Below are 72,089 nucleotides of genomic sequence, written 5' to 3' on the forward strand. Positions count from 1 at the left end.
GTTCAATTAGTCTGATTTCTCACTTTGGTATGTAAGATGGATGATAACATTGCCCAACAGATGTGGAGGGTAACGTAACTTACTGGGAAATGCTTGCCTCTGATGAGAGAGTTTCTGATAGTGAAGGAGACTTCTCCAAGGCTATCTAATTAAGGAGATACCTGGTACTTAAAATTAAGCCTTCTTTCAGTTTATTGCTGTACAGTTTGTGTATGATGGTACTCTGTTTTATGTCAAAATAACCCATGTCTCTTCTGATTCCCCAGGTTTACTGGACCAAATATTATCTCTGTTAGTTACTGTCTTGTTTCAGTCATCCAACCGTGCTAGAGCAACAACAGTAATAGTCTGATTGTGTATGTGTGTGTGTGTCTCCTTTTTATGGGGGAGAAAAGATGTTTGTCAAGGACTGGAAGAAGCAAAAATAGATTATGTATACCAAAAACACTGAAAAGCCTAAATAAGCAACCCAAATGGAAGAAAGAAGCCAGAAAGATAGACTCAGAAGTTCCTATTATACAAAACAGTATTTAGGGCTAATGTGAGCTGACAGGAAGTGTATAAAATGAAAAAAAAATATTGTTCATATCCGAGATAATATTATTGATCTCATACCCTGTGAATAAAGGTATGATTGAATGATCAGGGGTTTTAACAATAATCCATTTCATTCATTTCAGATAGAACTAATCTGAGCATATATTAGAATGATTTTCCAGGGCTGGATGCCACTTTAGAGTCAAGACAGGCCTTTTAGAAAACTAATAAATAAAATAAAAAGAAGTCACTCAGAGAATTCGTGCCAGGTGGATTTGTATTCCTCACAAGACACACTAGGAAAAAAAATGAATTGCAGGGAGGTTAAACCACACTGCGACACAAACCAAATAATGGGACAAGTGGCAGAATTGGAATCATTATACAGTCACACTTGGCCTTAATCACTTGAAAAAAATCCATATGGCTTACACATGAGTTACTCAGTTATATTAAGAGCGCTCATGATTATGGAAGAGTGGGGGGAGCGCTGTGCTATCCTCTCTCTCCTTCTCTTCTTTGTTAAGGTTTGCCACTGGCAGGAGTTTCCCATCTTAGGAAGAGCCGGCCCGAAGGCCAGCTGTTTGTCTTGTGCCTGTAACTTTTAATGTTGGTTTTGTTTATTCTTGTTCTAACTGGTGTTGAAGAGATTTTTCAAGTGCTGGAGGCCATATTAAACTGAAGGAACATAAAAAGCATCCATTATTCTGTCACCAAACTAAAAGTAGCCAGAAGTGCAGCAAGTGACCTAGGCCCAGAAGCCCATTCCCCTTCTTCAATGCCATTACTTCTAAAATGTTAGGTGATGAATCAAAACACATTCTTAGTATTGTAAAAATTAAATAAGCCCTTGTGAGTACAAAGAATAACCTTTTTTATTCATTCCAGAGGATGTTTACCTTAGTGTGGAAACACTCTTAATGCCCAAACTATTGGGAGCTTTCCCCGGGATCTTCTAATGACACATCTGGAGTCTGTTAGGGACCATGTTACCATGCAAACATCCCTCTGACTCTGCCTGGCAGTGCACTCTGACACTAATGTGGATTATTAAAATATTAGAGAATTTAGTTGATCAATTTCTTTTTGTTCTGCGCAATAATCATCTCATTGCACTAATGACTGTGCTGGTACTTTGTAGATAGAAACAACGTTGTGCATATTTCTGCAGTGCATTAATAAGCGTGACTATATTTTTTAGTTTAGAAAGCATGCAACATATGCTCAGTTCCCACTGTTCTGACATAAGTTAGGTCACACTTGTAAGGTTAGCTGAGTGTTGCCAGCCAGTTTCATGGCCCAGTAGGTTTGACAGACAAGGAAAAGAGTTCAGTGTAAGTTATCTCCCTGCAGAGCAAATGTGAAAAGCAGTAGATTCATGAGATGTTTGCGTATGTGTGGGTATGTACTTCTTTTCAAGGTGTATTATGTGATTTATAAACTGGTTATAAAAATTTCAAATAAGACGGCCTTCTTTTGGTATTTATTATATGAACAGGATCTTAATCTTGATAAGACATTTTTCTCTTAAACTTTCACTTAACACAATAACTGATACACAAAATGATTATCAAATTTAAATTATTGCTACAAGCTCTATTATTTTCCTAGAGCTGCCATAACGTGTTCTCATAAACTGTGTGGCTTAAAAACAACAGAAATTTTTCTCACTCACACTTCTGGAGGCAAAGCATTGAGAGTGAAGGTGACCAAGGTGCCATGCTCCCTCCAGGTTCCAGGGAAGAGCCCTTCCTTGCCTTTTTAGATTCTGAGGGTCGCAGGCAACCCTTGGTTAGCATGAGGCTAATCTCCACCTTTATCTTCACAGGAACTTTCCCTCTGTGTATTTTGCATGTGTGTGTCAAAATCCTCTCTTCTTATAAGAACACTAGTCATAGGATATCTACCCTAATTCAGTCTGACCTAATCTTAACTCGATTCCATAGACAAGAACCTGCATCCAAATAAGATCTGATTGACAGGGCCGGGCAGACACGAACTCTGTTGGGGGGTTGGGGGTATTTTACCCAGTACACATGCGATTGTATAATCATTTTGTGATTAATAATTTCAAAGATGTGACCATGCACTAATGAAATACTTGTTAACCAAAAAGCTTCAAAATCCGAATATTCATTGTTCGTCCAAGTATACATTATGAGGAATCTATAGTTCCCATTTCACAAAATGTTTTGGTTGTTTCTTCATAATCACCTTGAGATTGTCTCAAGAAGTTTTGAATTTTGGGGTCACATGTAGTTTTAATACAAAATGTTGTTACCCAGCTTATTGACCTATATAATCCAACTGTCATAGTTCTGAATGTTGTTTTAATAAATACACAAATGCACATATAAATAAATAAATATACTTTAAGAGCAGTAACAGTAGTTTGTTTAAGTTTGCTATATTTTGTTTAAGCTAAATACATTGTAACCACACAAAACAAGTTCTGATAGAAACAAAAAAAAGAAAGTAATGGGTGGATTCTTAATAGTATTTGATATACCTATAAACGTATTTCTCCACTATTCAAAAGAGTCTAAGATAAAATGTTTAAAATGGAACCACATTTCTTCCCCCTTTCTCCCAAGCTTGACTGATCTTAAAACCTTACAGCCCTTCAGTGAACAGAACAACATAACTGCAGACCTCTCCATTACAAGATGAATAAGGTTTGAGGTTCTGGTGTAAATACAACACAAAATACTAGAAATTCAGTTATGGAGCTAGAAATCTAGGAGTCATCTAAAATCCTTGCCTCTCCATCTCTCTCCACACCCAATTTTTCAGCAGCAAGTGCTGTTGGCTTTCCAAACTATTGCTTGCATTGGAGGTTTGATCTCAGTCTATTTTGTCATCCCCTTAAATAAGCCACCTCATGTTTTTGCCTGGATCATTACAACAAATGCTGGCAGCCCTTCCTGCTTTCACCTCTAATACACCTCTTCAATCAGTAGCTGAAATTATCTTTATACATGGAATCACAATGTCCCTTTTTAAAAACCTTTCAATAATTTTCTATCAGGCTTGTCATAAAAATCCCAACTCCCCACTCCACATCTACTCTACAGAAAGCATTATTCTATTACCCTATCAGCCTTTTGTTTGATCTTTCCACAATTCATACTAAAAAATTGCAATTATCTTTCTGTCTTCTGCTCTAAAATCTTGCCTCTCTTAGACATAAACTATGTCACCTGAGAATTTTTCCTTGCACTTGAGAATTTTACCCTTACACCGGAAAAATTTTCAAGATGTCTAGCACACAGTAGACATCCAATAAATATTTGTTAAACGGTTGAATAAATCTACTAAGCCACCATCAAAGTAAACAAGGGATCATTTATCTCAAAGGAGAAATAAGAGTGGCTAGAACTGCTTTCCTTTTTCCTGGAAAAATAAAGCTGGAAGCTGATGGCAATATCATTTATTTTTTTCCAAAATCTATTCAGCGTTTTCTCACAACTGCTTCTTTAAAAACTAACAGAGACCACAGCCTTTCCTCTCTTCTTTAAACATCAGGAGAACATCATTGATGTTTAATATTTGAGCACAGGCCAAGATTTCTGTTTGGAAGTCTCAGGGGGGAAGAATTTTGATAATTGAATGATTTCCGGCAGGGAAGCACATTCTCAAATCCACATGCACTCATGTCTGTCCCAGTCTCCACTGCCAAAATGCTTATTTATTCTGTGTCTGGGGCTTTCCAGTTTAAATAAGTCCTTCTGTCTCATTACTGTGTCCACTTGTATTTGGTGTACAAATTATTTTCTCCTTGATTCCATGCCATCATATATTACTTGAGAAGTACGTCTCGCAGTTAGCACAAGTTCCGAGGTGCCTGTGAGCACTGTTGCAGAGAATGTTGAATATTTTTTGTTGTTGAGGACTGAAGCTTAAAATCAGATTCTCGCTATTTGTGATCACAGCTGAAAAGCTTCTGTTGTCAGCAAATTTCCAAATAGCCATGAAAGTTCGGGAGATTCTGTTATTGCTTTTCCTTCTCTCACTGCCTTTAAAAAATGTTTATTTTGTGTTTTTTAAACAGTTTTTAGTAAATGTACCTCCCCAGATACCTTCATAAATGGAATGGCTGCCAAGTCCTAAATTTCACTGCTCTAAATAAACTGACTTTTCCTTTCTTCTGTTGTTTAAACCTTTCAAGTCATCTGAAAAGGATGAAGTTAATAAGCTGCTATTGATGATTCTGGTATGGGGTTTGGCTGTCAGGACAGCATAAAGTTTGTCTTTTTTTAAGTTTTTTAAAAAGTTGAATATTTGTGGTATGTGCACCTTGGAACAATTTAACTGCTTGTTTAGATAGAGAAAAAGATGTCATAATTATGTTACAGTATTTTAACATTTCTAACTGTGCTTATATTTCCCCCATTGCATCTATCCCTTTTTCTAAAAACTAAAGGAGCCTATTGTTTTCCTTTAACATTGTGTGCACTCCTCTGAAATGTAAGGTCCACAGAGAATTGGAAGAAAGGAGAATGAGATAATTAGAGGACTGCCTAACAACAAGGAAAATTGCAATAACTGGCATGTATGTCATGCTTACTTCACGACTATTCTAAGTACTTTATATGAATTAACTGGTTTAATTTGTGCTAGCACTCTCTTGGATTGAGAGATACATGGGATGTGGTTCTTATCCCTGTACTACACATGAAGAAATGAGGCCTAAAGGACATAAGCACCAGCTAAAGTCACACGGGTAATAAGGAGAAAGGCCTGGGTTTGAACATAGGCAGGGTACTCCAGAATTGTGCAACAAGGGCCCTAGGGAGGAAAGGACTTGCATATTAAGTGTTACATCATTAAGAAAATGGAAAAGTGATTAGTAGAAATAATTTAGAGCAGGTTTTCTACTCAAATAATGCATCAGGGGTGATAAGACTCTCTCCAACATTCATCACCATAAAAACCTTACTTGCAACTGCAAAACTTATGTACTCATATGTTATTATTTGGACACAAATGTAAAACTGTTTGAGTTCCGTTGCCAGTTAAACAACTAATGAAGCGTAGGATGTCACTTTGTCTCAGTTTTCTCCTGTTTTCACTGAGGAAAATATTCGCAGTTACCTAATACAGTTACTGTGAAAACTACATGACTTGGTATAGATAGAATCATGGAAGTCAGCATGGCACATGTTATGTTTCAGTTATATTATTAGTCATAAGGGTTTTCCTTACGAAATCAAAACTGTAGGACATCCAATATAAAACACTACATCTACACATTCAAATTAGTATCAACAACATTAATCATCAGTTTTAAAAAATACAGTATACATACTTTGAATGTCTGATGTCAGAGACAGTTTAATTAAAGGTGCTGTCTCTAACCCATCATTTGGCTACCCTTAACTGAGGACCTATTGGGTGGAGACAGAGCCACACCCTGCACGCAAGGGAAAAAACAAGTATTGTGTGATCCCTCATGGAATTAAAAATTGGGTGAGTGGGTCTCTGTTCCTAAGGGAATGTATTGCTCAGTGATAAAATGTAAACTTCCATTATTGTTTCAACCAGTTTAGGATAAACCTTTCACTTTTAGTTTTCTGACTCTGTGTAGGTTACTTGTCATTAGGCATGATAAAGAATTTCCCCCAAGGCCTCCCGTGAAAGGAACTGGAAGTTTTCCTAATTACTTTTAGACTTTTTCTTTGTTTCATTTTACTTTCCACATTGTACATTTGCTACCCTGCCGACCTTTTTTTTTTTGGTTGTTCTGTACTCATGACCTAATTTTTTTTTGCTTCATTTTTCTGTGAAATGTCTTTCTCAGGGTTCACACTCCCCCAAGTCCCCTAGCCTTCTATCTGGAGAGGCCTCAAAGCCAGCCAGCTGGTTGCCTAATCAAATCGGATTCCAGGTTGGCTACAAGGTTCCCGAACTCAGGTGGATGAACATATACATCAACACAAGGAAGTTCACAAATGTCTGACTGTGCAGTTTCTTGCCACATTCTCATAACCCTAGTGTAATTTTCAAGGATCAATTACAAATCCTATATGAAGTATAAATTCAAAAGAATATGTAGATGTCTCCCAGTAGTTTTCCATGTGAAAATATTTTGTTTGAAATTCAGTACTGAAGAGTATCTGGAGTTAATAAAAAGAAAAATTTCATTCTGTCCAGATGAATGAATTTAAAATGAATTTTTCTTATGGAAGAATAACAGAATATATGATCTTTTGGAAGTAATCTTAAAGGGATCCTGTGGTTTAAAAATATGTATGTTATGACTTGATGTATATTCTTATATTTTAAACATTTAAGCAGTGAATTAAAATTCAGACATTTTGCTAGTATATGGTAGTTAATTTGAAATTCACTTCATGGGCAAATTGCTTGCTATCCTTTCATCCACTACGACTTCTTTTAAACCAGACTGTTTCAGCTGTTAACATTCTGCCTTCAAAATGCCCTTAACTCTTAAGAGAAAAATAGGGTGGGGGAGAAACAATTTATAATAAAAGAAACTGAAAACAACCCATTATATTCAATAATTTTACACTATATATATAGAGAGAGAGGTATTTGTATATATGTTTTCTTCAGGTACAGAAATACAGTAAGAGAAACATTTTAAAGACCAGGCTTGAGGTGCTTACTTTCAGATATAGGATCAGAGTGTATGTACTAATTTTTTTTCATTGTTTGATCTCCACTTGCCTACCTCCTAGCTGTTTTGACCACAGCTGTAGAGCTTGTGGTTGTAGCTATATGATCCCACCACAGAAAATGTATCAAAAACATATTTGGCAAGGTGGTCAAATGTGATGACAGAAGGAGACTAGACTTTGGATGATGAGCACACAATAGAATATACAGATAATGTATTATAAAGTTGTACACCTGAAATGTACATAACCTTATTAATCAAGGTTACCAAAAAATAAAATAAAAATAAAAAACATAGTTGGCAAGTCTTTTCTACAAAAACAAAACATGATAAATTTAAGGGTAAATGAAGAATTTTTCAGGAAACCTTCTGTGTGCTGGAAGTGTTTTCAAAAGACAATATTTACAAGACCATCCTGATGATATTTATCTTTAAATATACGGCTTAGAGATGAATTATGTATACAAAGGCATCCTTTCTTTTTAAAGACCGTCAGAGTGAAATTGTCTTTCTTACATATGTTTTGCTTGTTCTTTCATTTCATACAATGTATTGAGTGACTACATGAGTAATTTCTGGTGGTCGATGCACTGAAGAGCTCACCAACAGTCAGAGGGAGAGTGCGGAATGGCTAACCCACGTGTGTTCCTATTACACCCGTGTAAGACGGAAACAAACCTAAGTGGAAGATTCCATAATGGAAAGAGCATGGACAATGGAGTCTCATAAACTTATACATTTAAAATCTTTGCTCAGGTACTTCTCATCCATAAAAGGTCAATAATAGTACCACCTAACTCACAGGGTTATTATTAGAGCCAAAAGAAATGCTGTTGAGTGCCTGGGATGTTACAAATACTCAGTGTATAAGTTAGAATTATCATGAGAATATTGGACTAAGTGAACATTTGTTTCCTTTTGATAGGAAAGATATTTTATTTGTCAACCAGCTTTAGAGAATCAGTAAAAATGGAAGAGTAGATCAAAGGAAAAATGATATTTAGAAAGTGTGATAAGCAATACAGTTTGTGATTTTGTTGAGGTTCAAACATTCTTGACACTCCACTTATTGAGTCATCTTGAAAGTCTGTGGCATAGTCTTTTTAATGTTTACTAGTGAGAGATAATGGCTCTTAGAAATTGATTTTGATTTCATTTTGTTTTAAAACAATGAGGTCATTGAGGAAAAGCCTGTTGGAAGATTAAGTTTAGAAGAAACCAATTTAAGTTAAACATAAAGTGTCCTTATGAATTAATGAGAATGTTTATCTCATTTGGCAGATAGATTGATTATTTTGTATAATTCTGATATATTTGGGTTGAAGTAAAAATTAAGATTACATATTTTTAAATAAAAAAGAAGTTATGTCTGTACAAGTGGTAGCAATAAAAATATTTTTGGAGGGACATTCTTCGCCAAGAATGTTTACAGTAAAAAGCTTGGCTTTATACTCCTTTTCCCAGTAGCTAAAGATAAATAAACGAATAAATAAGATCATTAAAAAAACCCCAAAACTCAGCATGAATAAACTGAGTAGTCAAACAGGTTTAAATGTTCAACATATTCTTTCTTAACTGAGCTCAATCATAAGTCAATGCTATTGGTTTATATACTGCTAAAACAGAGAATGACAAGAAATGAGGCTGGAAACCACTCAGGAGCTTGATCTCAGAAGGCTCTTGTGTTGTCTTAGTGATTTTACAGTTTTTCTTTAAGGGAAGTGATATGAGCCAATTTCTGTATGACTGAAACATTCTATAGGACTAAACTACATTATGGAAACTAGATATGGAGGAAAGGCCTTGGAGCTGGAGATGGGGAGACAATTGCGATAGCTCATGGGCCAGACAACAGAATCTACAGCAAAGCAGTGATATTGGGCAGGGACAGAGGAAATAGCTTTGAAAGATGGTAAGGAGTTAAAATCAGTGGGACTTAGAAACCAATCATATCTAATCAGGACTTGAAAAAAGGAGGAGTCAAGAGTGTTCCCTAGGTTTGTGCCTGGCCATCAATATAGCATTGTAGGAACTCACTCTACTGAGTATTTAAACTGTGTCAGGCAGTTGGCTGCCTTCACATTCATTACCTTATCTAACACTCAGACAAAAACTACTACAAGGCCCTCTCTATAAAGTAGAAAAGTGGAATTTAAAGACAGTAAGTAATATCCTAGGTCACAAAGCCAGAGTGTCAAAGAATATTGAACCTGGACCAAAAGAGTCGTCCGCTTTGCTGTAGGTAAGATTGGGGAGCCAGGCTAGAGAAGAGGGCTTTAGAAACATTAATTTGGCAGTTGTGTGAAGGGTATTACATTTCTACACATTTTGAATATATGGAATTTTGATTTAAAAATCCAGAACTTTGAAGGCAGGGTGAACTAGAGTTCATGTTTTTGGTACCCTTTGTATGGTACATCTACACTCTCACATTTTAGCTAATTATTAAGTGTGTTACACATAACTTGCTTAGTTAAGACATTTTTTGCTATATTCCATTTTAAAATTAGATACTAATCAAAGATGATTGAAAATGTACTAAATTTATTTTTACAAGGCTTTGTACTTTGTACTGTTTCTTCAATTGATGTTAATGCTTACAGACGTAGACCAAATTTTATTTGCTGAAGCAACAGGAAAGGCTGAGCAAGGTTAAAAGCAAGAAGAATCAGAGATTGTATTGTGCCAAAGACTAATGGCATGATTCATGTAGGTCATGCTTGGCAGAAATCCACACTACATTCTTGGTATGAACTCTTGATAATGTTCTCTGTTTTACAACATGTGGCAGTGTCTTTACAATATCAGCTCCTGAGTGGGCTGCTTTTGTCATAATCAAGTAAATTTGATCATGGTGCTGCTATTACTGGAATTTTTTGGATCCAAGCACATGGGTTGATAATTTTTTTTTACTTTTATTGCTTGTATACTTAATGCAACAACAAACTGCTCAAGAAGAGTTGATTTTTCTGCTTTACTTGGCAGAGTATTTGAGAAAAGTGAAGTCTATGATTCAGATAGAATGATTACTGGAGAAATTTACTCCAAAATTTTCAGCAATTTCTGTGGTTGAAACCATTCTTACCATGCATAATCTCTTTTTCCCTGGGTTTTTTGATTCTCAGTGTCTTTTGTTTTCTCCAGAATGTCTCTGAATTTTTAGTACAGTTTCAAGAACATTACTACCAAACATAACATTGAGTTTTATAATGTCCACATATTTCATTTTTCCTATATGTTTATTCCTATAGAGAGCAATTATAGTATAATTAATCTATGATGCTTTATAACCTTTTTTATTTTCTACTATTATTTGTGTGTGCTCAAACTCATGGTATTTTTTATAAACAAGTTTAAGCCATGGAATGTTATTCCTACTGTAGTAAATGTTTAATATCTATCCAATATTCTTTCCTCATCTGCTTTCATTTAACTTGCAATGTCAGCCAGCAAATTGAATCTGAGCTGCTCACTATCTTTATCTAATTTCGAATGTTTTTAAAAGGTGCATTGTTCTATTCTCTCCTTGTTACTATTTTTTAGATTGAGGCTATGCATACAGCTGAGCCTTAGGCTTCCTTTTTTTTTTAGTCTCCACAAATACCATGAATCTCATGATTCATTGTTCAGAGGGCACAACACACATTCAATTTATGACTCTAAAGAGGAATTTCACTAAATAATATCTTACAGACCAACAGTAAATTGTGTATTCATTCAAATCTTTTTGTCCTGATGGATTTTTAACTTGCTGGCAGTCAAAAAGTGTTCTTGGAATATCTTAATTTGCACATGTGGATTGAAGCCACTGAGAGTTAGGGGTCTATCCAGAGGGAAGCTATAAACTGAAAAGGATCCCTGTGCATTTGGAAGGTAGTGTCAGGAAGCCACTGGTGCCTGACAAGCATTGTGTCACAAAAATGTTGGGACTGAAGCTGGATTGCCATGACTTGCAAAGGGAGGTAAGGGTGTGGAGAGGGTAAGTAGAGAGGTCAAGCAGAGAAAATCTGCGTGTTTTATTTTATATTACCTTTTTAAGGATGGAAATGTCTAAAATATGTTCATATGCTGCCAGAAAGCATTGAGCATGGAAGGAGAGGTGAAACGTATCAAACAGACTAGATAATCAAATGACCAAAGGAGCTAAGGAAGCCGAGGAGCAGAGGTCCAGAGCACAGCCTTGGGGGAAGAAGGGTGAGAATGATAATTTTTCTCTTAAATGGTACAAAAGCATAAAAGTGGAGGTTGGAGGATGTCAGATCATGCCTGATAGGCTTGAAGTCAGAAATTGATAAGGTGCCATCTCTTTTCTCAGTGAATCGGAGGCTCTATCCTCAGCTGTAAGGTAAACCAGAAAAAGTCACAGCTGTGGTATATTAGAGCTTAGAGGAGAATCAACGATATTGAAAATAGACATTTTGAATACAATGGTAATGATGTGACCTGGTTATTATAATCAATAAACCAAAGACATTGTTATGTACTTTTTTTAATTAAATGAGTTAAATTTTATGAAGCTGGCAGTCTTTCCCCACACCCTGACTCATATATCTGTTTCTAAAAAGGATATTTTGGAGAGAAAAGCTAAGACTCTATCAAAAGATCAGGCTTGAATGCAAAAGGGTTTGGACTAAGTTAGTGGCACAAGAATAGATCAAAAGGACTGATTAGTCTAAATGCTGGATATTAGGAAGACTTAATACCCTAAGGGGCTAGCCAAGGAATGTAGGAAAGGTGAATGTATATATTAGTATTGCCACATGTGTTACAATATTGTTCCAAACTAAGTAGTGTTCTTCCTTAAATGAAGGAAATTACTTGGCAATTATTAAATTATTAAAATAGTATTTGTCACTTTAAATTATTTTATTGTTAATTCTAATTTGTTATAGGAACCTATTACATTTTATCTTAGATTTAATACAATGCCTCATTCAGTCAAACAGACCTGTTTGTGGCATTTGTAGTTCATAAATGAATACCCACAATAGTTTATCAGGGGATATATCATACTATAATGACTACATTCATTTATTTCGAACCTTTCTTTCATATAGTGTACTGTATTTTAATTTCATTTAGCCTTTATAATAATTTTAAGAGGTAACCTTAATGGGTTTTTGTATTTTTAGCACACTAATATAAAAATTAGTTTTAAAAATTAAATACTAGTTTCTGGAAAGAAGATTCTGAGTTGGAGATTTCTATTCAAGAGAAAAACTTGGCAGTGCCCTCAAGATCGAAAATTAGAAACTGGGGACATTGGCAAGAAAAGGACACAGGATTAGACACAGGAGAAGCTGCACTGTAACGTATTTAAAACAGAAGCCCCAAAGGATTCTACAGGGAACTAGGAGTATGGAGAGAGCCTTTGAGTCATTTCCCAAGTCTGGGTAATGGAACCTGAACTGACCATTCATTTGATGCCGGCCAACCCCAAAGATAAGGAAGAACCTTGGATATGGTGTCTCTTTTCACTCAAGGTCACATCTTGCCTTGTAACTCAGCTGACAGCTCTTCCTGCCAACACTTACCAGTGGCTGGGTGTGTATTCTGAAGCACCCTCTACAATTACAAAAGAATTATTATGAAAATAGTCTGCCTTGTTCCTCTACATCCCCAATACCATTATGCAAATGTGACTACTGCTCTTTTCTCTTTTAATCTTTGAAGATGATTAGCATCTCAATTCTAAAAAATGTGTTGAAGTGACTAATTTTATCAATTTGAAATATTACTCAAAAATACAAATATTTTTTCTCACACACATTCTAATTCCTAATTTAACTTTTCCTTTATTCTCAGTATAATTGCAGAACTATTTGTATTTCTATGAGGTAGGTCTGACCTAAATTCTATTCAGGTCTCAAAGATGGATAAGAATGAGGATTTACATTTTTCAAATTTGCTTTATGTGGGTTGATTTTTAAAGTAACAAAGAGAGCAAACGATAAGAATGTGATAAGGGAACAAGTAGGTCGATTCGATTTCCTGTAAACTTGCTTGTTTCTAGAAGTGCTGCACCTGAACTAGGTTCAATGGGCATAGTGTTCCTGAAAGAATGGAGGTTTTCACTAGGGAGTCAGAGCCAAGAACTGGGCTTCTCTGCACATTGAAATTGTCGGTTACTTCTGGACCTTTATTTAGGTCCACCTGTCAACTACTGGGCAACCTGTATTTTTACTTTCACTGTAGTTATTGTCTATGCTTATCTATAGGCTGTATTTAAAAGTTAAAAACTATTAAGTAGTGTTTATATTATTATTATTTATAAATACTGTTTAGAGAAAACTCCATTGTTTTGTGATTACATTTCATTACCTACAGTTCATGTTATGACATTTTTACATTTTACTAACAAGTAGAAATCATCTCCCTTGGGGTATTTCTATGCTTTATTATTTCAGCCATGCCTTAAATGTATATTTTAAATTTCAGATTTCTGCTTTTCCTTCTATTTTCTTTTATTTCATCTTTCTTTCTCTCTTTCTTCCTCTCCATTCTGCTTTAATTATTCCTTTTTAAGAAGAAATCCAGTTATTTGGAAAATAATTCTAAAGATATTACTACTTTTTCATCCTATTGCTCCCTCTTCTTTTTTCCTTTTCCATTTATGATATATTTTGCTGCAACTTACTGTGTCATAGAGATGTACCATCCAAGGCGATTCCTCTTCTTGCTAATGTAACCTACTACCCCCTATGTCATGTAAGCCATCTTTAGAATTATTACTACAAATGTATTCCTCCCGTGTTTGACTCAGGGCTTCCTGTGGCTTATTTTATTTCCTTACTTTTTTGTCTTCTACCCTGAAGTAACTTATGAAAAGTGAATGACTGCAAAGTAAACTTTCCGAGTTCACTTTAAAATAACAATTTGCATCACATTTGTTTGGCACATGGGCTATATCTCAAATTCTAGGCTCAAAATTATTTCCCTCACAAATATGAAGACATTCCTTCATTGTTTTCTGGCATTAAATTTGCTAATGCAAAGTTTAATTATCTTTTATTTGTAAATGTGCTTTCCCCCCTCTGTGGATGTTTCTAGGATCTTTGTGGTTCTCTAAAATAGGTTTAAAGTTTGGTCTTTTTTTATTTAATACTGTGAGGCACCTGATTGGCCATTTTAATCTACTAGAAAACTAGTGTTACCTCTAGAAAATTTGTTGATTTTCTCTCTAAATATTCTTATTTCTATGTAAGAAAAATCTTATTAGTCAAATATTAGACCTGTTGGATTGGATTACAGTACTTCTTATTACTTGTATTTCAATTTTATAATTTCGTACTGTGTACTAGCCAATTGCCTTAACATGTTTTGTGTGTATATATGTATGTGTTTTAACAACTAGGGAAATTTTGTAGTTGTTAAAACACACACATATAATTTTTTGACTTTTTAATCAGTGAGAGGAAGGGCATATCACATAACTAATGGCTGAGGGTCTTTTATTCTCTGGTTTCCTTTCTTCCTTTGAAGTGTAAAAAAGACATAATCTCTGCCCCACTGAAGTTTAGTATTTACTTGGGACAATATATCATTTATCTGTTGCTGTGTAAGAACTTAAAACTTAGTGACTTGAAACAACAGCCTTTTCTTTGGCTCCTGATTTTGCAGGTTGGAACCTTGGAATGGATGGTGTGAATGATCTGGGAGGGGTTCAGCTGACCTCTGCTGAGGTCACTTAATTGTCTTCAGTTTGTTTTCAGGTCAGCAGAAGTGAGCTAGTTTCTAATGGCCTTTGCTGGTAGGCTGTGGATGGCTGGAGAGGCCTTATCCTTAGCTGGCTCACTTGGACCTATTCACATGATTGAAACAGGTTCCAAGGCAAGACCCAAAGTGTAAGCAACTTTTCAGCCTCCACACACTTTACATTTGCTATTATGACATTGGCCTAAGCAAGTGGCACAGCCAAGTCCAGAGTCAACATGTGAAGGGACTATGCAAGGGTGTGAATGAAGGGAGCCATGAGAAAACTGGAGCTCTCACTGCAGTAATCTACCAGAGACAAAATGTAAGAGCTGAAATGGAAAACAAGACAGTTTTGAATTCTTCAAAAATTTTAAAAATAAAAACCATGTTATAATACTGTATATTCTATAAGACTTCAGTGAAAGAAAAATAGAACTTGAAAACTCTATAAAAGCTTCATAGAGGGACTGGGCTTTACCAGGTTATTGAAGATTGTGGATAAATTTGGACAAGCCAAAAGTGACATGCAGACTCATGGACAGACTAAAGGTGTGGGGGATCAAAGTGGAGGGGAAATGGACATGGTATTTTACTCAGTTTGAAGATTTTCTCTGTGAAAGACTAGAAGAGATGGGGAACACTCAACTTTTTTTTTAAGATTTTATTTGTTTATCTTTAGAGGGGAATGGAAGGAGAGAGGGAGAGAAACATCAATGTACGGTTGCCTTTCGTGCATCCCCTGCTGGGAACTGGCCTGCAGGGAACCAGCCTACAACCCCTGCATGTGCCCTGACTGGGAATCGAACCTTGGTTGTCTGGTTCGCAGGCCCGCGCTCAATCCACTGAGCTACACCAGCCAGGGCTGGGAACACTCAACTTAAGGTTAGTTGTCAGAGGCCAAGAATACTCTATTGTTGATGACATTTTAATAGCAGGTTAGATGAAAGAAAGGGTTCCTGTTGGCAAAAATATACTTTTTAAAAATTAAGAAGCTCTCAGTTGTTTTGCAGAGAAATCTTTCATAAGGAAAATTATGATTTAAGAATTAAAAACATCAGATATTTTAAATAAATACTTAATCTAAAATTATACAGGAGTAAAAGAGACTAAAATTTACTTTTATGTTTATTTTATTTTTAGCGTATCAGAAGGTATCTTTTAAAGATGAGCACCAAGTTATTTGATTTATTATAATTATAACCAGCATCTTAATTTTTGAAAGCACTGGTGAAACCCATGTTACTTTTTCTGAAATTGACATTTTAGCCTTTCCTGGTGCCAGTTATAAGACCAACGGTTCTCCTTCATGGTAGTCAGTTAGTCTAACTGATTTCAGATTTTAGCCAAAGAATTATTACTCACTGAAAGAACAAAGTACTTAATATTGTCTGCCAAATGTTATTAAATTAAAATAATGCATTTGTAATTATTTAAATCACACCCTTGATTCCCTGTAATGCAATAAGTCAGAACCTGTATTTAGGAAGAAAGTTAAATGTAACTTTCAATTTATAAACAGGAAATATACATTTTATTGAATGAATTATAAACATTTTTCTTATGGTTATTTGGGTATCTTCATTTTCAATAATGTTATTGGAAAAATATAAACATATATAAGGCTAACTATACCTATTGATATTAAAATAATTTAAGACACTAAAGGATTGCATTGACTTTGAGGCTCATGGATATTTTTAGTAACTAGTTTTTTTAAAAGTTAGTAGAACTGATAATTAGTCTAATCTTGCTAATTATCAATACTTGCTCCATGTGCTCAATGCCTTGCATGTTTTGTCATTTGCTATTTAACAAAAACTCTTCTTTGAAAAGATGTGCAGCCTAAGAAATTCAAGGTTAAATAATCTCTCCATGTTTAGCTTGAGTTGTATGTGTTAGTAAACTATATAAATCACATACTATAAAATCCAGTCCACCTATAGATATGAACCTTAGCCCTTCCCTAATTTGGAGGTATATTTGCAGTTATTTGTGCCAATGGAAGCATTGGCCTTTACACACACACTTGACACACTGACAGCTGGAAATAATACTAGCCTCTTGCACTAAGTTTTAAGTATATCAAAGTCAGATCTCATAGTCTGATTCTTCCAAATACATCCTCGAATGGCTTCTTATCTTGTTTATTGTCCTTATCACAAGGTGCAGGGTATTTCACATTTACATTAATCACAAAACTGTCAGAAGGTATTGAAGTTTCATATGGTTTGGAATGGCCCTTAATCTTTTCTGCATTTGGAGAACCTTGACCCTTGATGAAATAGAAATAACTATAACTACATGCAAAAAATTGTTTGTTTATGTCAGCAGAGTTAAGCTATTTTCTCTCTCTCTTTTACATGCTCCCAATATTTTCTCTTATTTTCCTTCTTATTCTCTTCCTTTACTTTTCTCCCCTTTTTCCCTCCCATCTTTGCATACATGCTTATTTGCACATATAAGTACAGAGTGATATAAACATAGTTTCTATGAATAATACAACTGCTTTTTCATCATATGATTTCATAAGAAGTTTAGTGCAAAATTCTACAACAAACTATTTCAGATGTTTAAGGTTCAGTAAACAAGTCTTGCACCATCAAATATGATATTTGTCTACAAAACAATTATAGACCCTCTTCTAAAATATCATCAGTAGTAAACTTTATTTGAAATTTATCTGCAATGTTATATTAGAGAAATCCTATACCAAAAATTAATATCAAAAAAGAATTTTGTTATTCAGTATAATTTTAATTTTCTTAAAGTTTTGAAAGTATCATAATTAATAATAACATTACTGGCAACTAACATTGTTATGTATATTTTTATAATGTATCAAGATCCATTCTAATCATACTACACCCTTAATGCATTTAATCAGCAAAACAACTCCATAACAGAGAGCTCATTTCATAGTTGAAGAAACTGAAGAGCAATAAAGCCACACAGCTGGAAGGTGAGAGAGCCAAGTTTTTGTTCTGGTTTGGTTTGGTTTGATTTGATTCTTTTCCCTGAATATAATCACTGATGGGACTGAGAAATTTTCAAACATATAAAATGTAAGAATATCACAAGGACAGTACAAAGCATATCACAAAGAACTATAACCTTATTCACTTATTAACATTTTACCCTACTTTTTTCTTTATACTGCAATTTGTATATCTTAAAAATAGGGATATTTTCTTACATAATCACAGGAGAGTTCTCAGCTTCCATAACTAAACATGGATATGATAACTTTTCTTTATCCCCTATTTCAGTTTTTTAAACTGACCCAGTAATGTCCTATGTAGCATTTTTTTAACCAACAGTACAGGATTCAATCTATGTATCTTCAGACTCCTTTATAACTGACATTTTTTAGATAATATAGTGAGACTGAGGTCTTTCTTACAAATAAGTGATTAATTAAAAGGCTGGGTGAGAAAGAAACAGATCTGAAAGAACACTTTAACATGAAAGGAAGGTCTCTAAAAATTTTACTAGATATCAGAAGCAGGTAATCAAAACAGTTGAAGCTATGTTTATTCTGATCTTTCAAGGAAACCTAGACACAATTTAAGAAAACAAAATAATTATTTTACACATTTTCAGCTTCCCACTAAATCTAATTATCCAATCTGTAGAAGAAAGCTCCAATTTCTTTCAAACCACCCTGGCAAAAATGACAGTGTATATAAAATAAATTGATTAATTAGTTAATTGAACTATCTACTTATAAATTTGCATTGATTTGCTTGTTTCTTTGAGAGTACCAAGATATAACATACAGAATTAACCCTGCAAAATCAAATAATTAAGGTAATGGCAGCTTAGACTAAACTGCTGGCAGCAAAGATAGAAGTAGATGAATTTGAGTGTTTTTTGGTACATGAAATTGACAAGACTCTGTGACAAATTGAAGTAAGAGGTGAGCTGGAAGACAGGACCAGGGATGAGTCCTAAGTTCCATTGAAGTCATTCACTGAACTAACCAGAGAAGGTAGAGGATCTGGTTATGACAGAGAAGGTCAAACATTCAGCTGGGATATAGTCTCCGATGTTTGGATAGTGATACTGTAATATCTATACAAACCTGAAACTCAGCAATGAGGGTTGAGAGGGAAAAACAATTCTGGGATCATCTGCATATAGGTGATAGTAGAAATGCTGAATGGAGAAGAAGTTCCTAGGATGACTACAGAAAAAGTGATGAAAAGAGAGTCCATGACATAACCTTGCATAATGCACAGATTAAAGGACTTGGTGAAGGATGGATTGCCAAGGAACTTGGAGTAAAACAATATTCATGGAAGTAGAGGTAAAATCATAGAGGCTGTCACAAAAGAATTTTAAAAAGGTGTTTGAAGGAATAAAGAAATATTTACCATTGGCAAAGGGTGCCAAGAAGGAGAAGAAGTGTTGAAAATGACCTTGTCTTTGGAATCATCCTGGCTCTGGTGACCACATCCAGAAATTTTACTGCGGAGTGATGAGAGTAGTAGCCAGACTAGATTGCGAGGTCATAGAGAAATGATAGTGAGGAACACAAATCAAAGACAACTGTTTTCAATAGTGACTTTGAAGAAACTGAAGCAGTGGTAGCAGGAGGGGTTTATGAATTGTGAGAGGTTTGAGTCCTACTTTCCTTCATAAAAAAAGCTATTGGAACAAGTTTAACTTTAATTGGAAAGAATTGAGTTGAGATGCTATGTTGAATGTATAGAAACATGAAAAAATAATAGAAAGTGTTAAGTATTTTGAGAAGACAGGAAAGGGTTATGACTCAAAGAAAAATATTTGGGATTGGCTTTCAGTGGAGATCAGGAGAGAAGAAGGCAAAGAGAGGCATGAATGTACCAGAAGCCAGAGATTCGAAAGCCAAAAGTCAAAAGAGTTCCTATGAAAAAATTTAATTTTCATTATGAGCTAGTAACTGGAGAATGAGGATTCAAATGGGAAAAAATGCTTTCATAAGCTCAAAGAAGACTGGATTGTTCAGAAAAGTGGAAGAGGATTTCTTTGTCCAATGGACAGTGTTTAGGGCCTTTGGGGGTTGGAGATCATAATTTATTCTGAGAGTGTCTGCCCTATTGTGAGACATTTCTCAGCATTATGTGGCTCTTCCTGAGAAGGATGGAGAAGGAAGGTAATTTATGTATAATTGGGGTTTTGCAAAGTAAGTTTAATAAAAAGACAAAGGAGTTTGTGTATTCTAATAGAATTAATAAAATGTAAGTTAAGGAAATTTATGCTAAATATTAAGAGAAGTGTATGAAGGGTAGAAATTGTGATTTGAAAGAGGTAAAACAGGCAATGGAGGCTTTGAGAGGATTAAAATATTAGTCCTCTCACAAGCAAACTGAAAGAAGAGAAGACAGTGTTTGGATTTGTGACTTTATATTTTCTTTTCTTTTTTGTTCTTTTTCTTTTTTTATTGTTGACAATATTACAGATGACCCCCATCTTTCTCCTTCACCCTCCCCACCAAGCACCCAGCCCCTCCCCACCCTCAGACTTCACCACATTGTTGTCCGTGTCCATGGTATTTGTGTATATGCAATATGTTCTTTGGATAATCTCTTCCAGGCCCCTCCCCTCTGAGATATATGAGTTTCTTCCATGTGTCTATGCCCCTGGTTTTATTTTGTTTGCCAGCTTATTTTGTTATTAGAGTCCACATGTGAGTGAGATTATATGATATATTTCTTTCTCTGGCTTATTTTACTTAGAATAATATTCTCCAGGTCTATATTCTCCATGTGTTTGAAAAGGGTAAGAGTTTCTTCTTTTTTAAAACCTCATAGAATTCCATTGTGTAAATTACCACAGCATCTTCATCCACTCACCTTCTGATGGGCTCTTGGGCTGTTTTGAGACCTTGGCTATTGTAAATAATGCTGCTATGAGCATAAGGGTGCATATATTCTTTTTGATTAGTGTTTCAAGATTCTTACACCATACACAAAAGGATAAATTCAAAATGGATAAAACATTTAAATGTAAGTCATGAAACCATTAAAATCCTAGAAGAAAACATAGGCAGTAAAATCTTACACATCTCTCATAGCAATGTCTTTGTTGATGCATCCCCTAGGGCAAGTGAAATAAAGGAAACAATAAACAAATAGATTCCATCAAACTAAAAAACTTGTCCACAATAAAAGAAATAATCAACAAAATGAAAAGGGAACCCACTGTATGGGAGAATATATTTGTCAGTTATAAGGGGTTAATCTACAAAATATATAAAGAACTTATAAAACTCAATACCATGAAGACAAACAATCCAATTTGAAAATGGGCAAAGAACCTGCATAGACACTTCTCTTAAGAGGACATACATATGGCCGATAAACACATTAAAAAATCCTCAATGTCACTAATCATCAAAAAGATGCAAATAAAAACCACAATGAAACCACAATAATATCACCTTACTCTTGCCAGAATGACTATCATCAATAAATCAACAAACAAGTGCTGGTGAAGAGGTGGAGAAAGGGGAACAGTTCCGCATCATTGGTGAGAATGCTGACTGGTTCAGCCACTGTGGAAAGTAGTGTGGAAATACCTCAAAAAATTAAAACTGGATCTGCCTTTTGACCCAGTGATCTCATTTTTGGCAATATATCCTAAGAATCTGGATTCGTAATCGTAGAAGTGGAGTCATATCAGGTGATGCTAAGGACCTTCATGGGACAGTGAGAGAGAGTCTGACAGGTAGAGCAGGAGAAATTCTCCAGTAATTAGGTGATCAAAGGCCTGAGAGTTCAGGGCATATAGGTGTTGAAAATGCCCTCAACTAATTGGTGATTGATGAAAGTCTGGGAGCCATTGCCAGAGAATTTAGTAAAGATCAATAAGAGGGAATAAGAAGAGAAGAGCATGGTGTATCAGAAGCATGAAGTATTTTTGTTTGTTTTGTTTTGCTTTTAACAAGAGAATATGCCTTGGAAAAGGGGAGTGTGGAGGACCCAACCCCTAGCCAGCCTACGATACATCTTTTAGTGCTAGAAGATAAACACCAGGTGCTTCAGGATGCTGCCAGTGTAGTGGATTCTCCACAGGTGAGCCAAGATTTAGTTAAGGCAAGGTCAAGAGAAAACTCGAAGAAGTTGACCATATATTAGAATTTGCTAATTCAGAATTATTGGTTCTAAAATGCAGCAAAAGAGATTGAACGTGGAGAGAATCACAGGAATGGTATAAGGGAGAGGTTCTAGGCACTAAGGAAATTCCGGAGCCAGCAGTTGGCAACTTCTGAATAACAAAACTGCTCTAAATTATTTGTGTATATGTATGTGTGACTATATATGTATACGGAGAATTTATTCCCAGTTTTATTCAGATGCAATTGACATACAGCCCCATATACGTTTAAGATATACAACAGGGAAATATTTCTATTACCCTAAAAGAGTTACTAAATTTTACTTGCTTCCTCAAATTTTTTATCTCAAAAATGCCATAAAGACAGTTTTGCATGTGTTGTTCCTTCTTTGGGAATGCTCTTTGCTAAACAAGATATCTATCAGATACATGGCTAACTTCCTCACCACCTGTAGGTCTTTGCTTAAATGATACCCTTGCTGTAGAGCTTTTGCAGAAAGGTACTCCTCCCACATATTCTCCGTCCCAGCCTTGTTTTATATTTAGCCCTTCATATTCTCCCTTCATATTCTCCTCCAGCATTATTGTATATTTAGCACCTTCTTTCCTCTAGCACGCCCTGTTATTCACTTACTGGTTTCTGCCTTTCTCCTCTCACACTAAGATGCAAAGTCTTGCAGGGTAGATGTTTCCTCCTGGCCTTTCCTTCACAGCTATCACCAGCAGCTAGCACTTTCCCTGGCACAGAGTTCAATGAATAATTGCTGAACGAAAGAGTTACTACATACGTGAATGAAGAGACACAGAAATGCAATAAGGTCTAAGTACAATTTCAAAAAAAAGTTACAAAAATATCTGGATCAATGACTACATTGTTGGAATAAATACCGGGCCCTCCAGGGTTATAGGGTACAGCACACATGTGGATGAATAAGTTGTACTATGAACTTTTTAAAGTGGGCTCTTTATTTCAGAGTCACCTCCGGATTACAGGATGATTTTAATGTCATTTGAGAACTCAATTCCCTATCAAATAGACGCCTGAATAGTCTCCTTTTGGTTTAATTTTCAAAACTAAATAAAGCACAGTGCTATTCTCCTGCATGAGGCGGACTTTGCAGCTGAGTGCCTCTGGGCATGGCTAGGCCTGGATTTAGATTAACTGCCAGTTTCTGCAACTGCAAAATCACGCTACACAAACTTCGAAAGCATGCGAGTTGGTGAAGGAAGCGGGGCTGTTTCCCTGTAATAAATTTCTCAACATTGCTCTTGGAAAGTATTTAAGGTTCCACTTGACTGAATGTAAAACATATTTTGGCCTTTTTAAAACTTTTTTTTTGGTTAAAAAAATGGTCAAGACCTTTTTTTTCCCTATGTGTACTGAAACTTTCAAAATGGATGGTCAGTGACTAGTCTGAATTTTTAAGTTGCTTTTTCATCCAGATTTTGTTTTTATCTTTCTTTTGTTTTTTGTTTTTTTTCTTTTAAAATGACTTTAATCCCATAGCTGATGTGACTGAGTTGGCTGGAGCATCATTGTGGAATCCAGGGACCACAGATTCATTCCCTCCTCACTGCACATACCTAGGTTGTGGGTTCAATCCCAGTCTGGGCATGCACAGGAGGCAACTAGCTGATATTTCCTTATCACATCAATGTCTCTCCCTCTTCCTTCCTTTTTCCCATTCTCTTTCTCTAAAAAGCAATGAAAAAAATGTACTCCAATCAGGGTAAAAAATAAAAATGACCTTAGTAAAACTCTTCTTTTATACAAATATACCTGTAAGATACACATATACACACATTTATCCTAAAATACTACAAGGTCATTTTTGGAACACATTTAATAAGCATTGTTCTTCTAACTATAAATATATCAACATTTTTATTTATTTTTTATTCAATCCCTCCACCCTCTAACCTCCCCCTCCACCTTAGCTGTCAGCCTGCTCTCCATCTATCAGTCTGTCTCTATTTTGCTTTTTAGTTCAGTTTGTTCATTAGATTCCACACATGAGTGAAATCACATGGTATTTATCTTTCTCTGAATGGTGTATTTCACTTAGCATAAAGTTCTCTAGGTCCATCCAGGCTTTCACAAACAGTGAAATTTTCTTTATTACTGCTGGGTAGTATTCCATTGTGCAAATGCCCTGTACTTGTTTTATCCACTAATCTACTGATGGACACTTGGGCTGTTTCCATATTTTGGTGATTGTAAATAGCGCTTCAATGAACATAGGGGTGCTTATATTCTTTCAAATTAGTATTTGGGATTGTTTTGGTTATACTCCCCAGAGTAGGATAGCTGGGTCAAAAGGCAGATCCATTTTTAGTTTTTTGAGGAATCTCCATACTGCTTTCCACAGTGGCTGCACCAGCCTGCATTCCCACCAACAGTGCAACAGGGTTCCCTTTCTCCACATTTTGTCAGGATTCATTTGTTGATTTATCAATGATAGCCATTCTGACAGGTGTGAGGTGATATCTCGTTGTTGTTTTAATTTGCATCTCTCTGATAATTAGTAACACTGAGCATCTTTCCTATGCCTGTTGGCCATCCGTATGTCCTCTTTTGAGAAGTATTTCTTCAGGTCCTTTACCCATTTTTTTAACTGGGTTGTTTAATTGGGTTAATTGGGTTGTTTGGTTTTTTGGTGTTGAATTTTGTCAGTTCTTTATACATTTGGATATTAACTCCTTATCAGATGTATTACAAAACTGAGAGTTTTTTACCCAGCAAAGGAAAACATCAACAAAATAAAAAGACAACCCACAGAATGGAAGAGCATATTCAACATTATTTTAGATTGTAAGCATCTGTACATGTGTGTGCACATACATATATGTGTGTGAAGGCACATATATATTTATATATAACTATAAATAGATATATAGTTTTATATATAGTTTATATATATATACACACACAAAAAAATGTAATCTTCCCAGAAGTGATTTTTTATCAATAATACATTGTCTATATGTACAGACTTACAATCTTTAAAAAGTTCCTTTACCTGAACAAGCTCTGTAGTTCCCAGGTTTTGACGTCTTCTGTGCAAGACTAACTGACATTAAACCAAAGAAGAGTACAGGAATGTCAAGATAGAGTAATGTCTGACTACCCATCTTGTACCCTAGACACAGATCTGCAAGAAGATCCATCACCAATTTCAAATTTCCTTTTGAACTGGATGGTACTGGATTGTTAACATGGTGTGTAATGACCTATACGAATCAATAGGATATCTGTCCAATACTGGGAAGATAAATATGGATGAGTCCTGTGCCATCAGTCATTTAGCCTGCTGATGTTAATGCATATTCGTACTCATTGAAGTCATTCAGTAGAGGGAATTGGTCCCAGAATGAGTTGCTGCCTCTGGGTCTCAATTATCAGGAGGTAGATCAGATTCTGTATATTTGCATATGGAGAGACTGAGGATGCAGCTGGACAATTTCCTTCTGGCTTTTCCTGAAATGAGATAGATAATGCTGTTCATCAACAATGACTGCAGTGTTAAAGAAAAAAGATTTTTTTTGTTTTTTTGTTTTTTGTTCTTTTTTTAGAGGAGGGAATCCTAGATTCTTTTTAGACACAATTCATAAGTTTTAGAAATATATTTTTCCATGGTTGCTGTAAATGTTCTCTGATCATCTGGCATGTGCTGTTCCTTTTGTATCCCTTACTCCCTGGTTTCTTAGGATGTGCTATCCAAGGGAATTGAATTTAGAGTTTAAAAAACTTGGCTTTTGAGCAAAATTGAGCAGGAAGGTCAGAAGTTAAGTATGAAACAGATAATTTCTCTTTCAAATTAGTTGCCCCTTTTTCTTTCAATAACCACAGGAGAACTTAGGATCAATTTATACCACTTGTATAAAAATGTCTCTGAATGATTTGGTCACCAATTCTTATAATAGTTTGCTAATAAATAATAGCTGTGACAAAATGAATTTCAGAAGGTAAATCTAGCTAACACAACAGCTTCAAAACCTTAGAAACTTTTACCTGACCTAAAAACACATCTCATTTTATAAAATTATAATTTATTTTCTACGTTTTAGAATATTTACCACATATACTGTATTTTATAATATTACACATATTATAGTAATTTCATTCAAATATAGAATATAATCAAATTGTGCTTAGAAACATACTTTTAGTGCACAACAAATTTTTTAAAAATCTAGGGATTACGTTGACAAATAGGAATAGGCCTTAAGATCTTTTTTAAAGGTTTTTTACAATTCATAGATGCAATAATTTTAAGAGACAAAAGTGATAAAAAGGAGAAAAATAAGACCCATAGTAAATTAGAGCTCATCTTAAATTTATAATGAAAGCTATTTTATTTCATACTAGATTTCCTCATTGTTTTCTTTTATTGTTCTATAATAATCTTCTCCTAGAGAGGGACAATGCTCAGCCTAGTGAAGAATATTTAATCCGTTTGGAGAGTCTACTTCTTGATTAAAAATATACTAATTATATGAGGTATCTTCACTTCGCACATGAAAAACAGAGACTTCAGGAAGTTAATTTAGTGGCCAAGTTTACATATTTGATGAGAGAAACAGTATTCTTTTTATTTACATCACACATGCAGCATGTTTTATATTTCCCTGGGAAATAGGTGAAGAGTAAGAACAACTAGAAAATCCCATGATGGTTATGATGGGAGAGAAGAGATGAAAAGAGAAGTAGGTGCCACAGAAAAAGGGTGAATATAGTGTAGAAAAAAATGAATGCACCCAGTGTAAACTTCAGCTACCCATTCAACTTCCCACATGATTGAGGATCACACATTCATCGGCAGCTTCCATTTTAGAAACTAGATGTTTTTAACAATGCAGAATAGGAGTTAGTGGATAAAAATTCTATATACCTGAACAGTAATGATATGTATAACTAAGGACATTTTCTTTTTTTAAATTACTTTATTGTTGTTCAATTACAATTGCCTGCATTTTCTCCCCACCCAACCAAACCCACTTCCCTCCCTTGCTTCCACCCTCCCCCTTGGTTCTGTCCATGTGTCCTTTATAGTAGATCCTGAAAACTACTTCTCCCCACTGCCCCCCCCCCGCCCCCGCCACTGGCTATTGTTAGATTGTTCTTAATTTCAATGACTCTGGTTATATTTTGTTTGCCTTTTTCTTTTGTTGATTATGTTCTAGTTAAAGGTGAGATCATATGGTATTTGTCTTTCACTGCCTGGCTTATTTCACTTAGCATAATGCTCTTCGGTTCCATCCATGCTGTCGCAAAGGGTAGGAACTCCTTCTTTCTGCTGCATAGAATTCCATTGTGTAAATGTACCATAGTTTTTGATCCACTCATTTGCTAATGGGTGTTTAGGTTCCTTCCAGCACTTGGCTATTGTAAACTGTGCTGCTACAAACATTAGGGTTAATAGGTTCTTTTAAACTGATGTTTCAGGGCTCTTAGGGTATAATCACAGAAGTGGAATTGCAGGGTCAAACTAAGGACATTTTCTACCCATTGTCCTAATCTTAAAGAGATACCATCTTATTTCCATAAAAATATATAATAAAATTAGCATTTAATTAGAATTATAGAATAATTGTAAGAATTGTTAGAATAATTAGAACAATTTTGAGATCCCCTAATGCTTACTTGCACTTTTAATGTGTTCTTATAGTTTTTCACTCCAGCTTGGAAAGTGTTGCTTTGAAAAATTATAACATATCAAAAATTTATTTTTTGATATGTTATATCAAAAGTTATTTTTTCTTTTTTTCACTAAAACTTTCTTTTTGTGTTAGATGTGAAATAGTGTGGTGGCAAATTATTTGCTATTATTTGGAATCAAAAAAGTGCTTTTTGAGTTTAATTATACCTTTTAAAAATTAACTGAATTCACCCAGACACTAAGCTTTGAACTAGGACCCATAAAACTATGGTAATTTAAGAAAAATAATTGACTAATTTAGAATAGTTAAGCAAGGTATGTGAGTATGTTAAACAGATGCATTGAATGTGACAGTATGTCCCCTTTGGATAGAGTCATTCTGAGTTAAAACGTGAAAAAAATCTGAGTCTGCTTCTCATCAGTGTCAAAAGTATCATATAATTTTCTATGAAAGTGTATTTTCTTCAATTACTGACCCGGGTTCCCCCTTTTACCTATCCCAGGGGTACCCACATTCTGGAATGATTTAAAATGATGATGCATATAATATACTTGGAGCTATGTATTGCTTTTTTTCCTGATTATCTCCTTCTTGTCTGCAGGACATTACTGTTTGCTCTCCCTGGAAGAGAAAATATTCCTTTCCTTTTATAACTGTGTGTTTCAGTGGTGTGTGTTGGGAATTGGGGGAGCTGGCTAAAGTTTCTCATGTCAGAGTTTTCATCCGAAACTGTGATTTTCAATGGGTGTTGATTTTGTTCCCACTTGCCCAGGGCACATTTGGTAATGGCTAGAGGGATTTTGCGGATGGTGGGGGGTAGATATTTGCTACTGGCATTGAGTGGGTAGACTCTACATTCATAGATCATGCCCCTACAACAAAGAATTATCCAACACAATGTCAATGTTGCTTTAAGAAATCCATATGTATAGGGAAAAATATCTGAGGCAACTATTTCATAATGTTTGGCCATTTCCTAGTTTTATCTGAAAAAAAATTATGTACTAAAGAAAGGAAATATCTGCTTTCTGTCATTATTTTTTCAATATTTTTATTTACTTATCTTTAGAGGGAAAGGAAAAAAGAGAGGGAGATAAATATCAATGTATGGTTGCCTCTCCTGCATCCGCTAGGCATGTGCCCTGACTGGGAATCGAACCACGATCCTCTGGTTCACACATCTGCTCTCAATCCACTGAGCCACACTAGCCAGGGCTACTTTTTGTCATTATTTACTTAAGGGATTCATTTTGTTTTCCTCTGAAGGTACATCAGAGCCTAACAGCACTTCATGGCACAAAGCTGGACCCTCATCAACTACCCTCTTAGGGAAAATACACATACATCAACACACACACAAACAACACTGCAATCAGAAATATATCCTGTTACCATTGGCTTAACGGCTGCACCCACATACCGTCACTGACTTCTTTCTATGCTCTATCGGCAAATTCAGGTGGTAAGTAATTGAATTGCAATAATTTGGATATAAAAATGGATATTTTAAGTCTTGGCTGGTGTAGTGGATTGAGTGCAGGCCTCAGAACCAGACAATCGCAGTTCGATTCCCTGTCAGGGCACATGTAGGGGTTGCAGGCCGGTTCCCTGCAGGCCAGTTCCCACCAGGGGATGCATGAAAGGCAACCATACATTGATGTTTCTCTCCCTCTCTCCTTCCCTTCCCCTCTAAAGATAAATAAATAAATAAATAAATAAATAAATAAATAAATAAATAAATAAACTTTGTAAAAAAGCAAAAATAAATGGATATTTTAATGGTTTAATTAATTGGCTATTTGATTATTTATTATACTTCACAATCTGATCAAATTGTTGAATATCCAACAGACACCGAAGCTGGCAAACAGACACACAAACACGAAGACAGTGAGAGAGAGCGAGAAGAGGAAGAGGAGGAGATGAGACAGGAGATGGATGAAAGCGGAGACAGACCCTAGTAAACTCATTCTGTAGCCGAATATTTTGGGGATAGATTTTCCTTCTCACTCTGCCTGGCCACTGCTCCTTCATTAGCTCCTTCATTAGTCATTGCTCGATAAAATAAATTTCTAATTGAGGGTATTGAATAAATGTATACAATAATAGATTAAAGTTCTTATATTAGAATAATTTTATTGTAAGATTTATATTCTATTTTTCTGATAACAGAAAAAGACACACTCCCTTCACTCCTCTCATTAGACACCCACATAAAATTGAAATTTTTCAACATGTCTTAGCAGAAAAATGAATATATTAGTTTCATCCATTCTGTTCTTTGTGGATTAGTCATTTTCACACCTTAGATATGACTAACCTTTAAAATGCTAAGTACTTTTACAATTTTAAAGATACGGCTTACATTTGTACCTCATAAATAAATGGGGAAGGAAATGTTTTTGTATTATGACTTTACATGATCAAAAACTATCACAGCTGTAGGAAATAGCTGCTGTTAATCCTGTCTTTTGGATGCTTTTATGGGACTCCTATGAAAGAATCATTCATGTCAAGCTTGAAAGTAGCATTTGATGACAACGTGGAAAGAGGCCATCAGACCAGTTAATGTGCAATTCTGGTGATTCCCATAAGAATCAGCAAGGGCATATCATCATTCGATTACTAGAAAAATGAACAGCACTGTTCACAAGAGCTTGGCAATTAATTAAATGATATGCTTGTTCATCTTGCAGGTCAAGCAGATAATTGTGCTGAGAATTGCTTTGAAATCATGCATGGCTCCACTTAGCCCTTTTGAATCCCAGGAGAGATTTTCAGGTCACACTGTGTATCATACTTCTTGTGGAGGGGGAACTAATACAGGCTAATCCTGTTAGGCTACACAGTGGGTTAAGAGATAGCTCAAGCTTCACAGTTACATAGTACAAGTTAACTCACCCATTAAAGAGCCCTTGCATGGTTCCATTTAATTTTTTATTATGTAGGTATAATATAATAATTGTTAGGTTTCACTTGGCATATGTTTCTATGAATGGCTATGATGGCATCAACTTCATTTGATCTTCACGTAAATTCGCACACCTATCACACGGATAAGACTCAACACCTCACTGCTGCTGCTCCCCACCCCGCAAAAGAAAACCTAGCAATTGGAAAATAAAAGCAAATTGTGATTTGTCCTGTAATGCTGAAATTTCTAGGCATCTTTAAATATAGTACATTAAGTCAACATTGAAATCTTTTAAGGGAAGTGTAATGCCTGTGTTAGCTACATGTTATTTAATAACTTAACCATATTTTTGATGGTGATACAATATACAGTATCTTTTTAACTGCTCTTAAATCAACAGTAAACAAAAATTCAAGCTTTCCTGCCTTGTTTTCTATATAATGTTGAAAATTCTAAACCTTAACTAAATTCAATTTCGAAACTGAGGAAATAATCAGAAAGTTAAAGGAAGGAAGCCAAATAGAGCCATCTCTGTTTTCAAGTTAGGAAACAGAGGACCAGAGAGGTTAAGCAACTTGCCGAAGATTACACAGCTATTCAGTGGAAATGAACTTCATTCAGGTCATTTGACTTCAAAAGTGTTTTTTTATTAAAGCCACAGTTATGCTCTGATACAAGTTACTAACCATTTCTGGTCTGAGTCCCAGCCCAGAAATCAATCCTTGAAAGCACCAGTAGAGTAATTTTTAAAAAGTAGAAGGTCCAGGTAACTATTGGACTAAGGAAAACTGAATGGCCCGGGGAGACACAACCAGCCTGGTTCCTGTCAAACTATATTCTCAGAGAAACTGCTGAAAACTTATAGTTCATGGATTACAGGTTGGGCTGATCTTCATTTTGGAAACTGAGATGTTACTCTATCTAAAATATCCTATACAATTAAACACTTCTTGGTCTATAAATCAATACTATCCTTGTTCCTGATATCTATAGTATCAAATAACATGTATTTGGGCCTTTTCACTGACAGAAATAAAGAGGAGTGTCTGTGTAAATTTGAAAGGTAAATAACAAATTTCTTCTGGCAAGATTAGGACACTGTCACCTTGAGATGAAGGGAATCCCTTGTTTGTTATATTCTAAAAATAAAAGATTTTCTATTATTTAGAAAACCCTTTAACTATAACACTTAAGAAGTAATATAGTATAGTTAATGTTACTCTGATATTCTAGAACACGCTTATGAATAATTTATTAGCAATCACGTTAGAACATGTTTAATCATGTACTATAAATTTATCATATCCTTCCTTACAATAAACTAGGATTTGGTATAAAAGTAACACATTTTGGACTCTACAAAAAAAAAGAATTTACTGATTATAGTTGGTAAGAGTTTCTGACTGCAGTGCCCACAGGGTCCACACAGGTACTGCACAAGATTGGAACAGCCTTGGATATAAGAAGATAGGTCATAATGGGGTGGTGGTGGGAACATGTGCTTCCCAAAGCCAATTCTTTTCATATGGGGATTCCAGCTCCTTGCTGACAAACCAGATTTCTCAAAGGAGAATAGTAAATAAGATTTACACTTAAAATGTGTCAATTTGTAAATACCGGTTGTATCAGTCATGCAGAACACATAAGCATATTTGAGGACCATAGGCATGGTACAGAATGCCAGTCATCTTCAGTTGGGAAAGTTTCATGAAATGAGACTTAAACTGTCTATATAAGAAAATTTCAACCCTGGCTGGTGTGGCTCAGTGGATTGAGTGCCAGCTTACAAATCAAAAGGTCTCTGGTTCAATTCCCAGTCAGGACACATGCCTGGGTTGCAGGCCAGGTTCCCAGTTGGGGGCACATGAGAGGCACACATTGATGTTTCTCCTTCTCTTTTTCTCTCCCCCTTGACCTCTGTTTAAAAATAAATAAATAAATAATTTTTTAAAAAAGAAAATTTCAGTGTTAATGAGCACTTTTTCTGCTTTTACTAATTTCTCTTATTTGCATAATCTTTACAAACAAGGAGATTTTTTATAACTTCTCATGCCCAGTTTTTGGAGCTATATAATGTATAAGAATTTTTCTAGATCAATTGTAAAAGTTTTTTTATTACTGCCAGAGCATAACTTGCACCAACAGAACCATGGGTCATTTATTATTTAAGGTTGGTTTTATTTGGAATCACATCAAATTTGATTGTTTAATAACATAAAATAATTTTTATGTAAATACATAAATACAAACAACCTAAAATAATAGAAATATTTAAACTCTAAATTTCTTAGCTCAGATGTCAATAAGATTCCCTGCCACCCTCCAAAAAAACTTTTTAAATGGACTTTATATGCTCTTGTTTCATCCATGAGGCTGCTTCTGAGTGATGATCCATGACTTGAGTAAGAATGTCAAAATTTAGAAACATTCTAAGGGTAAAGTGATGTAATCTACCACCCAAGACGCCAGCCCAAAGGCAGTTGATGAAAATAGTGCCTGTGCTGTGCTAAACAGGGAAAAACTAAGAACTCTCTGAGAGCCATGTGTTATAGGATAAGTTCCTTAGAAGGAATTTGTTAAAAAAAAAAAAAAAAGGCAAATTTGAGGTATGACGGTCATAGATTTTAGTGATTATCTTTTTCTGAAATTGTAACCCTCTTAGAATAAAAGCATATCTGAAACCAAAGTCTAATCCTGTAGTTAATTTTAGTTAAATGGGAAGTTTTAAAAATCAGGTGTAGTCTTGAAAACTATATATGTTATCTTTTATCAGCCTAGAAGATCTTACAGCTGTTCCTATTTTCACTTCATAGCACGTGTCACTGTGACAAATGACAAATATTTTCATCTGCTAGGATTACTGGGTTGCTGAAAAGCAATAAACAAACTATGTAACAAGAATTATGTATGTAACTGACAGTCAGCCTCTTCGCACTGGTCACGAGGAGAATGAGAAGATTGAAGAAAGTGTTCTCTACGGACTAATGGTCTACACTACATTAATAATTTATTCCCTAAACTTTGTGATTATTACTGTTTAACGTGGTTAGCATTGATGTATTATAATGATTTTTTCAAAAAACACAGGGTCACACTAGTAGAGACAGCTCCCTTTGAAACTATCTTTCCAGATGCTTTTCAACTCTGAAGTTGAAGAAAGGCAAGTGTGGCGGCTTAAAATGCCCCCTAATTTTCACCTCATTCCAGCCAACTATAATGGGAAGTTGGTTTTAAATTCTTAGTTTCTTTTTACTAACTCTTAACATTAAAGTGTTGAATAATTATTTTGAATGCAGGTAGTTCTTGAGAAGAAAGCTTCAATGAAACTTCAAAAAAAAAGTAGCAGTGTTATCACTTAGTGGATTGAATGCAAAATTCTAAATTATAATGTTAATTTATTAAGCGATTCTATAAAACACTATTTAGTCTTTGGAGATACACCACAGGGGGAGGGATGATTCTGTGCAACAGTCCCTACCGTTAGGATCAATAGAGCTGCACAGAAATACTGTGCTTAATGTCACTTTAGATTTTTAGCGTCACTCCTTTAAACACAACAAATAAAGCACCTAAAATTCATATGGAAATCCAAGAATAAGTCATGCATGCATAATCTGTATTACTGTAAGAGAACATTAAGCACAGAATCAGAAATTTTGGGCCCTGACCAGTGTGCCTCAGTTGGTTCCTCATCTCACAAAGTGAGTCTGCCAGCCAGCCTGGTTCCCAGTCCATGTTTCTCCCTCACATCGATGTTCCTCTCCCTATCATTTTCCCTCTCTCTAAAAATAAATATATAAAATCTTTTCTAAAAAAGGAATTTTTAAAAGGTTGTAATATGGACTCTTTTTTTCTGACTCTGAAACAAACATATGTGTGACCTAAACTGCCCCACACGGATATAAATCATTTCCATTTTAGTGATTAGTTTTCTAGAATAAGTTGTCTAAGGTTATTAAAAGCAAGTTTACTTTAAATTCTATTTGAAAAAAATCTAAGAGGAGTACATATGTGTCAAAATTAATGAAAAATTATAAAATTAGCAAACATCTAGGAGAAGATTTATGATGGTTTTTGCCTGATAAAGTGAAAAAAAAAGAGAAACTCATTAAAAATTAAAATTACTATTTAGTTTCCAAATGCTGACACCAGATATTTTTCTTGAATTTCTAGTGATACCTTTGTATGTGTTTTATTTTTCCTATTATCAAAAGAGTACCTTTCTTCTTAAAAAGTATGAGGTTTTATTTATTTAATGTAATGTTCTTATATGTATATATATGATAAAAATAACAATATAAGAATAAGTAACATCTCCTATATATGGCAATTAAGTTATAGAGTAAATGCAAATGGAGCTGTCCAAGGGGGGACATATTTTAGTAAGAGCTGCCCAAACAGGAAGAAAGATGGAAAGTCTTCTGTACATAGACCGATGACGTACATATATTCTCCAATCAAGTTTAGTTTCTATGTATGTAAATGGTTGGACTGAGACTGTTATCCAAACAGTCCTTTGTCTTGTCAGGTAAAAAGACCATAATCCTTAGCATCCGGGAGAATGTTCACTGATCCTCAGGGGCTGACTTTCATTTAATTTAGGCAGGTTAGTGTCTGTCCTAGCTCTGGGTATTTACATATAAATTGTTTGCTGGGAAGGGGAAAGGCAGAGAGGGAAAACATATTACAAAATACCCCCCAATCATTTTATAATATCTGCTTTCATGTGAGGTGTGTCCTCAGCAAATGAATAATATAGAGGGGAAAAAGGCAGTTTCAGATGAAGGATCTATCTCAAGTGTTGGAAGTGACTATCAGCGAAAAGGAAACTGATTACATGTGGTCTATTTCTATACATAATGAAAGAGAATTAATTTAATATGGAGACATGGCTATTTTGGTATAAGTGCACATGACCTGCAAAGCTAATATATCCTTGTACCCAGCAGGACTCATAGATTGCTCATGGATACTGTGATTTTGCCCTGATTGATTAGCATCCAGTGATCCACCAGCCAATTATCACCTGCCTGCCTGGGCCTACAAGAAAGAACATGCATATGCATTCTAAGAAGGGGAGCGTATATTTTACAAAGCTTTTTGCCAATGCTATCATCATTTTCTAAGATATGGGATTTTAGACATAGCAGTTCAAAGATTGCTATGAAACATATGGTGTTCATCAACCAAGTGCCTTTTATCATGGAGATGGGTTCAGAGCAGTTAGGTGAGGAAAGAGACTATTAATCTCAAAGTAAATACTATACTACTGAACTAAAAAAATAATTATATGACAATAACTAATAGAAACGATAGCCAAAAATAAAAATGCTAGGATTGGACCTCTGTGCCTCCTAACATACATACTCAGATGATGAATCACCTCCAATTTTTTTCCCCCAAAGTTAGCATTTGTTGAGCATTTTTTGTGTGCCAAGCATTATACTAAATACATTATGTGCTGCAGCACTTTGAAATCTTCCTACACTTTTATAGAGCCTTTAGTTCATTTCTCCCATTGTCCAGATTAGCACAAGGAGGCTAAGTAACTTCACACAATAAAGAAGGAGAGCTAGACACAAATGATTCCACATTGTACCTGTTAACCACTATGTTAATGTAACTGAGCATCAGCTACTGAGAAGTGAAAAACAGGTGGAACTTCCCAAATGAAAGATTCTTTCTCCTACACTTGCCCTTTCTTTATCAATTTCCACTATTACTGTTATTGCACACGTGTGAATAAATTGAAAATATTTGAACCAAATTATTCCTTACCACAGTGATGACTGCTTGCCAAGGTCTTAACCTGAAACACACCCAGCAACACAAATTGACCCCTGCCACCATGTGAGAAATAGAGGGTTGATTTCACTGAGCAAAAAAGTTTATAAATAGTGCACAACCAGGAAGAAGAATTGGGATGGAGGAATGTTAAGATGGTAATTGCCACAGAAACTCCCATCTAGAAAGATGGAAGGAGAAGGGGAGAGGCAGTAGAGGGGCACAGAGATAGAGACTGATTCCTCCCAAATGACTTAATTAGATTAATTAATTCCTTATTTCCTTGAGGCATCAGAAATAAGTAAAGCTTTCTTCGACATCCTCTCAGATCTCTGCAGCCAACTGATTGACCTAATTTAATATCATTTGACTTATTTGTGGCTGGAGACAATATACCAAATTAAATATCAACAGCGAAAGGGTCATTTGCAATAAAACAATAGAAAAGGAATTTACTAATTTTGAAAAGGGAATCATGAATTTGACATTAAACCTCTTGAACAGTTAGCCTAAAAATAGATGTGTTGAACATTTATGTTTTATAACACAGATGTAATTATAAGTTCAAATAAAATGATAAATTTGTTCACTGATCTGTCATCATATAATTTAACTTAACAAACACCTCTAAGGAACCATTTATTTAAGGATTTCATAGACTGGGGAAATTATATCAGCAGCCACACTTCAAGCAGGAAACATGCTGAAGTCTATACTCACAGCTAGACCCATAAGGGGCTCAGCAAAAGAACTGGATTTGGAGCCCTGTTCTCATAGTAGATTATGATCATAGGGAAGTTACGGAACCATTACAAACTTCAGGGTATTCTTTCATAAAGTGAATTTAATAAGAATATCACCCTCACAGCTTGTAGTATTGTTGAAAGTAAAATATGTGAAAAAATTAAGTGTTTAGTACAATTTCTAATGCATAATAAGCCCTAAATAAGTAGTAGCTCTTACTATGGTTAGTTGGAAAAGTTCAGAAAAATATAAATCCCTCAGAGACCACAAAAACTTGATGATTTGATGAAGACATAATATAATATAATGTAATATAACATAAGTACATGTTCAGATATATTTCTTTTCAGCATATATAATAAAATACATTAAATTAATAAAATAAAATTAAATTATTTTTTAAAAAATACCCTAGAAGACAGGTATAAGGTGAGTTAAATAGCTCTGGTTCAGTTACACAAGAGGGAAGGTAAGAAGCCAGCCAAACTTTATATTTGTGTGTTTATGTATTACAAGTTTAAAACTTTATTTTGTAAAATAAAAGTGAGTTCAAAGTTGTTACGTCTTAACTTGGCACACAATTTATGGTCTGGTTGTCAGTTTCAAGACAGGTTTAGATTTATTAGGCAAAGTTGAATTTAATAAACATGTTTCAACTAGGCCTATTCAGTTTAGCTTTATATCAAATAAAACATGTAGGTAGTAGTACTTTCCCAGTCTGCTTTTTTTATAATACATGTGCACAGTATTTTAAAGACTTATAGAAGTGCTGAGTCATACACAAAGCCTGTCTTTGAAATGCTGTGAAATGTATTGTGAAACTTCTATTTGTTTATAATGTTTTTTTAATATCCCACTTCCCAAGTGAGTTTGAAATGATTCAGAAATAAAGGACTATAACAGGTACAATAAACACACAGACCACCACCATCATAACTACCACCACCACCACCACCACAATCCAGGAGCCCTGAAATTGCCTTAAGAAACTTGAAGAAAAGAGGATGTGAACCTAAAGCTATGAGGATCTAAATGTAGGCTGAGGTAGTCGTGGTTACTAAGCATGAAGTTAAGCTAGGAGCAATCCAGTTACAAAAGTAAATGCGGTGAGTTTCATGAACATCATTACCAGACAAAGACAAATTTCTCCCTAAACGTGACGAATAATAAACAGATGACTCCACTGTAAAGGATGTTGAACTCCTGGGGGCAATGTCTTCTTCAATAAGAACATTTTAAAACATGTAGACTGTTTTAAGTATTACTTTTGTGTATAATTCAAATTTATTAAGAACCATTTTAATCCTGTATGTAAAATTTACTAAAACCTATGAGATTCAGCTTTTTCTCAATTTGCTGGTACCTACAGATACTATTACTGTTTTCATTTCCCTGGATATTCTGATAGACACGGGTTATTACTGAAAACCCCCCATCCCTGCAGCCACCCTTGCTTTCTCCACCCAATTTTAGGTATTTTAAATATTCAACATTTTAAATATTTCATAATGATTCATAGACACAAAAATGATCTTGATTTCAGATTTGCAGAAAAGCATTTTCCAAATTGCCCCTTAACTCTAATTGTATTGTCAAATACTGCTTAAATACCTTCATAAATCTATAGTTTTGCATCAGTGGAAAAATATGAATGTGATGAAGTTGAAGCTAAGTAGATTTGCTGCTTTTGATCAGTCACGCAAGAAAGGGAAGTAGTTGATATTGATCTAGAACCAAACAGAAGAGCTTGGGAGCTTTCTGAAGTAACTCGAAGTGCCTTGAGAGAGTGATTTTTAAAAGTGTCTTCCCATCTCATTCCCTCACCTGGCACCTCCACCCCACAGGCATTCCTCCTTTAGAGAGCTGCTGATGCCCAGATTGTGTCTACAAAGGAATCAATGTCTCCCTTCTTAATAGAATCCCGGAGAAAAAAGTCTCAAGTTACCCACTCCACTGTAGCGTATACTTACTTCTCCATGCACTGTAAAAGCTCATCTCTCACAACTCTGAGTAAGACAAAAGGAAAGAAAAAAAGCTTTTGACTGGTGCTTCCCTGCATAGAACATATTTTAAATTATATTTATTTTCAATGTACAACTAGTGTTCATTCTATTATAAAGAATATATTCTACCCAGTAGACCACATAGGCTATTAATGTATTTCAACTCTTTTGAACCTTGAAAAATAACAGCCTCACAAAATAACAATATGGCTTTCCAGTACTTCTTGATTTACATATTTTGTTAGACTTTTTTTATTTTTCAGAAATAACAAGAGTAAATTCCTCTACCACAATGTGAAGCAACAGCAAATGATAGTCTTTAGTTGTTAATTTTTAGTATTAAGTGCAAATTCCCTTAACAGAGTAACTTTTTTCTATATTTTCCATTATTAATCATAATATTCAGATTTTCTTTTTTCAGTTAAATTGAGATTCTCCAATTAAATAAGCTTGATACATTGTTTTCTGCATTGATATTACATGCTTATTTTGTAGATAAGAAAGTACAACTTAATTTCAGAGATAGCACATTTAAAATCTTTCACGAAAAATCACAGTGACCAGAAATAAAAACAAAATTAAGGCATCTGATTTAGACCTGTCGTCTACAACTTCATATATGTATGTTTACACACCAATGGTTACACACACTATTATAATTCCTTTCCAATTATACTGCATAAATTATCTAATATACAATTTGGAATAATAAAAATTGACAGCAGATAATTTTAGTTTTTAGATACCAAGTCTTAAAAGAATAACCTTAGCTTATTAGTTTTCATCTAGGGTTACAGGACTGTGCTTTCACTCCTGGCCTCCGTGCTATCCTTGTGAGCTACCTGCTGCATCTCATCCCACCTCTGACTCTCTCTTTCTCCTATGGAAAGGGGATTATGACGATGAGGTTGTCTGTGAAATTTGTACTTCTTCAATTATATTACCAAAAAAAACCCTTAAAGACCGATAGATACTGGGTACCTTAAAAGAATACATAAAAAAGTGGGGCAATTTGAACCCCTCCTCTCCCCACACAACCAGTGAACTGACCTCCTTACGATTCCTGTGCTGAATACCCTTTAGTGACATCCCCTTGCCTCCTCAGCATGGCAGATTCTCTTTAGCAGGGCATGCAAAGTCATTTCCATGCTGCCTCTGGCTTGGCTCTCAAACCTAGTCTCTCACCCCTCTCCATAATCCACATTAAGCCCCTCCTACCACATAAACATGAGCATGAACTCTATTGCAAAACCTTGCTTTATATGTTCCCTTTTGATCTAGGCCCTTGTATTAGAGGCGTCTTGTGGGGGCAACTTTGCCTGCAAGTCCTCCTGTCTGCCACAGATGAAAGTAACATTACCAAGACATGATCTGCTTGGGGAGGAGAAGTGGCCAATCTCTCAGAGGAGAAAGACTAAGAGCCCCTTTCTCAACGGCTTTTATTGGGTTGTAATACACAGGAATATAGGCGGAAAGGATCAAACAGTAAACATTTTGAAGAAATATGAGGGTTTAGTCTGAGTCAGTGTCTGTCAGGTAAGGGGGTTACAGAAACTTTGGGAGACATACTCATTTCCTGCTCGGACCCTTATCATATGAATGAAAGCACTCTTAGCAAAGCAGGCTTCACAGGAATTTTAGGAACTCTTTCTTATGCCCAATCACCCCAGATCCCACTCTAGCCAGTAAGGGGCTACACCACCTCCCTCATTGTAGATTTTCAAGCTTAAGTGGATTAGAGCCAGGAAGCACTTCTCCCAGAGGACATGGGGACTTGGGCTATGTCAGAATAGCCAGGGGGTGAGGGTCCATCACTCCCTCTTTGTTGTAGCCCCCTGAGTCCTTCCATGATGGCCTCCTAAGTGATTGTGTCTGCCTTAGGATTCCCCTCCTCTGAGGGGTCTTACCCATCTCTGACTATCCAACCATGCATTGGGGGAAGGGGATGAAGCAGAAGCAGTGTTTTCTACCAGAAACAAGCTTTGTCTTTTAAGTGGCTTGCTTTCCAGAGGTCACTCACTCAGTCTTAGCCATGGGGAGGGGGGGGGCAGTTACAACTCCCGAAACCAGGCAGACAGCATCTCTCTACTATTCCTCTCTCCCTCTTCCTCTTTAAGTTTAGCTGAGCACTCACCTCCTTCTACAGGAAGCCTTCTTATAATTCCTCCTGAGTTAAATGCCCTTCCAATGAGCCCCAAATTTTCTTATTTTCAAGTTTATTCAACCTTATTGTATAAGCTTCATTGGTTATCTGATTCTGCCCAAAAAACTCTTGCCAGCAATACTCACAACTTGTTCACCAGTGTGCTCAAAATACACTGTGGCACAGTGAGCATCAAATTAACAATTTTTGCAAAAAAAGAAAGGGATGCAGGGAAGCAGAGGAAGGAGCAAAATGAAATATGACTGATGATTAATATCAAGAATAGAAGAAATCAAAATAAAACTTAAGAGAAGGGAGGACAGGTCACATATTCTTAAACTATACCTACAGTTCAGTTATGCATCCTAGAAAGAAGGTTGAGAGATGGCACAGGCAGTTTCAAAGGCTTAAAAAATGCGTCTAAATATTATGAATAACAATGTTCCTACTCTAAAAATATTACATGATATGTGCATGGAGAACTTGGATTATGATTGGCTATTGTTTGACCTAAGATAATTTAATTATATGGCAAATATAATTTTACAAATTAATTTTTCATTGAACTTCTTTTACTTATGATTCTTAAAGACTATTTCTTTTGAATAGTTAAAGGCATAATGCATGATTTATCTAATTTAATTAGCTGATATCAAAGTATGCTCAAGCTCTAAAATGCCATAAATACACCAAATTATATCTGATACCTAATGATTTATACATTAAACATAGATATGAACTTAATTATTTTCAGTTTTAAAGGTCATCAATTCAATTTATATGAATTTCCAAGTAGAAGAAATTGTTTGGATTCTTTTGGAAGCCTTAAGGATTTTCTTGTTGTAAGAAGAACAAAATAATTCAGCTGACTTCGGTATATATGATTTGATAAAAAAATTAAAAGGTAGCATTGATTTTCTATTTATTTAACACCAGACTGGACTCCATTCAACCTGAAAATCAAGCACTCATAGTCATCTGGTGGACTTGGTCTTTCAATACCAAATTTTTGAAAAGAAGAATTTGAACCATCAAATTTAAAACAATGTACCATGCTTTAGACAGATCAGTTATGACCAGAAAGTAGACAAGGGTTGGTGCAGTGAAGATAATTAAGGGTATAGGCTTCTTTTCCAGTCAGAGTATCTTGGAAGAATTTATAGACCAGTTGAATGTCATTGGCCTACTTCAAAAAAGTTTGACAAATAGTAAGCATAGTTTTATAAGATTTTGAAAGCTTTTACTAATGCTTTTGGAGAATGAGTTTTTTTTCTTCCCATGTGATATAAAAAAGACAGGTCATTTTTCTAATTAAGTTGGCTATTTGTCTCAGGATTCTATACTTAAAACAAATTTAAATTGTTTCTCATTGTTCATTTGCTTTAAAAGAGATGAAAATGTAATATAATGGTATAAAGTTAAAAGTGATTTTGATTCAATATAATTGACTATCACTATGAAATGCAGTTTACACAAAAGTGCTTGAAAGTTGTATATATATTTTTTGTAAATCAAACTCACATAGGAGTGTCATTTTGAGAAATATACTTGCTGGATTTCCTTTGGCTTGAGATTGTAACATATTTTATAAATCAAATGTTCTTTAATATGCAGTTAATGGAATTATCTCTAAAATAGTTATATAACATAGTTAAATTATTTCCTCAAACTAATTTATTTATTCAATACTCATGGAGGGACTAGTTTTTTCTTAATGAGATTCTGGTAATGTATCTCCCTTGTCATTTTTTTTCCTGGAGAATCAAAGTTATTTTAGCTATTTATTTGTGAAATTATTTCTTTTTCCTTTTGACACTGTTTTACTTGGGCCATTTTCAGTTATGAGTAATGAAAATACATTATAAATTAGCCTAATTCAAAATTTAACTTATTAGTTCACATGCTTGGGAAATCATGCTTATGTCTGGCTGCAGGTTGTGGTTTACAGTGGATTTAAACTACTCACAAGGACATTTCACTTGGTCTAAAATGTGTCTGGTATTTAACTCTGAATCAATCATTATACCCAGGGGATTACTGATTTCTTTTGGGTATAACCAAAAAAAGTATGCTTTTGAATAGAGAGTACCCTACCAAATATATACGCAGATAATTCAAAAGCAGTAGTTATTCAAGCAAATTTAGATCTGTGTCAAGAAAAAAAAAAGGCACATGGTCTAGTATTAGAATTGACTAAAGATGCAATAATCAGCAATGGTAATATTTATCTAACCCCATCTTATTTAGACTCAATTAAGTCATCTCCTACACATTGAGAAGGCAGATATTATTATTCTCATGTTTATTAGTGATGAAATGGACACATGGAAAAGTTAATTATCTAAGCTAATGCTTAGAGTTTATAAGTGAAATTTGCTGAGCATGGAGTCTTACCTCTATAATTCCCTAATCATGTTCTCATTTTTTAAAAGAAGTTGTTGGCCCTGAAAATCTCTAACTTACTTTGCATCTTGAAAATTTGCTGACTCTGTGATTATAAATTATTAATAGCTGTTTCTACTAAGAAAAGAGCTTTCAATTCTAACCATACTTTATAGGCCTACTGCCAAATAGTAATCCAGGCCAGCATTGTCATAGCTAATCTTTGCAACATCTTCCTATTTTCATTGTCATTGCTAATTTTTGCAGCATCTTCCTATTTGATGGTGCTGCCTCTGTTCTTTTCCTCCAATTCACCTTCACCATGGTTATGTAATATTTTGAAATAATAACAAATTTAAGGATGATCTTGTCTGCCTTCTGCTTCTTCCTGCTGACTACTAGATCAAGTTCAGATGCCGTAGCTTGATATACAAATCCACTCATCTGACCACAACTTGCAGTTCAGGACTATCTCCCCTTTTCTCCAGACCTGAACTCACAGTTAGCTTTTTACAACTTCCCAAACTCTCCATGTCCTTTAAAATCTTCATTCTCTCTGAGGTGTTTTTGTTGTAGTTGCTTGTTTGGTTACTTATTTTTGTTTGTTTCCTGGGCAACTCCTCTGATATTTCAAAAGACAGATAAAAAATAAGATACTTCTATGCAGTCTTTTCTGATTCTCCCAGGGAATGCTAGTCTAATGTCTGTTCTTGGGTGGACCATTAGCCCATATGTGGAGAAGCATAAAGAACTTTTTCAAAAAATCTGCCTTAGAATACATCCTACCAGTTATTGTGAAAAAACGTAGATAAAATAAACGTGTTTTGATTTTGCTCACCTCTAAACTCAGCATCATCAGTAAGCTCTGTCACCTATATCTTAACAAAATAATAGTGTCACAAGTGCAGCCAGTTAGCTACTGGTACCAGCATACAGGTGTTAGTAAATTGATGTCTTCATGGTTCAATACTGAGTCAAACTTATTTACTGGGCCCAAATGAGATTTTAAGAAACTAAAGAGGACTTCCCGCCAAGATGGAGGCATAGGTGGAAATACTGTACCTCCTCACACAACCAAATTTAAGGACAACAAAAATTTAGAAACAAAAACACAACCAGAACAGACAGAAAATTGAACTGTACGGAAGTCCAACAACAATGAACCATTCATCCAGATGGGTAAAAGGGGTGGAGTAGGCGGCAGAGGCAGAGAGGGGTCTGCGCAGGAAAAAGAGGTGGTTGGCAACCTGGGCACAGGGAGGAAACCAGCAAACCCAGTAAGGCACACAAGGCAGTTGGCTGACCATGGACACACATTTCCGCACAGATAAACCAGGCAAAAAACAAGCGATGAGACAAACCGCACAACCCAGGGCCCCACTGATGGGAAATAAAGCCTAAAAGCACTGATTGAAAAACCTTGCGGGGGTTGAGGTTCTGGGAGAGGCTCCCAGCCTCACAGGAGAGTTTGTTGGAGAGATCCACAGGGTCCTAGAACATATTACACAAGCCCACACACCCGGGAACCAGCACCAGAAGGGTCCAACTTACTTGTAGGAAGCGGTAGAGGGGACTGAAATCTGAGAGAGCTCAGAACAAGAACCATTATTCCCTCTCTGACCCTGCCCCCACATACAGCCTCACAGCCCAGTGATGTGGGTTGCCCCACCCTGGTGAACACCTAAGGCTCCACCCCTCACACATAACAGCACAAACAGACCAAAAATGGCTCAATCAGAAGAAGAAATCAAAGCCCCAGAGCCAATACTTTTAAGCGACCAAGAAATAGCCAACCTACCAGATGCACAGTTCAAAACACTGGTGATCAGGATGTTCACAGAACTGGTTGATTTCAGTCACAAATTAGATGAAAAAATGAAGGCTAAACTAATTGAAATGAAGGGAAATGCACAGGAAACCAATAGTAATGGGAAGGAAACTGGGACTAAAATCAATCGAGTGGACCAGAAGGAAGAAAAAAATGACCAAACAGAAAAGAATGAAGAAACAAGAATTCAGAAAAAAAAAATGAGGAGAGGCTTAGGAACCTCCAGGACATCTTTAAATGTTCCAACATCTGAATTATAGGGATACCAGAAAGGAGAGAAGAAGAGCAACAAGTGGAAAACTTATTTGAACAAATAATAAAGGAGAACTTCCCCAATCTGGCAAAGGAGATAGACTTCCAGGAAGCTCAGAGGGTCCCAAAGAAAGTGGACCCAAAGGTGAACATATTAAGGCACATTATAATTACATTAGCCAAGATAAAAATGAAGGAGAGAATCCTAGAAGCAGCAAGAGATAAGGGGACAGTCACCTACAAAGGACTTTCCATCAGACTGTCAGCTGATTTCTCAAAGGAGACCTTACAGGCAAGAAGGGGCTGGAAAGAAGTATTCCAAGTCATGAAAACCAAAGACCTACAACTAAGATTGCTCTATCCAGCAAAGCTTTCATTTAGAATGGAAGGGCAGATAAAGTGCTTCTCAGATAAGGTCAAGTTCAAGGAGTTCATCATCACCAAGCCCTTACTATATGAAATGCTAAAGGGACTTATCTAAGAAAAAGAAGATAAATAATATGAACAGTGAATTGACAGCAAACTCACAGTTATCAACAACCACACCTAAAACAAAAGCAAACTAAGCAGACAGCTAAAACAGGAGCAGAGCCACAGATATGGAGATCACCTGGAGGGTTAGCAACAGGGGAGTGGGAGGAGGAGAGGTTGGGAAAAGGTACAGAGAATAAGTAGCACAGATGGTGGGGAGAAAATAGTGGGAGGGCAAGAGTAGTATGGGAAATGTAGAAGCTAAAGAACTTATGACACATGGACATAAACTAAAGTGGGGGAAGGTGGGTGGGAGGGGCTGTGCAGGGTGGAGGGGAGTGAAGGGGGAAAGGGGACAACTGTAATGGCATAATTAATAAAATATATTTTAAAATAAAATTAAAAATAATTAATTAAAAACACTTTTAAAAGACTATGTATACTATTAAAAAGAGAAAAAAGAAACAAAAGATTTTTGTGCATGATCTTTTAATTTTTAACAGAAACTTTAACTGCTGGGGGATTATTGAGGGGATGGCACATTTGAGTCATATATATCACTTTTCCATGTGACATTTCTAGGATGACAATTGATAACCTGAAGGTTATAGAATAAATATGAGATAATAATGAGAATAATTGTATGTCTAATCTACTCAGTGTAATAGAACTATTTAGTCTAATATTTCATGTTGGCTGGTCAGGGCAGGACCAGGTCTGGTTCATAGCTTTATCCACAACACACAAAATGTAGTGGCAGAACAAGTGAATGAATCATCAAAGGTGTTTCTTTGATGGGTGGAGGAACTAGACAAAAGGGGAAGGAAATAATATCAGCCAAAATCTTGCTTAAAATATTGGAATGAGCCCTGGCTGGTGTAGCTCAGTGGACTGAGAGCAGGCCTGCGAACCGGAGGATATATGGTTCGATTCCCAGTCAGGGCACATGCCTGGGTTGTAGGCCAGTTCCCAACAAGGGACACATGAAAGGCAACTATACATTGATGTTTCTCTCCCTCTCTCCTTCCCTTCCCCTCTAAAAATAAAGAAATAAAATCTTTAAAAATATATATTGGAATGAGGGAAAAGTCTGACTTAGAGCAAATGATAAGGACATTTGTTCTTTTATTTCCAAAATGTCTGCTTCTCCCCAGTACAGTCTAACAGAGGTAATAGAGTTTACAGGCATGCAGATACAACAATCTGGAATATATTATGAGGGAAGCCTTTTTATGTTGTGCTGGATTTGGGGAAACTTAAAACAGAGGAGAATGAACTTTAGGAAGTTAACAGTATATTGTTGTCACAATGGTGTATAAATTAAGAAGCAGATAGAACTTTGAGGGAGAATAGAAAAGGGATAGGAGTTGAAGGCAGCTTTTTCAGGGCTGTGTTTATATGAATGCTTCATGAAATGCTGGCTTCTGATAAGATAGTAACAGTCTGCAATGGCCAGAAGGTACTGGTGAAGGAAGTACCTACTTTCTATGATCTTGATTCATCCGTAATCATATAACTTGAAGAGACCAATGTAAATGGAAAGTTTTTCAGGGAGAGAAATGGGTCAAATATATGGTAACAGAGGGGAACTAGTCCTCAGTAGGGAGCATACAAAAGAGTACACAGATGTCAACTAATAATCTTGTCCACCTGAAAATTGTATGATGTTATTAACCAATGTTACCCTCAATAAATTTAATTGAAAAATAAGTGTTTTCATTAAGTAAAGTCAAGAAGCCCAACTTTCTTTCAGGCAACAAATTAATAGCATATTCACCTGCCGAATCTGTGGGTCAGTGCTATGAAAATATTGACTTTTAGGTCACATCAAATCTTAATGAATGTTATAAACAGAATTATGTATTTCCTCATGAAACTATTACTAAACATTCCCATCAGAAGTACTAGACATTCTCATCAGCATTTTCTTTTCTAAATGTTTTTAATGGATAAAAAAGTAGCATGAAAATAGTTTTTCATGCAGAATTTAATGAGGTAAAATATTAATTTAAAAAGTTCTCTAAGTGTAAAATCTTAAAATAGCATCTCTTATTGACTTAAACTGTGTGTGTGTGTGTATCATTTTACTTCATTTTCAATATGTAAGGAAGGGATTTCATACTGAAAATATTTCTGAAAGTATTTTAGTTTTTTCATGAATTACTAAAAATATTTAATTTATAATGAAAGTACTTCATATTCTCTAGCTTTGAATGAATACTGTAAAGAAAAATGCATTTGTGTCTAACTAGTTAATATTTTAATTAAATGTTCTATTCCATAAGAAGCAGCATAATTGGGCACTAACCTTTGGGTTTTTTATTACCAAATAAAGGCAAAATCATCACCTCAGCTGCCTTTAGTTAATTATTAATCTGTCATACTTTCTTTTACTTTTTTGAGTAGTATATTTACTACTGAATGTATGTTCCAGAGAAGAACCATTTGCAAACACAAATCCTGTAGTCTTTTAGCTAATGACTCTATACACCATTTGAAAACTATTTCTGTGGCTTAAATATTCTATTCAAGAAAGAAAACTATGGGAATAGTTAAGAGACAGATGAAAGACTGCACATAGACACATTTAGGAAGTCCAAAAGCCACAGGGATTTATATTTACAATATAAAAGTAATTTTTCCAAGTTGAAAATGAAAAAAGGGCAGGAACTACAAGAAAAATATTGGCAAAGTTATAAAAAAGCAATTTGCCGTATAGGAAACCCAAAGGACTAACAAATATGAAATATCCTCAACCCATTAGGAATTTGAGACATGCTAATTAAAAGAACAATAATATATTACTTTATACCCATGAGATTAGCAAAATTTAGGAAGCTGGACAATGCCAAGTATTGGAAGGAGTTTCAGGAAATGGGAAACCTGAACAGGGCACAGAATAGTGCAGTCATCCTGAAAATCAGTCTGTGGCCGTTTTAATCCCATTAAGTTCACATACCTACTGTATCCCCACAACCCACTACAAAACATATCCTGGAGAAATTTTCATGCAGGCTTTGATGGAACACACATAGTAATGTTCTTTATGGTATTACTTTTGCCATCAAGAAGTTAGAGTCAATCTAAATGCCTATCATTGGGAAATAAATAAGTAAAGGATACAGGCTACTAAAAAAATCTATTAAAAAAAAGTGCCCTGGCTGGTGTGGCTCAGTGGACTGTCTGCCTGTGAATCAAAGGGTCTCTGATTCTATTCCTAGTCAGGGCACATACCTGGGTTGTGAGCCAGGTCCCCAGTAGGGGTCGTGTGAGAGGCAACCACATATTGATGTTTCTCTCCCTCTCTTTTTGTCCCCCTTTCCCTCTCTTCCAAAAAAAAAATCAATAAAATCTTTAAAAGAAAAAAAAGAGAATGGCAAATCTATTTTAAAAATAAAAATCTATAAAAACTGTATTTGCATTATAGACAGCATACTAGATATTCATACAGTAATAGCAATAGACCTTTAAAACATAATGCTGAGTTAAAAAGAATAAGAAAAACATCTATCACATATATCATTTCTATTTATTAAATATATGTAATATCTCAATATTTTATGAAAGCACATAATATAAGGATACCATCAGACACATTAGGGTGATTGCTGAAGTGAGGGGAGAAGTATGACGAGGGGGACCGCGGTCAAATAAATAGACGGATAGAATGAAATAAACACGTAAGCAGACAAAAGATGGACTTCACACTTCCAAGGATGTACTGTGCCAGTTACAGTGAAATATGATTGACTCAATTCTCTGTACTTGTGGTCGAAAAAAAAAACCCACAAAACAACAAAAAACTTGAACTGTTACATATACTGAAGAGAAAATATAAGGAAACCAAGTATTTTGGGATTCGGCAGCTTCACTACTATTCAAAGCCATTACCATATGCATTTCTGTATTTGAGTTAAATTGAATTCCTTGAAACAATAAGTCTGCTCACATCTAAAATCAAGATTTCCAGACAAAACTCCTGCTAAGATTCACTGGGGAGCACTAACCCAACTTCAATATCCCTTTCAGTGAGACTTCTCAGATTTCAAGGAATTTGTGACCCACATAACTACATACAGAGCCAGTCTACTGAAGCTGGCCATTTATAATTTTGAGTTATCTGTGTAAACGGAAAGGGAAGTTCTCTTTGATTTCTAATAGAGATAAACTCTTTCCTGGGAATAGTGTTGCTTGTGGTTAGAAAGTCTTAATGATTCAGGGCTGTTGCCTTTTGTTGTGCCAATTCAGGCGCTTTATGTGTCCAGACAAAATCTCTCTCAGCAAGATGGCTTTGATATAAAACCACTGATAATTTAAATATCAAAATGTAACTCTTTGGCCTGGCAATAACCCTCCATGTGGGAGGCGTAGATGAGATTTCCAGACCTGCTCTCTTGTCCTTGGAACTGCAGCATCTGGAAATGATGCTCATGGTCACAGAAATACTTCAGGCTGTCAGAGGATATTTCATAAATTTTTTTCAGTGTGCTTTGCAATTTATTAATCCTTGCAACACCTCTAGGAGGTAGCCAGGGGCTTTTTCTCCCTTGAGGGACTGAGGCAATAGAGAATGGAAATGAGAAGTGCACAAGGCCAGGCAGCTGGATGGGGTGGAAGGAAGTTCTTGCACTTAGGAGAAAAGCCAATCCTATTAAATGGTGAACTCATTTGATGCTACCATTAAACAAGTCTTAGAGAAAATTTTATAGCTCACAAAGGCAGAGCAAGGCTTTGGAAACCAAAATTAATGAAGGTTTAAGGAACTGACAAAAAATCTTGACATTTAAAATATGCTTCTTAAATATTCTATTACAAATTTCAAATTGAGTTTAATTAGCAAGACTAGAAGAAAACACAAAAGATATTACATTAAAAACCTGAATGTGTGTGGGCCATAGTAGTATCTATATTTTCATAGTATAACAAATCTTTGAAAGTATTTCAAAGATTCTCCTTCTTTTTTGGACTAGAATGACTTTTTGATGCTGGTATCTCTTTCTTATTTTTTGATTTTTCATGTAGATTGACATAATCTCCCTGCTGCTTCCTGGGCTCTTATTCACACTTCTCTGATGGAATGTGAAAATTATAATCAAAAGTGGATTTTCTGTTTATTGCTAATCTGCTCAGTGAATTTTTGCTTCAGGTATATTTTAGATTATTTTATATGCCAATAGATTATCTTTAGGCCACATATGTCAAATGCAGGCATGTTTCAAGATAGTCTCTAAGATAGGTCATTCCAGGTCATTCATTTATTCCACAAAATATTTATTCCCACAAATAAATATTTACCAGACCTACTGTACTTCAACCAGTGTTTAAAAACTAGAGATATAAACAGTGAACAAAAAGCAATCCTTAATTATTGGGAATTTAGGCAAAGACAAAAAACAGGTATTTACAGTAGAGTAAATATGAACAATACAGGGTTCTTTTAACTTAAAAGGGCTGCTGCCTCAGTCTTGAGGAATCATGGATGGTTTCATAAAGGAAAGAAGTGATATCTAAACTGAGATCTGAAGGCAAGTAAGAGTTAGCCATGCAAAAGAAAGGAAATTGAAAGATGAAAATTACTGGCAAGGGTAACAGCATTTGTAAAGTTCCATAGGTATTATGTAGCCTACTCAACCAGGGAACTTAAAAAATAATTATGTTACTATCATAACAACAATAACGATGCCTAATATTTATGAATATTTATTAGTTGCAAACTAATGTGACTTGCCCTTAAGAACATTATCTCAGGTTCTTACAACAGGCATCTGAAAAGGTTATCATATTGACTTTTCAGTTGAAGAAAGTGGGGATAGAAATTATTAATAATTTTCCCAATGTTACCACCTAGAAAAGAGATTATTTCACATTTAAAACTTGGTCTGGCTGACTCCAAAGCCAAAAAGTGGTTCAGAGCACAAACATGAAAACGCTGCCTGAGCAACCTTCTTACCATGTGACCTTGGACGAGTTTCTCAGCCTCTATGTCTTAATTTCTCCCATTAACAAATAGCATTTGTAATAGTACCTCTAGTTTACGGCCATAACACCCTGAATGCATCCAATCTTGTCTGTAATAGTACCTCTGTAAAATTATGAGGATTAAATAAGTTTAATAAATGACAGTGCTTAAAAGAATATGATATATATACATATGCACTATAAAGTGTTTGCTATTGTTTTACTTGGCTTAAATGTTAAAACCACACTGCCTTTACTGATGGGATTATAAAGGCAGAGGTGACCACAACAAGTGACAAGCCAGGGCCATTTAAAAGATTGAAAATTTTCTCATGATTAAAAGCCATTGAGGTTTTAAACAGCACTTTTAAATATAATTCTGTCTTTAAACTAAAAGCAGTTAGATGGTGTTTACAAGAATCCAGAATGTCTTAGTCTGCTTAGGGTGCTATAACAAAATACCATAGACTGGATGCCTTAAACTACAGGCCTTTATTTCTCACAGTTCTTGAGGCTGGGAAGTCCCAAGTCTGAGTGCCAGTATGGTTGGATTCGATTGAGATCTCACTTCCTACTTCCAAATGGCCCGTAGCTTCTTGCTATATCCTCTCATGGCAGAGAGAGATGGTGCTCTGATGTCTGTTCCTAATTTTACAAGGGCACCAATGCCAACAAAAGGCTACATCCTCATAACCTGATCTAAACTTAATTATCATCCAAAAGCCCACCTCCAAATACCATTACATTGGGAGTTCAGGCCCAAATTATGAATGTGGTGATGGGGAAAGGACGCCAACATTCAGTTCCAAACACAGGACCAAGATGGTAATGTCTTGCGGTTGCCTGTGAAGAATGGGGACAGAGAGCATACATAATGGGTAGATTTGGTTGGTAGAGAACAGGAATTCATCTAGGGTTATCCAAAAAGCCCATTCAGATTTTTCCATAAAATAAAAGACACATTTTTCATTTTCACAAAATGACTCTATTGATTTGGGTATTTTGAGTATGACAGCTATCTCCCGCAACTGGTGTCTAGTGGATAGAGGCCAGGGGGGCTCCTAAACATATTCCAATGCATAAGACAGCCCCACAGCAAAGAATTATTAGGCCAAAATATCAGTAGTACCAAGAAACTTCATAAACCATTTTTGATACATTTAATCAGTCACAGCACCTTCCCCATACACTGTATAAATCTTTTTACTTTGCATTTCAGTTACATTTTACCTTCCTTGAAATAACAAAGCATACTAAGAAAATATTGTATATCCTCTTTCATCTTCAATATTAAAATGGCTGCACAAAAATTCACCAATTCTGATAAATTTTTAAATGCACATTGACATGACAGCTGTCACAATAAAATCTGTTTTTTTATTGATTATGCCATTACATTTGTTCTATTTCCCTCCCTCCATTCTCCTCCACCCTGCACACCGCTCCCCCACCATTCCCCCTTTAGTTTATTACCACGTGTCTCAAGTTCTTTAGATTCTATATTTCCCCTACTATTCTTACCTTCCCCCTATCTATTTTCTATCTACTGTCTATGCTACTTATTTTCTGTACCTTTTCCCCCTTCCCCCTTCTCCCACTCCCCTGTTGCTAACCCTCCACGTGATCTTCATTTCTATGGTTCTAATGAAGTCCAAGACAACTAAGCACTACTAGAGCCATCGTATGAAAATAACCAAACAAACTTTTTGGCCAACCCAACAATTGGTGGATTGGAGGAATGATGCAAAGAAAGGAATCAGTAATGTCTGAAAGCCAAGAGAAAAACCAGTTGATTGAGAGGATAGATATGTATTTAGTTTGGAATGTGTTTAACTTGAGATGCCCTCTACATTATTCAAGTGTCCATTAGCCAATTGAATAAATCAATCTAGATTTCAAGAAATTGGTCTGGGTTTAATTTATTGGGCAACATATAGGGAGTAGTTAAAACCATGGGATTGTATATCATTGTTGAAGGACTGTGTGGCATGAGAGGAAAACTCAGGTGAGGTGAGAACATTGAGGGGCACCAAAACTCACAACATGAACTGAGAAAGAGGAGTTGTAAAGCTATGGCCAGAGAAGAAAGGAGAAATTCCTAGTACCATTGACAGAATCATGAAAATGAAATTTTTTCATGGGGAAGGAATCAGTAGCATCAAATACTTAGGTGAAAACATTAGATAAGAATTAAAACATCTACTAATTGAGCATTGGCTAAGTAATTGGTAATATTGGGAATATAATTAGGTACAGAAGTGACAGCAAAATTTGATTGCAGATTACTCAAATATTACAAGATTTTTATGTTCAATTTGAACTAAATGTCTTGATTTCTTAAATTTTCCTTGGGTCTCTAAAAATATACACCAATTCTCTAGAATTTGATCATCCTATTATTCACCCATGAACTCTTACATTCAGTATTTCCTTTCATTTCTCTATCTACCAAGCTCATTCCTATGTCGAGACATTTATACCTTTGCTGCCTCACCTTCCTGGAGATACACAAAACAAAGTGAACATTTAAGGGTTTGTTTTAGTGCTTAAGAGAGTTAATAATGGTAGGAAACATAGAATCTATGTTTGTTTAATTGTGAAAGTAATGCAAAATAAAAAATACAAAAGAATTTCTCAAACATATATGTGACTAGATTTCTACCTTATAGAAATGAGAACAGAGGAGCAGTTTACTAATGATGATATTATTGCCTTTCTTTATAATACATTAAAATAGTATATAATATGCTCTTTTCAGAGTGCAATCTTTTTCTCATTAATATTTTAAAATTTAGAGAAAAACATGCATTTAATTAATTAACACATCACTCATATTTGATGTTCTTTCAGTCAAGAGTTATGTTATAGACTTTTCTCACTGATTTTTTATATTTGCATAGAATGCCAAACATTTACATAATGTAATAGTAATCTTTTTTAAAGATTAGATTGTTTTGTTATTAATGTGAGTATAATATCATTATAATATTAATATTAATGCTACAATATTATGTGACTCTTATGTATGTTACTGATACCATTTTTTCAATGTTAAAGATTTTCTAAAAGCAGGCTATCTTGTCTTTTAATAAACCCATCTTTAAAATTGTTATCTTGTTTCTTATGTGCACTTTCAAGTCACTCTTCTAGACAAAAATGATGACATTCAGCTTCTTCCACTAACATTCTGTTTTGCTCTCATGGTCTACATACAGCAGACAGGGTGACATAATGCAGTTCCGTCCAATGCCTCTCCCAATGTTGACCGGGCCTGTCGTTCATGTATCCTCCATGGCCATACAAATAGTGCAGGAATTGGACAAATGTTTAATGCAAAGTATTTCTTACAGGACTCAGAGTTTACTCAGTGTTTGTTTTCATTTACAAGAAAACTTCATCTATCTAGAACCTTCAGCACAGGATCTGTTTTATGTAACAAAGGCATAATTTAAAAAATACAAGTATTAAAAGTGCTTCATGAAATGTTATGTATTATCATTTTCCTGAAAGCTGAGGATTCACCAAAACACCAAAGACTTTTAGAAAACTGTTTTGAAGAAGTCATTTCAAAACATGTTCCCCTCTTTCCTTTTTTTTAGTTAAAAAATTTTTAATTTATTTCATTATTGTTCAAGTACAGTTTCCCCTCTTTATTCTGCATGTTTGAGACTATGAAGAATGTACTTGTTCGGCATTGTGTGGTGAATGGACTTTTCATGTTAGGTAGTATATTACTTGCAGTTCCCCAGCCAAGCACTGCACATCCACAGCTCCATTGTCTTGTTCATGTGTGCTTTCTAGAAAACTCTTCGCTCACTTCTACTCTAAAATTTCAACTCATTTGTCACATGTTTCCACCACTGTTCATGCTGTGTTCTCTTCTATCAATGAATACCATTTAATCCTTCTTTCATGCCTTTTACCCCATTATCTAATTTATCTAGACTTCTAAAGAGCAAAATTAAGCTACAGAGAAGTATAAAACTATTTTTTAAATCCTTAAATTAAATTCTCTAATGTCACTCTTTGTTTTCTATCAATAATTAACAAAAACAAAAGTCTCTTTTCTATAAACCTATTTTTACATAATATATGGCATATCACATGAATCATGTCCTATGAGTTGAACTGGCCCTTCCTCAACTTCCTCAAAAAAATCACTAACCAGAGAATGCACTGAATTGCAATGATGACTAATCCTTTTCTGTTTTCACTCATCGCAATACTTTTTACTCCTTTACTTCACCTGCTTTGACCCTTTACATGGTCATTTCTCTGCTTCCCTTCACGTGAACGGCTCTGCTTTTCGTCTTCCTACAGTTACAGCATTGACAGTTCTCTGTATTTTTCTCTCTTTCCTTTGATATTTGTGTTCACTCTGCACTCATATTTTGCCCTGTCCCTAAAATCAGAATAACCACTTATATTTAAAATAAGAAGTCCTTAGACTTAAAAGAAATATAGAAAATTTTGCATTGGTTACTTTCATTTCATGCATGAATCGACAAGATCTCACTTCCTTTTGCCACAAAAATTCATGTAAGTCAAACAAGTAGCTGAGTTTTAACTATAATTTCATAATTGTGACATTAAAGTACAGCAATTAAATCCTCAAGACACCAAGGGAAAATGTGTCATTAAATTACAGTCACATTCTAAAATTATGTACCTTGGGAAATGGTATTTTAATTTCATTGGCATCCAGGAAGAAAGCATATAAATTACAAAAATGATCATTTTTAAAGGTGTACAACCCTTGATCCAAATACACATTGAATATTGAACCACTCAGACAGAGATAAATCATGATGAACACACTGTAGAAGGTGAAGTAATATGTTTATCTGCATGAAAGATAATTTCTAAAGTTATACATTAAGCCAGCTCAGCATTATTAAGTAGGAGTCAATTACCCCAGACATTTCAGCAGACATATTGGTTTAAAATTACTCCCAATTTTAAGTGACTAGGTTAGCCATTTTTGCTCTATGAACTGTTTTTAGCCTTCTTTTCAATAGAAAGACTTAAAAATAATAAAGTATAAATTCTCAAAAGTTGGGGTTGTTTAAACATTTCAGTGCTTTAAATCAAAGTAGCAGCAGTAACAGGCAAAAACCCGAATTGATGCTTGAATTCCTTACAAGCCATTCAAGGCCTACTTCTGTCATTCATTCTCATTTTTTCATTATTACCACAGCATGTCTACAAGAAACAGAAGTGTGTAGTGACTAGTTTATTATATGAAAATATGGAAAAGCAGCACAATTGAAGTAATCTATATAGTTGAACCTAAGACACCAAAGTATCTTTAAAAAACCTGCTATAATCTAATTAATTCAAACTCAGGGAGACAAGAGATCTGAAGCACTGAAATGTCAGAAATAGATTGAAATTTTTCCTAGACCTGAATATCACATATTTGTATATTCAGTATTCTTAAAACAAGAAAAGCTAACCTGGATACACTAGTAAGTTGCCATGGGTGCTGTCTCCCAACATTGCTACCTTTACATACTTGTTGAAGTTACCTTTCCCTTTTCTATAACTTGTACCAAGTCATCACTTATGTTCTTTCACTTCTAACATTCTTTTCTATAAAGTAATTTAGTATGCCCCCAAAGAAACTATAAAGGGACAAGTTAAAAGCAAGTTGTTTGTGAGTAGCAAACCTCAAATCCTTCTCCTGTGAAGTTGCGGATAATACAACATTTAAACATCATGTAAAAAAATCTTACAAAAATCAAAGAACAATGTGGCAGATTATCCATTACTGGTCCCCTGCTCTTGACATTAATTCATATAAAGTTCTAATCTGTAATATATAATATATTTAATTCATTTCATACATTCTAGTTGCTCATTCCTTACATTGCTCTGCAGTGTGGAGACAGTTCTAACGTCAATAATAGTGAAATGATAATAAATAAAAGAGCTGTGAATAATTGACTGCTTACTATATGCCAAGAACCATATATATAGAGAGAATTTTATGTACAATATTTTGTTTAATTCTTTCAACAGGGCTGTGACGTGGGTATTAACATTATTCCCATTTTAATGATGACAGTGCTGATACTTGGAAAAGCCACATGACCTGAGAAGCATATGGTCATATGGTTGATCCAGGAAGTTGAACCTAAATTCATCTGATTCATAATCACTATGCAGAATCTTCTGTATCTGCAAGTAAAATTAATGAAATTGTTTCTGGTGTGTTAACAGAGACACCACTGGCTACCCGTTCTTTGTTCCCAGCCGGTCTTCTAGCACAGCACTGCACTGCCCTCTAAGTTAGAATCTTTATAACTAAGGATATCAAACTCTCTGCTCCTAACTCAAGATACTGAACCCACTCATTACTGAGGCGGAACATTTGCCCACATAATAAGAAAGATGATACCCTTTCAGTTTGACTGGGTCACTTAATTTGTCCTCATTTACTCAGATGGCAACCGATCCCCCACACACACTGTAAAGAATAAGATGATCTCTTGTGTTTTCATCATTTCTGTAAGAGGAAGTGCAGATTCATGGAGACAGAAGGATATAATTAAATGTGAATGCTGTGTTGGATTGCAGACAAGTGCACATTGTTCAGAAAATGCAGCATTTACATATCTACACACATGCCAATGTCAAACACACAAGTACATGAGGAACTTGCCAAATTGGACAACTTTTGAAGGGTGAAAGCCAGACACTTTATATATATACAAAGCTAGGCACCTTTGTATATATAATTTTTGTGTCAATAATGGAGACTATATACTAGTAAAATAACAAAATACCTGGTAATATTTCATGCATAAATTTGAAAGCATTAAATCGTGATCTAATTTTTACATAGCTTCCACCACCAATAATATAGATGTTTTGCATGACATCTCTGTGTAAATTGACTTCCTACACTGGGAGTATGCTGTTCATTTCAAGTTACTTTGTGAATGTGAATGAACAACAGTATAATGTTGGCTCAGAAAGAGACTTTTTAACCAGAAAAAAATCATTGTTGTAAAATATTGATAAACCATAAATAATAAAATAGCATTTTGGGGATCGATGGACCATAAAGGATATCCCATCCCCATTTATTTTGTAAATTAGGCAACTAAAATCTAGAGACATTAGGAGTCTGCCCCATTCAGGACCTGTCATGGCTGAGATTAGATTAAGATCTCAACTGTCCATAGCTATTCCAACATTTTTTTAAAAATTAGTATCTATTTATTAAACATTTGTATCTCATAGTAAACCTAACTAGATTCCTTAGCAGCAGTGGGCACAGCTGATTCTGTCTTCTCTTTTGAAGCTTTTATATTTTTGGCTTAATTTATTATTTATTAACTCAAACAAGAAAAGATCTTATGGTAGAGCGACTTCATGCTTGTTTATTTTCTTTAAGCGGTCATTAGCATCATCAAGGGCATAGCTTCATAGTTTTAATTTTTCTCTTCCACATTCTTCAGCATCTTGGACTCTCTTCTTTTGCTGACTCTTTACTAATCCAAGAAAGCTGATGCAGCTGCAGCCACCACCCTGAGCTAATCTAAACGAATAAAAAGCAATGGTCCCTCCTATGTGCAACTTTTTAACAGTGAGGAGGACTCTTTACAATAAGTTTTCTTTAAGGCTCACTGTTCAGAACCTCAGCCCACACATATAAGCCAATTATAGCCAGGACAATAGGCAACTTTGACTGGCCCAGACCAAATTGGATTCAGCCTCTAGAGCTGGTGCCTTGTTCCCTGAAGGACATGGTTACATATTGAATAACATTAGGGCTTACTTAGCAAGGAAGTTGTTCAAGAAGTTTAAACAGTTTCCTAATATTTCTTGTTATAATTATATTGTAATTACCTCTTAGCCCTAGACTCACTGTAATCTATTATTTTAAAATATAAATAGATGCAAATATAACGCATACATAGACATAAAATGTACTGATTTTCTACTGCAACACATCAAATTACCACAAATTTAGCTTCTTAAAACAACAGATGTTTATTATTTCAAAGTCTCCATGGGTCAAGGGTCTAGGTAAACTGGACTATGTCCGGCTAACTTTTTAATCTCATGGCCAACTCCTCCTCTCTAGAAGACTGTAGTTTGGAATTCATTCTCCACTTTATTGGAGTCAATTTCACACTGATTCTATTGAACATGAGGTTTGAGCTTAAACTCATAACCTTAAATTAGAAGAGAGTAGGAAACAATTTCTACTTTTTATCATTTTCTGAACATCTAATCTTTCTATGATGGCAAAGCAAAGCCATATGCTTGATATAAAGGACAGGGTGGATATATATATATATAGGCTTTTTTTTTAAAAAAAGCAGAGTGTAGCACATGTGAGCAGGGAATCTGAATCCCTGAACCTGAATCTGAATTCAATGGTTGTAGCTCTTGCTCAGCACTCATTAGCTGGTGATTTTTGAGCCACAAAATTTCTACATTTAAAACGATGATATTGGCAACTACTTCATAAAATCACTTTGAGCATTAAATGGGATAATATATGTAAAGTACTTTAAACAGTACTTTTTAAAGTCTGCTCTGTGTTTGCTATCATCATCACATCACCATCATCATCCTCACCATCATCATCAGCCACGTTCAAAGACTCACACATTATTGTAACTAACCCAGACTCTCATCTAAGTTCCACAAGTCCATATTTACTGGGCAACTTTAAGGATCGATTTTGTTTTACAGACACCTCAAGCTTAGCATGACCCAAAGTCTTGCTATAACTATCTAGCTCTTTTTTTTTTTTAGTCTTAAACAAGGAAGGGATTTTATTGGCTCACAAAATGTTAAAGTCTGAAGGTAGGGCTGGCTTAGGCACAGGTGGACTAGGGCCTCCAGAAAAATGATATCAAAACTCAGTTCTCTTTGAGTTTCTCCTCAAACTCCTGATTATTCAGTTCTTAAAAACTTCTGTAAACTTAGAACTTGCTAGTCTTTCCTAGTTCTGTGAATGTCACTTTCAACCACCACCATGTCCAAGCCAGAACACTGGTGATTATTCCTAAGACTTCTGTCCTCCTCACTCCTTAGATACATCCTTGTGTGTTTTGAATCTGCCCATTTTTCCCCATCTCTGACGCTACCACTCAGGTCTAAGACAATATTCCATCTCACCTGTACTAAGGTGATATTCCAAACTCTAGGTGATTTTCTTTTGCCTTTTTGAACTTATTTTAAAATTACAGGTGACATCAAATATTATATTAGTTTCAGCTGTACAACTCCATGATTACACATTTATATAAGTATAAAGCAATCATGCCAGTAAATCTCATACCCATCTGACATCATTATATATTTATTACAGTATTCCTTATGCTGTGCTTTACATCCCCATAACTATTCTATAACTACCAATTTGCATTTCTAAAGCACTTCATCTCTTTCATTCATCACATCAACCACTTCCCATCTAGTGATAGTCAAAATATTCTCTGTACCTATGAGCCTGTCTCTGTTCTACTTGCTTATTTATTCATTTTTTAGATTCCACATGTAAGTGAAACCATCTGGCATTTGTCTTTCTCTGACTGATTTCACTTATCTTAATACCTGCGTGGCCCATCCGTGTTGCTGCGTATGGCAAGATTTATTCTTTTTTTTATGACTGAATCATATTCTATTGTATATATACACCATTTCTTTATTCACTTATCTATTGATGGACACTTAGGATGCTTCCACATCTTGGCTATTATAAATTATGCTGCAATAAATATATGGATGTATATGTCTTTTCAATTTAGTGTTTGGGGGTTCTTTGGATATCCTGAAGTGGCATTGCTGAGTCCTCTTTTGTTTCTTCATATCGCCTTTGTTTTAAAGTATATTTTGCCTGTTATAAGCATTACTACCCCAGCTTTTTGTTTTATTTCCATTTTCATGAAGTATTTTTTTTCCAGCCCTTTACTTTGTGTTTGTGTATGTCTTTCAATTTAAAGTGAGTCTCCTGTAGTGAGTGTATGAAAGTGTTGGTCTTGTTTTGTTGCCCATTGAGCCACTGTCTTTTGATTGAACCATTTAAACCATTTGCATTTAGTGTATTGGTAGGCTAATATGTATTCATTGCCATTGTATTATCCATATTCTCATCTTCTCTTCTCCTTCTTCTTCTCCTCCTGTTATTTTCCTCTTCCTCCTCTTTCTTCTTCTTAAGGAAAATCCTTTACCATTTTTTGTAATACTGATTTTGTGGTGACAACTTCTTTAGTGTTTGTTTGTTTGTTTGTTTGTTTGCCTGGAAAGCCCTTTAGTTCTACTTCAATTCTAAATCATAGATTTGCTGGGTAAAGTAATCTTCTTTGGGGTCCCTTACTTTTCATCACTTTGAATATTTCTTGCTAATGTCTTTTGGCCTGAAAGTTTCTGTTAAGAATTCAACTGACAGTCTTGCGGGAGCTCCCTTGTAGATAACTAATAGCTTTTCTTTTGCTGATTTTAAGATCCTTTCTTTGTTTATAACTTTGGCATTTTAAGTATGATGTGTCCTTATGTGGGTCTCTTTGTGTTCATCTTGTTTGGGACTTTCTGTGCTTCCTGGACTTGTATGTTTATTTCCTTCACCAGGTTAGGAAAGTTCTCCATCATTATTTTTTTAAGTAGGTTTTCTTTCTTTTTTTAAAGAGTTTATTCATTTTATTTATAGACAGAGGGGAGGTAGGAAGAAGGGGAGGGAAACATCAATGTGTGGTTGCCACTCACATGCCCCTCACTGGGGACCTAGCCCACAACCCAGGCATGTTCCCTGACTGGGAATTGAACTGACAACCCTTTTATTTGCAGGCTGGCACTCAGTCCACTGAGCCATACCAGCCAGGGCTCAAATAGGTTTTCAATTTATTGCTCTCTCTCTTTTCCTTCTGCACCCTCATGATATGAATGTTGGTACACTTGAAGTTGTCACAGAGGTTCCTTAAACTAACCTCACATTTTTTTAAAACAAAATGTTGGCGTATTTTTTGTTTTTGTTTTTTTTGTTTTTTGCTGTTGTAATGGGTGTTTTCTGCTTTTTTATCTGGTAAATCACTAATTTAATTTTCTGCTTAATCTACTCTACTGTTGATTCCTTATGATTTTTTCTTCATTTCAGCTAGTGTATCCTTCATTTCTGACTTTTTAAATGGTTCTCATGCCTTTTTTTACACTGTTGAAGTTCTAAGTTCCTTGAACTTCCTTATAACCATTGTTTTTGAATTCTGGTTTTTTTCTTGACTTCATTTCATTGAGTTTCTCTTCTGGAGATTTCTTTTCTTCTTTTATTTTGAACCTCTTTCTTTGTCTCCTAATTTTCACTGCTTTCCTGTGTTTGTTTCTATGTATTTGGTAGCGGTGCTACAACTCCTGAACTTGGTAGGGTGGCCTTATGCAGGAGGTGTTCTGTAAGGACCAGTGGTGTGGCCTCCCCAGTCACCCAAGCTGGGTGTTCCAGGCACTCTCTCCTTGAGGGCTGCATACACTGTCCTATCATAGTTGAGCCTTGATTGTTGATGGCATCTCAGTTGGAGGGATTGACCCCAGGCCAATCGGCTGCCAGGACCTGCTGCAAATACAGAGGAAGAGCTTCTGTGCAAGGGCCAACCCCATGGAGTAGAACATGCTTCAGTGGGACTTTGATGCCCACTGAGTCTGCCCCTTGACTCTGTCACTTGTGGAGGTGGTTGGGTTGTAACTCCACCCAGTATACTAACTCTGGGACTCCCGGGAAATGCAAGGTCAACAGCTGTCTAGGCTATGCCTGGGGCAACTGGGCATAAGCTAAAGAGTGATCTGCAGATGGCTGCTACTTGTGCTGAGCTTGGAGATACCTGGGAAAGGCCCTGCTGTGAACTGAGGCTGGCTGCAACTGGTGCCAGGCTTGGAGACATTTAACAAAAGGTACAGAGAACAATGAGGCCAGATGCTGCTTTTTCAAGGGACTTTTAAGAACATTCAAGGCATGAGCCAAGACAGGATGTTTGTATAGAAAAGCTACTTAAAATGGTTCAGGTGGGCCTGAAAGTTAGGTGGATCAGAGTTTTAGGGAATAAACAGGGTGGGCCAAACAGTGTGAGCTAGGCTGATGGAGATCGGGTATGGTATCTGCCTGCCTGCTATGTAAAGAGAACAGAAAGAGGACAATGGCCTCTGCCAGCACTTTTGACTGGGAGAAAGCTGCCCTTCTAGCCCTTGCCCTGCCACCAGACAATTTACTTTCATTCTGAGTTTTCCTGGTACCTTTTGAGCTACTATGCCAGCACTGGAGCTTAGAGCAAGTGAACCTGACTAAATCCATGCACTGGCCCTTTAAGAGGAATTCCTGGGATTTCAGAAGAACTCCATTTCACTCAGCCACAATTGCTGCTAGTTTTCACAGCCACCAGTTATAGGGACTTTTTATCCTGGCACTGAAACCATGGGCTGGGGGTTCTGATGTAGGCTGGACCCCTGGCTGCAGAAGGGAGACCTCCACAGCCAAGATATCCTTCCTGATTTTTAACCACCCCTCATGGGTATGGGGCCATCCCATTCTGTGCCTCTACCCTTCCTCCCAGTCTCGACGTGGCTTCTTTTTTATATCTTTAATTATAGGACTTTTGTTCAGCCAGAGTTCAGGCAGTACAAATGATGGTTGTTCTATAATTTAGATGTAATTTGATATGGTAGTAGGAAGTTCCAAGTACTCATTTACCTACCACTATTTTGACTGGAGATCAAATGTCCATATACATTCTTGGCTACCTTTAATTCTCCTCCAATAAATAGCATGGCCATTTGAAAAAAATAATGGAAAGCTTGATTTGAACTCTTAAGTGGCATTCTATCACTCTTAAGTCAAAGATCAAATTCTTTCCCATGACCTACATGTCTCAGATACTCTAGTAGGTCCCTCTTCTAACTAATCTGTCATTTATTATACTCCATCCGCTGGCCTCTGAGTCCATCCAACACAAGAGATTCATTTTACCAGAAGGGCTTTTAGTATTGCCATCCCCTCTGCTGTTCTTTCACACCTACCACTTAACATACATCATCCTTGCCCTCCACACTTACTTAAATATGAATGGCTCATAGTAATTCTTTGTATCCAGCTCATAGATCATTTCCTTAGAGTAACCTTCTGTAATAAACCCCTCATCAATCTAAATTATTTCTATCATTCTTTTCCTTGAACCACTCTACACCAACAGACTATTTCTGGAACATAGTATGGACTCAATTAAATCTGTTAAGTAAATAAGTAAGCATAATTAATGAGCAATTAAACACTTTTTCTAGTTGTTTGATCAGAAGGAAAATGATATCCAAAGGTATGTATACAGCAGAGTAAAGTTTGCCGATAGAATTGAGAAAATTAATTTTGGCCAACCATAAGAACATGTTCTTTTTTTTTAAATTAATTTATTTAACTGTTGTTCAAGTATTGTTTTCTGTCTTTTACTCCCATCCCAGCCCACCCCCACCATGCTCCCCACCTCCCTCCCATTTCCACCCCCCATAGTTTTTGTCCATGTCTTTTATACTAGTTCCTGTAAACCCTTCCCCTTTTCCTCTAAAATTCCCTCCCCTCTCCCCTCTGGTCACTGTCAGCCTGTTCTCTATTTCAGTGTCTTTGGTTATATTTTACTTGCTTGTTTGTTTTGTTGTTTAGCTTCCTGTTAAAGGTGAGATCATATGGTGTTTTTTTTTTCACTGCCTGGCTTATTTCACTCAACATAATGCTTTCCAGTTCCATCTATGCTGTTGCAAAGGGTAGGAGCTCCTTCTTTCTTTCAGCTGCATAGAATTCCATTGTGTAAATGTACCATAGTTTTTTGATCCATTCATTTACTGATGGGCACCTAGGTTGCTTCCAACTCTTGGCTATTGTAAATTGTGCTGCTATGAACATTGGGGTGCATAGGTTCTTTTGGATTGGTGTTTCAGGGTTCTTAGGATATAATCCTAGCAGTGGAATTTCTGGGTCAAAAGGCATATTCATTTTTAGTTTTCCAAGAAAAATTCATACTGCTTTCCACAGTGGCTGCACCAGTCTGCAATCCCACCAACAATGAACTAGGGTCCCCTTATCCCCACCACCTCTCCAACACTTGTTGTTTGTTGCTTTGTTTATGATGGCCATTCTGACCGGTGTAAAGTGGTATCTCACTGTGGTTTTAATTTGCATCTCTCTGACAGCTAACGATATTGAGCATCTTTTCATGTGTCTCTGGATCCTCTATATGTCCTCCTTGAAAAAGTTTCTGTTCAAGACCTTTGCCCACTTTTTAATTGGGTTGCTTGTCTTCTTAAGTCATGTAAGTTCTTTGTATATTTTGGAGATTAAACCTTTTTCTGAGGTATCATTGGAAAATATGTTTTCCCATACAGTTGGTTCTCTTTTTGTTTTAATACTGTTTTCTTTAGCCGTGCAAAAGCTTTTAATTTTGATGAGATCCCATTTGTTTATTTTTTCCCTTATGTCCCTTGAGAACATGTTCTTAAGCTTAACTTTTGAACAAATAATTTTTCATGGGTCAAATAAAGAGTGTAATACCAATATGTTCCCATAAAGATAAGGAAAAGAGGCAAATATAATTACATGTTCTTCTGCTAGATTTATTTTAATAAAGGATTCATTCTGCAAATAGAATATTATATAATTAAAGCCTATTTAAAATAATGTAGTTATCAACTAGTGAAGCTTTACTCAAATGTAATTCTTCTTCCAGGTGATAACTACGGAAATTTTTCAACCAAGACAGAAGAATGAGACATTTCAGAGAAAATAATTATTTTATTGTTGATTATACAAAAATATCCTCCTTCGATTTTTTAAGGAAAATTAAAGTACATTAATCAAAGCATAATACCTTTCATAACTGTTCCCATTAATCAAATTCCTCCCAGGAGGTGGACCTACATTAGAAACAAGTTAGAGCCAGTTGTTATTTTACACATTAATTTCCAAGGGAAATGACTAAATGCATATCCTTGTGCTCAGAATGCATTCACACAATATGTGTAGCATATTAATAATTTATAGTTTATTTTAATATTTTATTATGTGAATCTTTAATGTGGGATTCACATAGTTAATTACCTACTACTAATGTATTCTCATAAGTGAAATATAATCTAAATAATATAAAGAGTGTTAGAAACTTGTAAACCATCTTGTAACAGGTGATCACATTTCTCCCTCAAGTTCCCTGTCTCGTGCATCTAACCTTGATGTCATGGTGCATCTGATATTGAAACAGTATGCATTTATGTGTTCCTCACTCCCCAGATAATTAGCAAGTATTCAGTATGATGCTATGTTCTACACAGGGATCAATTCAATAACTATATTAAATTTCAAAACAATTGATAATATAAAATTAGAAAAGAATGAAAGTATGTAAGGCAAATACTTTTTTTTAAAAAAAATAGCACTAAATTTTTCATCCAGCTAGGTAAAAATAAGATGACTTACTCAGTGAGTTACTTGTATTCAAAAAGAATTAACCAACATTTAATTAGTATTTTCTACATATTTTAAGTAATTCTTAGCAGATAAGGGGTTTTGCATTCTTTCCCATGGAGTGGCATATATATGGCTCACTTTTTGATAATATCTGTGGGCAGCTCACAGAAAAAATAGGAGGAACTAATTACATCTATGTCTATCTCTATTATAAACTTCTAGAGGCATGAATCTAAAATTGATACTTTCATTCTTTCATTTATTCATTCATTCAGATGGTAGTTCATCTCGAGTTATACCAAAAATGGTGAAATCTGCACAAGATAGTTGGTTTGAAAAATATCTCTTAGAAAGGTTACAGATATGAGACTTTCTATGAGGTGTTTGAATTTCCATATGTGCAAAGAACATAATAACTGAATAGAGTGGAACATTACAAAGGAAACAACATTTGAGTTGTATCCTGAAGATAGAGTAGGTCTTCTCCAGTGGTGGGAAAAAGAGAATGCAAGACACAAAGGGAAACTGGTGTAACAGTGATGATTTGTTCAGACAGTCAGTTTGTAAGATGCCTAAAAACCATGTAAGAGGACCCCACTGCCATGGTGAACAAATGAGAGTAAGGTACACCTCTACTCTACTCTCGGATATGCAGCTTTTATCAAAGCCTTAGAAACATGAGTTAGGCATGTGCTGTCCAATAGGGATAGCCACTGGACACATACAGCTATTATATAGAACGAATAATTCAGTTTTCCTTTATGCTAACCACATTCTAAGTGTTCAATAGCCAGGCACATGTAAATCTTATCAAATATTTACATCAAAACAGAAAGTTCTACTAGACAGCTTTGCAATAGATCATCCTCATTTCTGTTGTCTAAAGAGAGGCTTTTCTAGAATGCCACATGGAATTCAGAATCCTTTTCTAAATAATGTATACATGGACAGTTAATTTTAGTTAAAATATGATATTATTCATAGTATTGCTTTAGGTTACATTAGACGTCTTTCTGGCTTTAAAAAAATGTTGTTGTTTAAAACATTTCTTTATGAAATATGCATTGCAAGTAAAACTGTCAATGGATATATACAATTTATAACACTATTTAAAGTTGACCATGTCTCATAGAGAAAAATGTAGTTGTAACTTTTCCTTCAGTATAATTAAGTTGTGAAGGGTTATTGTAAATTTCTATAGTGTATTCTCCGAACATGTTTTCCCTTAACATTCTCAGGTACCTGTTTATTTCACCAATTTTCATATCATTTATTTGCTCTCCTGGAAAAAAAATGCTGTATTTACTTTTTTCTTAAAATTATTTAACTCAAACTAAGATATCAAATTCCACTGAAAATTTAGATTTTAAGTTCAAATAGATTATAAAAGTATATTACTTTTTATCATTCTCCTGAAACAGTATGGTAAACTGCCTAATAAATCAAACTGCCATTTTATTTTGACAGCATTTATATATTTTTACACTAAACACACAGATTAATTGACCTAACATACTTATTTTTCTTTTGAGAACATGCTTAAGTATTTCTTTAAAACTGAGATTTTTGCTTTCAGTATTTGGGTTTGATAGCCAAGCATAAACTCAGACATGTACATGCATATACCAAGCACACACAATCATCACTTTTTCTTAGGAGCATGGTGTAATATCAACTTACATAACATGGCCTAATTTTCTCTTTTTTTTCATATATATGGCTTCTTTTCAAAGAAATTTGTCATCTTGTACTGTCATGTGGGTGGGTCTCTAGTTTGCATTATTTTATGTATTTAATATACTTATATGATTCTTATCAACCAAAATGCAATTGAGATATTGAGTATCCTTAAAGCACCTCTATACAACTGTATTACTAATTTTGACAAATGTCTGAGTTATAAGTGCATTTTCAATTTCTTGCTTTCAGATTTTTATTCAGTAAGTATTTAGTGAGTAAATGGTTTTGCTGAGCTTATGGAATTCACTGGATAACAAGCTAGATCTTTGTTCTCATAAAGTGCATGACTTGAAAACATTAGCAAAATTATAAATTCGGATTTTATGCCATTTGCATATTCAAAAAAAGGCAAGTTTCAAAATAGATTTTAGAAACAATTTCATTTTTTACCAACAGAAAAGTGTGGGTTTGTATGTGTATGCAAGATATGTACCCAAAACACAGTAGAGGTACCAATAAAATATTATAATTTTCTATAATATTTTATTTTTCTATGATGATTATAAGTTACTATTATAGTAAAAAAAGAAAAAAATCCTGTGTCCTCTCAAAAATATTTGATTTAACCCAATATCAATTTTTGCTTTTATGCAGTGTATTGAAGAAGCAACAGCCTTTGTCTACATTAAGAATTCAAACATATATTTTAAGATATTTAAATGTAAAATTATTGCAAATATAACTAAAAAGCAGTAAAAAATATCTCTATGAGACTAAATGTAATTTCTTAACTCTTGTCTATATTCACATTTTACTATTCCTTATTCACACCTGTTAACAGTAGCAATTCAGGACTGGCTGGTTTCCATTGTAATCTGTAAGCATTCTCAATCCACTTTTAAAACAGGAAAAAGAAATTTTTCCATTTATCAAAGATTTAGCACACTAGTAAAAAGTTAACATTTGGTGGATCTTTTACTTCACAGTAGAATAGTGACTTGCCTGAGATCACACAAGAATTAGTTGTAGAACCAGTGTTATAGCTTGGATACTTGCCTGCTCAGTTTTCCTTTTATTTCATTATGTAAACCTTATAAACTGAGTTAAATTGAACAATGCACATGAAAATAGCTTAAAATATTGATAAATGCAGGTATGTTTCTGCAGATATAGCAGAATGTGTTTTAATTATTTGTATGGAATTTGCCTATAGCTGGACCTAAAACTGGATTTTTATTTTACAGATCAGATATTTACTATCCAGATTAAAATGTGTCCCAGAAAACTGGCAGAGTTTGCTAATCCTGGGCCATCTGTTTTCTGGATTCTTTTTGGAACTAGTGCTGGAATGAGTTCTGCCAACACTTTGCATTTCAATGGCTCATCTTCAAGTGGTTGAATTATTCAGTGTTGGACCAAAATTATTCAATTAGAAAAAATTATTCAATTATAAGCAAATGTTCAATTAGAGATAAACATGCTTTAGAGGGTGATTCACACTATTAAATAGTATTTAAGAAATGCTCACAAAATTGTAGTCACTCCAGAGAAAACCTAGAATGATGGAGTATAGCAAGGAAAGATGGCAGAGTCTTGGTATTCAAAGAAATTTGGAGACTGTCTAGAAAATCTTCTTCAGTATCTCTTCTCAATGGTCATCAGGAACAAAAGAGCCAGTTCCACTCTAGGGATAGCTCCAATTATCAGAAAGTGCTTACATATATCACTTCTTATTCTCACCTCTTTGAGCTCAGCAATATATCATTATCTGTGAGCACTGCTGTTTGATAGGGGTTCAAAAAGGGATATTGAAAGAATGCCTGGATACTATTATAACTCTTCTAGACTGAAGGGAATTCATTATTCTCAAGCTTGTGGGATGCTAAGGGGAATCTCTATCCTTCTACTTACATAAAAAGGCATTTATTCTTTCACACTTCCCTATTTTACACATATATCAAAGCTGAGATTGTAATTCGTTTCTGCAATGAAACTTCCTAAGAGAAATCATAGCTCTCCTTTACACTCTCATTGTAATATATTTGGCAGAGAAAGGCCTCTCCATTTATTATCTTTTATTATTATTTTTACTACCATGCAATGATATTTCCTAATAAGAGGCAACACAGGGTCACTCACTGATTTTACACTTTTTCTACTTGGAGTTAGAAAGGTGTGCCTATTGCTGCCACTCAGAAACCTAGGATGAGGGAGACCTTCTCTCATCGTATGGAATGAATATTGCAAGCAGTAAAATGGGAAGTGATGAAACAGATACTAGCTCTAAAATCCTACATTCAAATTTCATTAAATGCAAATTAGCTGTCCAGACTTGGGGTACTTCAGTTCTTTTGTGACCTGAATTGCAAGTACAACAGAAAAGATAGACACATTATTTAGGATGTAAAGGAGAGATTTGGCCCTGGCTGGTGTGGCTCAGTGAATTGGGCTCCAGTCTGTAAACCAAAGGGTCACCAGTTCCTTTGATATTTCTAGTCAGGGCACATGCCTGGATTGCAGGCCAGGTCCCCAGTAGGGGTCACTTGAGAGGCAACTACACATTGATGTTTCTATTCCTCTCTTTCTCCCTCCCTTCCCCTTTCTAAAAATAAATAAGATCTTTTTTTTTAAAAAAAAGAAGAGATTTGGCTGGGAAAAAAATGTTACAAGACACTTGGCTGAAAGCACAGGATAAATCAGAGAAAGAATGATATTCATTTAGGAGAGAACAGTTAAATAAATATCAAACATGTGTAATGAAAAGCACGTATGTCCACATATGTAGAAAAGTGAATATAGTTATCTTGGGTAGCATTATTTTCCAGCCCAAGATTTGTATGAGGACAGA

This window comes from Artibeus jamaicensis, unplaced genomic scaffold, assembly GCF_021234435.1.
Source record: "Artibeus jamaicensis isolate MK-2021 breed Jamaican fruit bat unplaced genomic scaffold, CSHL_Jam_final contig_466, whole genome shotgun sequence".
Taxonomy (NCBI): domain Eukaryota; kingdom Metazoa; phylum Chordata; class Mammalia; order Chiroptera; family Phyllostomidae; genus Artibeus; species Artibeus jamaicensis.